The sequence below is a fragment of the Camarhynchus parvulus genome, chromosome 10, assembly GCF_901933205.1.
Source record: "Camarhynchus parvulus chromosome 10, STF_HiC, whole genome shotgun sequence".
NCBI classification, from domain to species: domain Eukaryota; kingdom Metazoa; phylum Chordata; class Aves; order Passeriformes; family Thraupidae; genus Camarhynchus; species Camarhynchus parvulus.
Genome location: NC_044580.1, coordinates 7,271,493 through 7,335,500, shown reverse-complemented (window position 1 = coordinate 7,335,500; position 64,008 = coordinate 7,271,493). Strand labels below are relative to the sequence as shown.

Below are 64,008 nucleotides of genomic sequence, written 5' to 3'. Positions count from 1 at the left end.
GCTTTTGGTGAAAGAACCTTTGAGCAGGGCCTCTTAGACACAGGCACTTCATCATCATTCTCATCTATACATATGTAGCAGGAAAGACGGTTTTAATTTTTCAAAGCAATTTGAAATAGAATCAAGGAGATCTTTTTTCCAGTCAGAATTAATCATTGCTTATACACAGCTTTTTAAACAACATGTTTCAAAATGCCTCTTCTTGTCTCAGAGCAAGGAGGATTTGGGCATGATCCCTCTGGGAAATGATTATCATAGCCCTTGGAACAAGTGTCCTTTTGAAGTACTGATACAGAGCAGGCAAATAGAACACTCAAGGGTATTCTTGATAGGGAAAGGAGATGACGAAGTCCTTATCAGTTAATTTATAATGTAGGATAAATTACAGTGCTGTGTTTTCCCACCCATACCAGAAACAAAAGAATATTTGCAAAAAGAGAGCCCAACAGCTCTCTAAGTAAGTATGTTGAGAAGTACTGATTTGAAGCCATAGGTGGGTTGGCTACCTGAGGAAGGCTGCAGGGACAGCTTCTCTTGATGCCCACTAGCTACCTCCTCCACACAGAGCTTCAAAAACCTGAGGCTACAGATGCACTCAGCTCCAGCAGCAGGCAGGTAATGCCCTGTTCTGTTTAGTCATCACAAAAAGCCACTACCAACAAGTTAATAAGTGAACATAAGGCTATCAACCCCTGAAGAAATAAAAATGTATTTCCAGTTTCCTATGTATCTTCTTCTTCCAACCTTCACCACATATGAAGGCTTTAAAAGCACATTTAGCTTATTTGGTATAATATATACACAACTTTAAAAACAGTTCCACCAAGAAGTGGCTCTTTTTATGCACAGATAGGTTAAAATGAAGCTCACAAGCTACTGAGGCTCATTTCAGTCCTTGGGCCAATTTTCAAGTACAATTTTAACATTTGACTCAAAACCCCCCTACACAAACAGCAGCCTGTGCTTTGGATCAGGAGATACTTCTAGCATTACTTGAACCAGCAGCCTGAGATCCACTGAAATTTTATTCTAATAGGCATCATCTAATTAGGTAGTGTGGATAGGCAAAGTTCCAATGATACATAACTTATCATAATCCATATAAAAGCAGTTTATTTAAAAGGAAGCTCACAGCAGAGAAAAGATGAGCCACAGGGACAAAAATGGAGCCTTTGAATGATATCAGAACTGAGGTATTACCAGATATAGAAAAAGGGTAGGCAGGCCCAGGAAGAACAGACTCAGGAAGAGGCACGACAAAGCCATTGGAGAATAGATATGCAAATGTTCCAACACATTTCAAGTATTTACATCACCAGTAGGATATTTCCGACATATCCAAAACACATGGCAGAAATGTTATGACCTATCACGAACTAAAATAATTCGGTTATGTATTCTGCATCATATCAAGACAGTCTTTTATTTGGGGTATTTAAACACTGTAATCTGCAACAGCTGTCTTTTTAGCACTAAATGCTTTCTAAATAATTTTTCCATGTCCTCAGTTCACTTCTGACTTAATTAATATGGCTTTCCTGAGTTTGTATGTCATGCCTTACTCTTTTTTTAACAAGTTGGGTAAGAAAAACAAAAGAAACAGAAAGATCTGCAATTTCATCAGGTAATGTTGACTATTCACTAGAAGGTGTTGGTTTGTTACAAAAGCAGTAACAAAGGCACTCAGATCCTGTGAAGTAATGCTTAAAATGCCATTTGCTGGAGTGAGCACTACAAAGAGAGGACAGTACAGACAGTCTCACATCCCTTCAGATCCCCCAACTGTGCAGCAAAACGGGCCACCAATCCACACACACGTCTTGCCCATGGAAGGCCACCTTATTTGAGTTTTTATAGAATTTTCCTACCAGAAAACAGCTCTGCTCACTACTTCAAAGGTCAAGCAGAAAGGATGTTCACATGAGAACTTCCAGCTGCACTTTCAGATAAAAGGCAAGGACATCCAAGTGGCATCACTGCCAGCACTGAGTGGGAGCTGCCTGCAGCTCCTCTGTTATGGTTACCTGGCCAAGGTTTCCTGCAGCCAGAGAACAAACACAGCACAGCACAAGGACAGCATAGCCCAGGCATGGGCACATTCAGGTTAATTGTTAACTATTTTGTGGATCCCAACTTAGAAACATCTTAAGCATACAGTCAGGTCCCTGCTCCTTCCTTAAGTTTGGAATAACTTCCCAGTGTTGCTCCAATTTGTAAGCCTCACTATATATTTTTCTTCAGTTTTGTCTCCTTATCCAAGCTTAACTTGTACCATTTTTAAGAGAGGGAGGAGAGCAGCAAGATCCAAGCATTGGTTAACTCTGACTGGCTTCAGATGGAGCTTCTGTCTCTTGAGTCTAGAACAGTTTCCAAAGAGCCATTTATTCTGTGACCACGTAATAATGCAGGTCTGCTCTAGAGAAGAGGTATCAGTTGCCAGTAACACTGTATGGACTACATGAACCACTGCCTCATTTGGCACAGCAATCCCTAACCCCAGAGGCTGAATTCTGTTTACCAGCTGCATTCACACATACAGATTTGTACTTCTGGAGATGTGAAAATATTTCAAAGCAATTGTTTGGACTTCCTCTGGATGTCTTTATCAAGCACATAAGCATCTAATAATTTGACATCTACAAAGCTCATTACTTCAGTTTGAAGATTTCTACCTTCTTAAATCTTTCTTCTTAGGACATTTCCATTCACAGATTTGTTTGTTCTTTGGATCCTTTTACTAACCATTATGACAAATTCTTTCAAATTTACAGCTGAGAGATTCCAATTAAAACCCATTATTACTTCAGGCGAATGAGCAATTTCTAAAGTATCCTTCTATTATCTCCTACCTTATATTCCATCTCATACCTTGGGAGTTTTTAATTTGCATTTTTTATGACTGTGGAACATAAAGGGTGTCTGTCAATTGTTCATTGAGAACTCATTGTAAAGCATGTTTAGAATGCAGTGAGATATATTAATAGTATCTCCTCGCATGATATGTTAGTATTTTTATCTTTCTGATTCTCTTTCATTTATGTTGTCTTATGCTTCTGTGATAATTCTTTTTCTTTGTTGATGAGCCTAAGGGATTTTGTGCAAACATCAAATCTTGTCACCTGCCAGCTCATCTCAGCACTTCAATAGTCTGGGATGTAGTCTAAGTCTGAACAAGTGCCATCTCTTTGGCATGAAAACCTGAATATTTATCCTCTCTCATTTTTCTGTAGCCAGTTCCTACTCTGTGGCAATGCCTTTCCATCCTGTTCACACAGACTGTGCTAGGCACACTGATGGGTTTACATGCCATTTTACAATCCAAATACAGGACTCCATAGATCAAAGCACACATCTCCCCTTTATGTCAGCAACTCAAGCCACACTAACACTGTCTTGTAAGAGTGCCTTATGAATATGGAAAGCAGAACCAGGCAAGCACCAATACAGTGGCAACACCAGCAATGGGATGTTGTATGTCACAACAGCAAGAGCTGGCACCAGGCATGAAACCAACACTTGGACTAAGTCTGACCAAGGCACCCCAGTGAGGAACATTCACCTTCACACTCAGCTTTACTGGGCTCAGCAATTGCAGCAAGGTTCAACTGGGCAGCTGTCACCTGTCATCGCACAAACAATAAAGTTCTGTATTTTCGGCCAGCCCTAAAGCACATTTTCCATATAAAGAAAAAACTCCAGAAATAATTTTAATACAAAATGTTTTTATTGTTTTTGAAAACATTTAAAAAACAATTTTTGAGCACTTTCAATAAAAAAAATAACTGAAATGCTACTGCAATATTCAACTACTGTAGTTTCAGCAGTACAACAGACAACAAAACACTGGGGAAGAAGGGAGAAACTGGATTTCCTGCACTAAATGAAAATGTGGAACAGGGATTTTTCTTTCCTTATGGTGCAGTAAATAAAGCACAGTATAGTACAAGACTATTAAATGATCCTCAGATGCACTGCACAAGAAACGCTTTCCTTCTTTTCAGTTCGGAAGTCAGTGCTTATTGCAATTATTTGCAAATTATTTACTTCATGAATTCTTATCATGATAAAATGATGCAAAAATGTTTTTCAACACCAGAACAATAAAAAATAATCCTAGAAAGGAACATATTCAACAATAACTAAGCTGAATTAGTTAACATAAAAAAGTAAATAACTTGTGAATAACTATGCTCACCTGGTTAACACTGAACCAGCTTCAATACAGCAAAAGAATAAAAAAAATAAAAGTGGTTACAGGAATATATCTAGTACTGTACAAGATTAAGTCATTAACACTCATGCACGTTTTGTGATCATGTATTAACATGGTGAAGCAAACTAAACTTAATTTTTCCTGCTGCAATATTCTCATGTAAGAGAATCAAAAATAGAAATATCTCATTGAGATCAATGCACATTGCTACATAAGACAATTTCACCTGTCACTTTTAATGACATTTTGCCTTTTAATAATGAAACACATTAAAAAGTTTGTTTTTTTTTTCATTTTGCCTTTTTTTTAAATCTGTGGGCCGTATTTGTTGCATTTATCCTAAGGAATGTGCCTGCCACAGGTTCAACAGAATTTTAGTGCAATATATGAACCCAGAAAGTTTGCTGGACTAACCAAGCAATCAAATTTAAAGTGTTTGCTGCAATACTGTACACAGGGTACAAATTCACTAGTTTATATACTTTAGCAAAAACTGCTATCAAAATAATTTATTTCTTATGTTAGTAGGAAGCCAATAATGTAAACAAGGGGTCAGAACTGTCTCAAATTCAAAGTTTTGGAGTATCTGACAAAGACAGGCTTCCATTTGTTAGGATCACAGAATTTTCCTTTGGGTATTGCATACTTTGGTGTGCAGTAGTGCTCTGTCTCAATGTATCATAAAGAACTAACTAGCACTAAGTACAGGGACCTAACATTAATTATAACACCAACACACAAACATCTCTAGAATGATACATACCAATGTACAAAGCTGTGCCTGTGCCTTGGATTTTACTTGAAATAATTCTTATCAAATTTAATGCTTTTAAAATTAAACATATATTTGCTTTAAACCCACTGATTATAGAATATTTCTGCTAATTAAGTCACGTTAGGCCCAATGTAATGCTTGCATTTAAAGAGAATTTTAAACGCACTTTCAAAAACCTTTGGTGATGGCTGCATAATTTAGAATGCATCAACTTTAAATCTACTTTTGCTTTCATGAGAAATCTTCTTAAAAAAACTAGCAGTTAGGCTAAACCTTCCTTCCCCCAGGCGCCCCTCTGTCAGTGTCTGAGACCCGAGGTGAGGCCAGCCCACCGTGGGACACGGGCTGCTGCAGCACCCAGGCAGCTCCTCCTGCAGCTGCCACTGAGTCACAGAATCACACAAGAGCTGAGCTGGAAGGACCCTCCCCCTTCATCGAAGCAGGTTTCACCTATTCACAGTAGTGCTGGCACTTCACACAGGGTCAGGAAACAGAAACAAAAAGGTGCTGAGCGTCTCTCAGACCCATCCTCCTACCAGGCTGAGAGCATCTTCAACACATCCTCTCAAAAGGCCATGGGCAAGTATAGGATTCAAGCCCTGCCTTCAGCAACTTCAGTCTACAAGAAAAATGGTTCAAGTCTAACTGACAGACACCTGGCAGGACAACAAGCAGAAGGTTACTATGCAGCTTTTAGTCTCCTCCCCATCACCTTGGAAGAGCCACTTGGTCTTAAAGCAAATCAACATCCTTGTGCTTCAAGGAGGGATCAGAACTCCCCAGGTTCACTCCTGATGAAGTGGCAAAACTTCTGATGCAAGCACAGTGAAATCAGGCCCCCACAAGGTGCTATTACTTGGCACACCTGTTTGTCCTTCCAGAAGAAGCCATAAACTGGTGATGAACTGGGGCAAGGGCAAGAGAAGCCATGATATACCAGCACCTCCAGTGCCAATGCAGCAGCACAAGTTGAATCAGCACTGCCAAAAAAACTGACCAGTACTGGGATCTCAAGTCATTTACAAAAACTGAAGAAACAGAAGACCACCAAGTCACTTAAAGAAAAACACTAATCACATGAAAAGTCCAAGCATCTTCCCCTTAGAGAAATCTAGGGGGGGGGGGGTTTACTGAACCTCCCCCTTTGTAAGTTTATGACCACTCATCAAAGAAATGCAAAAGAAGAAAATTTTTCCTGCTCTACTTTCTGCTTTGTGTCAGGTCACAGGAAAAGTAGTCCATTTTATACTAGGCTTAAGGGATAGTATTGTAGCATACTCAGTGCACCACTTTTGTAAAAATCTGCCTCTGCAAGTCCTCTTTCTAGCATCAAGGCCATAGCCGGGTAAATACCTCTCCCTTTTGACCATCAGAGATCCATGTATGCCATGCTGATAAAATAAAAGGTCTTCTTGGTTTGAGTGAACCAGTGAGACAGAAGTCCAATTCTCATTTTCCAGAGGGGCAGCATTTTTTTCCTTAAAAAAAAAAGGATTCATCAACCCTATCAAATCACTTTTGAAAACTGAATTCAGGCTTCTAAAACAGTAAGTACTTTTAAAATAAATTTTACCAAAAGAATGATCACATGTCTTACTGTTTATCTGTAAAGTGCCTGGCAGTATTATGGCTCTGTATGAAATATTTTTAGATTAACCACATTTTCTAATATTTTAATAATCTTTTGTTTGAGAGAAAGAGGGTGAGCAAGAAAGACAGAAAGACTCAACCTACTGAAATAGAAAAAAATAACATCTTCCTATGCCCTCCACTAGGTTGGGAAAGAGAAAACTTTAAAAAAAAGAAGCTTTTAGAAACAGTATTTTAATGAGCTCCAGCAGCTCTCTATTAAAAAAAAAAGTAAAAAAAGAGGGAAAATATAATGTTCCTTCTCTAGCATTGATACACAGTACCTATCACTTTAAAATATGGGGGTTATGCCTAGATTAAATTTCAGTGCTCAAAATCTTTTTGCATTAATTTTACCTAATATAAAAACATTGACATGAGAACTAAAATATCAAGTATGTCTTGAATATTAATGGATAAAATAACTACATAGATTTATTTCTCTTAAATAAAAAAATTTAGTGCATCTTTTTCCTTGATCATTCCTGTTAGCTTTTCCCATCTCTGTGTTTTACTGGAGATGCCAATGGCACCAGTGCTACAGAGATTTCCCAAAGTTCACCATCGAGCAGTGCTCCAGACAGCTACACAATGATCAGGCATCTGCATGTCACCTGGTCCACTTGTACCCACTCCCCACCACATTACCTACCTGCAGGCACCCTGCATTTCAAACCTGGATGACAAAGGTCAATAAAGATCACCTACTAAGAAGTAACAACCAATACAAAGTATGGAAAGCCTACTAACAAGCTTGAATTAAAACCCTCCCAAAGCATCAACCATAGCTGTCATCACTGGCTGCCATTAACCACTTCTTTATTTGCTAAAACAAGAAATGTTGAATGGGAAACACTCCAAAATTCAAATTTTAATACTGGCTCTTTGATAGCCCATCACCTTCAGAGATTTGTTTAAAATTGGTAAGACTGCCTTTTCCTTACTGAAGAATGAGCAACAGGTACAGCAAACTTTTTTTTAAAATGCCACAATACATAGCAAGTGTTTCTGCTGCGGGAGGCACTTCCATTAAGACAAATACAATACGTCTGTCTTTTAGATACAGTGTGCTACATACATATTATAAAACAAGATTAACCCAACATTTCAACAGCAGGATGATCCTTACTCTCCATCCACTCAAAACCTGATGTAGTCATTGAGTTAATGGATTCATTGCAGATTTGTTGAAACAAGGGGTCATTTTTTAATTCCTCCAGTGTAGCATCATCATCTTGTCCCTGCTGACGACCTGGATCAAACAGTAGATTTGTGTCTAAAGTGTTCAGATCGTTAATGCTGCCTGAGAGCTCGGAAGACAACCTGATGTCGCTGGGAAAGACAGATGCAACGTTATTGAGATCTGATGCCACCTGATTCACCAGCTGCTGGTTTGTTGGCAGACTGTCCTCCCCTAAAAGGTCTTTTACAGTGCTGCTAAAATCTAATTGCTGCTCTCCGATGTCTGATTGTGCTTGGTTATCTCCAGAAGAAAAACTGATCTGATCGGTGCTGCTATTTTTTGTGAGGTAATTTGGTGTTTGGAATTCATAAACTGAAGTGCTGGAATTGATCATATTTTGTGGGTTGGCACTAGGAAAAGCGCTGGATGTCTCCAAAATCTGAGTGAGATTCATCCTGGCTGTGTAATTTGAGGGCATGTTGTTCATTCCCAAACCTCTCACTGCATCATCACTATCAGAATCAAGTTTGTTTAACAACACACTGGTTATTTTTTTAGTGTTTGTTTGTTTCTGAAGAGACGGGAAGGCCGTCTGCATCATCACAGTCAACGGGACTGACTGGCTTCTCTGTGCTATGTTATTGGCACTGGTGTCTGCATGGATATTAGCAAATACATTGTGAACTTCGGGAGTCACCGGACTTCCAAAAGGTGTCACATTAGAACGTGGTATATTTGACACAGGGTAAACAGTGCTTCCACTGAGATTACGCTGGCGATGGACAGCAGGGCTCACGCTCCGGCATCTCAGACTGTTGTTGAGAGATGAACCAGTTCCTTTGTTGTCCAAAGGAGCAGGAACAGCAAAGCCCTCCTGCTTGGTAGTGCTACTGACAGGGGCTGCCTGGTGCTGCACAGGTGAAACAGGAGTCACGCGACCAAAGTGAGTGTCGTGGTGGCGCGGCTGAGACTGGTATGACTGGCCGGGAACTGCAAAAGCGTGAGGTTTCCTGAAGCGATCTTCCACCAGCTCCTGGTAGCTCGTGAGGATGCCATGGTTGGCAACCGAGGAATTACCAACCCCACTGTAGCCATTATTCATCCACTCCAGCTTGGTTTTGTCAGGATGGGTAGCCATAGGCCGCTGCATTGGCTTCACAGGGCTACTTGATATGATGCTGGCATCGTGGTACGCCATGCTAGAGCTGATGGGAGTAAATGCAAATGGGTTTCGGCATTCCACAGGACTTGGAGGGACACTGCTGCTGCAGTTGGAATGGGGTGTGCCAATGGGCGTGTGCCGGCTGCTTCCGAGGGCACTGTCTACGGGAGTCGTCTGAGCCAGCCTTGAACAAGGGCTCTCTCGAGACATGTTCTGAGATCCAGCAATCATTTCGGAGGTGGGTGTTGGAGTCGGGGTGGGAGTGGGAGTTGGGGTGGGAGTGGGGGTGGGAGTGTGAATTGGAGTGCTGTTGTTATGGATCGAATGGTAAAAGTGCGTGCTGCTTGGATGAGATGATACGGGAGCTCCTTGAGCTGCAGCCTGACTCTGAAGTGCCATTCCTAGACAACCACTATAAGCATGGGAATTATTCATGGACATTTGCTCCTCCATGAGCACCAGCTCCTCCACAATGCTGTCCTGGGTAAGGTCGTCATCAAATGAAAAGAAGTTTTCATTTGACTGAGGGACTGTATGCTCAAACTCTTTCAGCTCAGACTGCAGAGGTAACTGATTTGAAGACTGTGCTTGTATTTGATCCAAGGAGTCCTGGATCTGGCTCTGTAACTGCTGGCTGTACACATCCTGCTGCATACCTTCGCAGTGCACCGGCTCCCACGATGATTCTTGTAGCTCACCAGAGCCAGAGTGCCCAGCAATACTCATAACACTGATATCTTGCTGCTGATCACAATTCACAGATGCAAAATCAGAGGTTTTGGTGATATGGTGCCATGTATTTGGGTTAAAGCTGCCATCAGATTTTGAATCATTTTCTATGATAAACAAGTTTCCTTCCAATTTTACTTTTATATCTGGAGATGATGCTGATGCAAGCTGCTGTTCTAAAGCAGGATCACAGGTATTTAAATTGGTGCTCAGAGAAAGGTCTGTTGCTAAGTTTGCAGCAGCTGTAGGAGGTACAGGTACGGTCACAGGTACCTTGATGGGAACTTGAGCAAGCGTTGCTGTATTGTCACTGTTAGCTATTGATCCAACCTTCAGAGCCTTCTTAACATTGTTTGCTTTTTGACCCTCCACGGCATTACCAGTTGCAAACTGCTCCACTAGTGGTTTCTTTACAGGTGGTAACTGGGAATCCTGAAGTGTGGAAGGTTGTCGCTTTCTTGGACTTTTAGTGCATGTTTTGTCTTTAATAATAGACTCAACAGTAGGAGGTGAATTGATGCTGGTGCTGGACAAGTTTTGACTGGCAACTGTGAGCTTAAGAGTGCTTTGATTATTGCCTGCTGAAGAAACTGGTGTGATTTCATCAGACTGTGTCTTATATTTGGTCCCTGCTTCTTCAGCTTCCTGATCACAGCCCTTACCTGGTTTTAGCTCCATGACATCATCCGTTGAAACCTTCAAGGCTGCAACCTCAAAATTAATTAGCTGTGCAGGAGGCAGGTCAGGGGTTGCCTTTATGGATTTGGACACGTCAGAACTCTCTTGGCCCTGTGCAGAGTTCTCATCCAGCAATGCTTCTGGTTCTGTTTTGATCTTGAGTGCAGGTGTAGCTGCAGCAGTGCTAGGCTTGGATCCTGGAGACTGAAGTGAAACAACAGATCCATTTTTGATCTGTGGACCAGTCCTCCCTTCTTCCACTGCTCCTGCACTACTGCTAACTGAAGGTGTCTGTTTGACGGGCACACTACTGCTGCTTGGGGCGAGAGATATTGCTGTCATTTTTACCACGTTTAAGGAATTCACGTGTGGAGCTGGCACAACAGTCTTGATTGGGCTACTGGTAAATAGCACCGTGGTGGGAGAGCGGATGGTGAGAGCACTGGTGTTTGCTGGCTTGGGTAAGATCTGTGGGTAGCGATGCCGGGCAGAGCGGTCACCAACGGGGCTAGCAGGAACGTTCTGGGGAGTCTTTGGTGGCTGCTTGACTGATTGCATGTGCTGAGTGACCACCTGAACGTTGAGCGGCAGGACCTTGCTGTCAGACGATCCCATAGGACTTGGAGAAGTCACCAACTGCCTGGTTCTTGGCACCTGTAAAGAGAGAAAAAGGAAAGGTGTGGTGAAGTGAGAGGTCCCCAAGCCCACACATGACCTCAGCCCCAGGCATTTCAAAGGTGAAAGACAACATAGCTCAATACACCAAAGCTAGTGAATATCAGTTTGAAACAAAATAAGCTCTTCTACTTGTCGATAATTTATATTTCTCTGCCTAAGGATTGGTAGACAGACATATGCCTCCTATTTTTAAGGCATGAGGCACTGGTGTATACACTGCTCTTCTGCTAATGAAAGGGTCATTCTCATACAATCCTTCACCACCTGGGACAAAAAGACTGACATACAAAGGCTAAAGAGGAGAGGATGTGTTCAAAATACTGCTCATTGTTAAGGTTTCAGAAGTGAGTTAAATACAAACTCACTATCAGGCAGAAAAAATGGCTTACCCATCAAAATGAACAGCACAGCGAACATCTTAACACCAAATAACATTCCTGTACTCCCTAGCCCAATTTTATAAGGCTGAAAGACAAAAAATGTTCTGTACTACAGACATGCATTCAAAATAAAATTGTACCTGTCCCTAAATGCACTGCGCCAATGAAAAGCAATTTAGATTCCAAATTAGGGCCTCAGTGACCCACACAACTGGCATCAGCTCTCTCATCTGGTTAAACTTCATGTCAAGGCTTGCTTTAATGACTTCAAAGATGAACTTGCCCTATGTTACATGATCAGAATTCTGCTGCCTCTGTATCAACCCTGTAACTAACGTGCTATAACACAACAGAGACAGAAAAGCATCGAGGCACCCAAGTCTTTGAATGGAAACTGTTCTAATCCACTGACACTGCTGCTTGGTTACTGGCAATGTACAACCTTTTCACATGGTGGATTCTCTAGAGAATTGCTGGAGAGCATTACCGGTATGGGGCTGGGGACAGCAGCCACAACAATGCCAATAGGTGGAGGGGACAGGATGGCAGGACTTCCATTAGATATACTGGTCACACCGTTGGTTGCAGTGCCTTCTGTTTTCTTTACTGGAGACTCTCCTGGCAAAGGAGACTGCAGTTTCTGTTCTTGCTGCTTCTTCTGGATCTTACGCTGCAGCTGCTGCTTAGCATCAACAGGAGATGGCAGAGTTTTCACTTGTGGTTGAAAAGAATTACTTTCAGCAGTAGGTATAAAAGCTGAGGGCTGGGGGATCCCTTTTATTCCTGAAAACAAAAGAAGGAGAATGAATTACAACCAAACATATCCTGTCTGCTGTGGTGCCACTTCTACATCTAACAGAGATTATCTGGCACGCATCTCCAAAACCGTTCTGGGAACACCTCCTCCATGAACTGCTCCCATCCACTTAATGTTTAAATCTATTCAGCTTCAGTTTATTCCCACATTTGTGACAAAACCTCTGTCTTTTAGACAAGCTGGGCATTAGCTGCTAAAATACTCTTGTTTCTAATAATGTGAAATGGCACCTTGTGTGTCAGCACAATCTCAGCCCGGTGCACTTCACTGAACGGGCAGCAGAGGGCGGCGGGCACGCTTCAGATGAGCCTTTAAAATCCAGCACGTGCCGTGGTTTTGTTACCTGTTCTAAGGCAGCTTTACATGAAAAACGTTTCCAGAAAGCTACGGGTCTGTGTCACAGAGGAGCAGCTTTGAGTATATGACATTATCTAATGGCCAAGGCATTAAATACAACGCATCTAATATCAGAATGGATGCAAACCTCTGTGTGACCAGGGATAATGGGGGAAAATGGCAAAAGGACAAGTGTTCAGGAAAAAAAAAAGAAAAAAAGAAGAAAAAGTTCAAAAAACAATGGAAATTGGAATGGGTGAACATTTTTTTCTGGAGAAATTACTTTGCTGATTACAAAGTAGGCAAGTGCCGCTTTCATGGAGAAAACAGACTTAGTGTCCTCTGTGCAGCTAGCACTAATTTCCCTCACAAAATCACATCACATTTATAATCTTCTGTTTATTAACAATCAAGAGGATTAGCATGCTCTTTAGAGACCAAATAACCTTGCTGAACTACCCCTTTAGAAATGCTTATCATAATTTCATTCACACTTTGAGGTTAGAGAGTTTTAAAATTACTCCTAATTATAAATTAATCAACACCATTTTAACTACATTACTAGTTTTACTGATACTAATTTTACAATACTAAACCCAAGTATTTGGTTTTGATGGCCAGCACATCCTTAGGAACTTGTGATCTGGAAGCCCACTCTCTCAGCAGCGGTCTGGCATGTACCATGAGAGGTTTAATGTCACAACATGTTTCCACTTCCACAATTTCTTCTTCACAGAGCAGTGAAATGCCCAAATATATTACAATTACTGGCACACAGTTCTTCTATATGGGCAAGTAATATTGATAAGGAAAAAACCCTCAAACTTTTCTTTTGAGGGTAAAAGTTGGTTTTTTCACAGTTAGTGCACAGAGACACTGTAGTTCCCTACAAGAGGAATGGAATTGTTTTTGTCATGCTAGGAAGAACCTCATCTAAAATGACCATCCAAGCCATAGAGGCATGCACTGGAGGTAACTGCCCTTTTCCTTGAAGGAAACCATCTTCCTTGAAGGAAGTAAGGAGGGGAAGCTACATGAGTTGAAGAGCTGTCCATATACCAAGTGTCCCTTCTAGCAGCATGGCAAGCAGAACAAATGCAGCCAAGGTGTTAGGTCACAGTGGAGCACACAAGGAGCAAAACCCACCACTGGCACCTGTCAGGTCCAAGTTGGAATAAAGGAAAAAGAGCTGGAAGGAAAAAGAACATGATCCAGAAGGGGATCACCTGAACACCACTCTCCATTAAAAATTGTCTCAAGAGGTTGGCCTTGATCTGAAGACAAGCCTATTTATATTTAGCTTGATAGGCCTAGTCAGAACTTCTCAGAGGCAAGTCTGGGGGCATGTTGTGCACCTGCATTTCCCTTCTCATCCTTCATTTTTGTAATTTATTTTATCCACAGTCAGCAAAACACACTAAATGATTGACTGATTTTGAGCATGCAGAAGGAAACAAACCACACCAAAAAATGTGCTCTTGACAGAAAATTGTTTCCAAACTAGGGCAAGTTAGCAGACAGAAACACAGCTACACCAGCAGTCTACCTACAAACCAGCATTGTAACAGTACCAAACTCCTGTTCCAGCCAAGTATGTAAGTTCAGCACAATTACTCACACACCCTGAAGTGCTTTAAAAGACCAGGATCCTCACCAGAGGAATGGGAGGATCACCACCTAAACCTGAGACCAGTGCTGATTTTCAGATCTTTACCCAGACTACCAGCAAGAACAGTAATTTTCAGCAATGTGACTAAAATCACATAAATGAATGCTGAATGCTCAGAGTCAGTGTTAAGGTTTACCCTGAAGAGTAGAGAAGTGCTTTCTCAAACCAAGCTGTTACTACTCTCCACAGGAAGATCCCCCATTTCACCATTCAGCATTATCTCATTACCTGCTGGTGCCCCTGCCATTACTGTTAAAGCTGCCATTGACTTGGTACCAATATAGTGACTTTTGACAAGGAAACGAGCCAATTCCAAGACTGTATCAAAGGGCTGGCTCAGCACTTTCTGGGCCCATTCACAAACAAGGCGGCAGGCTGCAGACACGACTTCCTCATCGGCACTTTGCAGCTGCCCCGACGGCTCTGCTCCATCCAACTAAACCAAACAAACAAAGGAGGAAAGGTTACTTACATTAACAAGGGTCATTAAGGCACGAAAACAAAAACAGAACACAAATTATTATCCGAATCACACCAGAAGCTGGAGTAGTGTTCCAATTTTACATGAAATTATGAAAATGAGATCACAACATTGGTATCTTTCAAAATTAAATGTCTTAACAATAATCTGTGGGTTGTTCCCAAAGGCATTATATGGAATTGACATTTCCGGAAGAAAATCACAGACAGAATCCTAATATTTGGAGCACCAACAATTCATTTCCCCTGTATCCAGAATCTTGTCAACTCAGTAGTCACTATTACCCAGGAACTGTTTCTTTCACTGGGGTATCTCTTCCCTAGCACTGACTTAAAAAAAAATACAGTAAAAGCAAAACAGAATCAGAGTTTAAAATATGTATATGGTAGATAGGAACACTGTGGATATCTACCTCACCTCTCAAATTCGTTTAAGAATATTGCAATTCATCATGAACTTTACAGAAAAAAAAATTAAACAACTCAAAAATAATAAGAATCATAAAGAATATAAGAAACATAAAGAAAAATCTTAAAAGCTGCATATATCTTCACTTTGTTTTGAAAAGTTCTGACAGAAAAACAGCATAATAAATGCTAACTTGCAGAAATAGATATAAATAAGCAAATATATATCATACCCCATCTCCAGTTTTATGAAAGTCAAGGTTGGGCAGTGTTGGCATATGCACAAAAGCCTTCTTCCTCAGTCCACTGTAGCAATATGTGAGCAACAATTAAGGTCTACATTGTCTGCTTGTTAGCTGGGGGATAGGAAAGAAGAGCAGTAATTCCTCTGATAACCCTCATAAGCTTCAAAAGCCAACTCAACACAGAACTAAGAATTCCTGTCATTAGCATGATCTCACAGCCAGTGAGAATCAAAAGTCCATCAATGGCTGAATTCTTGGCTAGGTAATTGGGTTTCTCAATCCATGCAGAGATGCTGGGTACGATTAATTTCATTTGATGACTTAGAACAAGCACTGAACCATTCCAGGCAGCTTCAACTAGCTACTCAACATTCAAATCATTAACATGAATTTTGACTAAACTCTCTTTCTAAAACAAGATGGGAGAATTAAGAAAAAAAAAGAAAAATAGTTAATCACTATTAAAAAATGCATTCTCGAACTTAGGTTCTACTTTGTTTCCTTCTCCTGAAGGACTTCCTCAAACTGAAGTTTCCCAGGACAAAATAAAGTGCCCAATGAGTGCATTTCTTCCTAAGATTTCACACTATTTTTGATGCACTCTCTCCTCAGCCATAATAATTTTTCTGTGAAAATATAAAGACCCAGACTTTTTCTTACACCGATCTCATCAAATCGGTACACAAAAATATGCTCCCTTTATTATGTGTACTCACTTGTTTATAGGTCTAAAAATCAAATCAGCCTTTTATTTCCAATCCACAGCATCAGTCTGGGAGTTCAAACACAGTGTCTTTTCTCCATGATACAAAAATCCTTTCCAGGATCACTAATTTTTCACATTCTGTAAACATGTCTGGATTCTTTCCTAAGTCATGTAGTTTGCAATTGCTTGCATTAACCTGGATGGAGCATAATTACAGTAAAAGAAATCTAAGGAGCCTGGGAATTATGGTAGGTGTGAGACAAGGTCACATTTTCATCATTCTGAATTAGAAACATTGAAAATAGAACTTAAAGAGATCCCCTGGGTCAAGCTACAATTACATCGTATGAGTTCTTCCTTAAGACTTCTCTAGCTCTATCCAAACACGAGCACTAAGTTTCAGATTTCATTGCTAGATAATCCAACACTGTATTTTATGAAACAGTTTAACTGACACAAAAGTTCTCCATTTACTACAGCATGGAAGGTTTTTTTCCCCTCAATGGAAGACAAGCAATTCTGGGCTGCCTGCTAGCATTTAATTGCCTAAGTGCATGCTTCAAGTGAGACCTGGCAAAGGCCAGTATCACAGCACATCCATATCATTACTGTTACTTCTTTTGAGTGGGTTTTAATTAGGGCCTACGAGCACCTCAATGCCTTTTAGCCTTTTCATGCTCTCCCTCCCCCACTTACTGCAAGGGTTTTGCCCACCCAGCACATCAGGATGCAGTGAGAGCCAGCCCTGGGGAATGCAGCAGGTAGGGCATTATTTCACCATGGCTTCTATGGGCTCTCATGGGAAGGTACAATTCTCAGCTCAGAAAAGAAAAAATTCTGACTGATGAAAAAACTAGTTTAAAAATCACTAACAGTTTTTGTTCCTTTATTCCAATATCTCTCTTTGCACTAAATGATAAAACTTTTTTGATGCCTTGCTGCTGTGACAACTAAGCGTCAGAACCTAAATTTAAATACTTGTTTCCAAAGTTACATCTTGCAACCGAACACTACTGCAGCTAATAATTTTTAAAGAACGTTGGAAAAGTGTCGGCATTTTTTATTCAACATTACTTCTACATTTAGCCGGCAGTTAAGCCACAACGACAGATGTTCTCCAGGCAAGAGCTGAACAAGTTTCTGAGAAGCGTTCTAGCAAAGGATATTTTGATTTGCCTCTTGTGCCTAGACGACGGGCCTTCATATTTGGAAAGACATTTTTCATGATCTTTCCAAAGTCAGCAGCACTTAATGGGTGGTAGCCAAGATTGTCACAATAGCTCCTGCAACAAAAAGAAAGAAAGCGTGAATGGAATCGTAGTTAATGCAAGAGGCCAGCCTACACGCTAGACTCCAAAGGTTTTCAAAAGAAACACTTATCCCCGTCCATATTTAGAACCACATTTAACATTAATGAAGCTATCCACAACGAATTGAACACATTAAAAATGTATAAACAGAGCTATTAATATCATAGGTTTTGCCTTGTTCTCTACTGAGTTCAAAGACAAGTCATGTGGAGACATAACAAGCAGTGGCACTATCTAGAGCACAGCTGAGATTTACTCCACGTCTGGGTTTGAAGCATACGTTTCAATTCACATATTTCAGGACATAATAAAGCAGAGTCCCTGTTCTAGCCAGAAGCACAGCTTGAGTGTGGTAAGGCCTGCAGGAATATTTGAAAAGCAGTAGGTAAGAGATGTGTCAGTGTCCAGAGAAAGATTCTGCATATACAACTTCTATTTAATAGACCTCAACAGAACTAAACTTAAAAGATGCCTTCCCAGGGAACCAGCTTTATAGGTGTAACATAAGCACATATTGAGGACCCAGTCCTCCTACTAATGTGGCTCTATTGAACCATGAGCTGCTTGATTATAGATAACCCTATTTAACTGTCCTAAATTAACAGAGATTCCAACTGCTGCAAATGAAGATTGCCATGCAGCTCAGTATACAACATGAGAAGATGTAGGGCAATAAAGAAACAAAATGTAATTATTTTGCTATCTTTACTTGTTCTAGTAAAATTGGAAGGCAGGTAACAGTGCCCTTCTCAAAAACAGCAAAAGGAATTCTGTTTCAGCACATGAGACATTTAAAAAATACGTTCTTGAGGCAGAGAACAAGAACTGTTGATTTTGCTGCAAAAGGTGAATGTTCTGGAAAATCAGAAACAGAAGGCAAAGGAGAAAACCAGGACCTGCTCTGGAAGTGCTTAAGGCAGCACGAAGACAGCAACTCCCTGCACTGTTACACAGACATTAATGTGCTGTGGCCTAAAATGCACCAGTAAAAAACCTTCTCAGTGAGATTCCCAACAGCCACAGCATCAACAGGAGATAGCAACGACCTCGTTTCCTGTGAGAAGTCCTACCAGCAATACACAAAACCAACCTGCCTCTGAAAAGGTGACTGTACATGATCAGTGTGGTTACCACCAAGAGTGCAGAGAAACAATGACTTCACAGCCCACAGCTGCCTCTAATCAGGTGCACACACACAAACCAACCTCAGAAAGTCAGGCAGATGCAAAGCAAAAGCAGCAGTCTGAAACAGATGCTTCACCCCCAGCATCACCTAGGAACAATCTGCATCCCAGTGGGCCAGTCAAAATGTCTTCTCTTCAAGTTGTAGCTCTGTAGAAAGCTGCATGTATTTCTTGAGATACTTCCACTACCTTACCTTCTCAGTAAAAATATTGATTACTACAGAGCAAGTATCTGCTGCTTTCACCCTGGCTGTATGTTGGTATCCTCCACTTGGAGAGTACCACCACAAATTTAATGTTTTTGATGAAGACTAACAGCAACATTTACACTCTTAGGTGCTGACACTCCCCTGCAGAGCCTCCTCACCACATCCAAACCAGAAGACAATGCCTACAACTGGTACACAGTAAGGCATCAGTCTAGTTTCTATGGAACATCAAGAAGCTTTATATGCAATTTCTATACCAACACATTTCATTTCAACATATGTCACTCACAGAAGCTGGTTTCCAGATATGTCCCTTTGAAGTTATTACAAAGGAATTCCTCGCTGCCTCACTGTACCCTCACAGGAATCAGGCATTGCTCCATGTTTAATAAATAGATCTCTGTGTGCTTTTTGTCCCTAGCATCTTGCCAGGCCTCCATGGATTCAAACTTCAGTCTGAAAATTCCTGAATGGAGGGTCTTTGTTGCTTACTGATGCTGATTACAAGACTTTAAATCTTAAATATCATTCAAAGGAAGACTCTCTGAATTTCTCTGCCATAGACAGCAGTATCTTTGATTGAAACTCAACAATGTCAGCAAAATAAAGTAAAAAAAAACAACAAAAAAAACCCAAACTAGCAAAAGACCAGGATGAGGGACCTATTGTTAACTTCAAAGTTAACATTATTTCCCCCTTAAGAGAAAATAAATAAATTAAAAGGGAATAAAATTATCAATTCCTCAAGTCTAGCACATCTGCTGTAAGCCAATCACTTCCTAGCAGCAAGAACATACAGTCTAAATGGTCCCCTCATATCCACAGTGGAAGCTCCTGCAAGCCTGTAAATTCTGAGCTATCAGTATTATCATGGAATTTCAGCCTTCAGACAGATCATCCTCCATGGCCCTTCCCCCTCCTGGCTTGGCGGAGAACCCTCCACGTCCATCTGTGGTCTCTCATTGACTTGACAGGACATAGCAGGAGTCTCTCCCCTGAAGCTCTTCTCTCTGCTCCTTGCACTCTTGGCACATGGCTGAGCCCAGGAGCTGTTTTGCTCTTGGAAGTGTGGGTGGGAAACAGAGGGGGGGAGGGAAGGTCTGGGCAGAGACAGGAATGACAACGGACATGCGGTTGCTTTGTTCCTTTGTACAGAGCTCCCCATCATGATAAGCAGAAAAGGCTTTTTTTTGGGGGGGTAAAATCTTCGAATTGAATGTACTCCAGACATAAAATACACCGAATTAAAACACACAAAAAAATTAACCTAGAAGCTGATGAAGAGAGGCTATGCAGCCCAGCTTACACAGCTTCCTGGGCAGAAAAAATCAGCATGAATAGCAAATGATAAAGAACCTATTGAATGAAACAAAACAGAGTTCTTGGTTTATCCAACCCCCAAAACAACTCCAAAAATAGGTTAGAGTCAAGAACCTCAGAAAGATGTAGGCTCTCATTAGACTGACAAATAATGCTGGCACATAAATGAGTCCTTATAATCAGGTAAGATAGAAACCAGATGTCTGAAAACCACTAGAGAAATGAAATTGCAGGTCAGCCTCCCAGGAGCAGCAGCAGAAGTGAGAAACAACTGTTTTAAGAGGAGTTCGATTGGCTTCCAAAGGAATTCTACGGGTAGTTGCTTAAGACATGGGACTAGACTTCGCAACACAATAGGTCCCATCCTATTCCTATCAGGGAATTTTATATAAAAACCCTGGCTAAGCACAACCCAACAAGATTAGTATGTACCTTGTGTCCTTGATGTGTTCAACAGACATGGTATATCTATACCTACTGCCTCTTCTGTGTTAGCTTCTGAATATTCTTCTAACTTGGTGGTTAATATTCTTAACACTTAGTGCTTATAATCTATGCATCAGGTGGCACCCAGTGGCCTAGCAGCCAGTAAAGCAAGGATTAATGATTTACAGACTAAAGGAAAGAGATACAGGATGACTCAAAGACCTCCTAATCCATATTAAGTGTATCAAGTGAATCTTCAGGACACCAAACTTAAATATGAATGACTTTCATCCCTTGCGTCACGGCAGCGGAAGTAAGATAAGAGAACTCAAGTGTTTACTGAAAGCTCAACAAATCATTTTGTGGGCAAGTAAGGATTTTGTCTGCATAAATACTGCAGGACTGCATTTAGATTTGAAATCTTAGTTCTCTAAACTCAGCTAAATCTACACATGGCAGCATGCAGAAGGATGTTTTCTAATAGGGACAAGATACCCAAGTAAAATTGACTTACATGAAAACACTGAAAGGATCTAATGGGAAGCAGCATCCATTGACTGCAGGCTGGATAATGTGCTGGGCACTTCCCCTTGAGCTCCCACACTTTCCAGCCTGTATTCCCACATAACTCCCAGAGGAAGATGGCAGAAGAACTTGGAGCACCTGACAGAAACCCAGCCTCTTAGAGCTCAATGTATTCTGTCAGTACAAGGAGGATCACAGCACAACAAGAGGTGAACCAGCTCCCTTCTACCTCCTTTCTAAAATTCAGCTGCAAGCTCTCAGCCTTCCCAAGTGCTACTGCCTTATATTGTGATGAATTTTAAATTTATTTTACCCCTTTCAAAAGAAAGATGAATCCACTCATTTTTATCCAGATAGAAACATGAATTCACACTTAAATTGAAGAGTAACAAAACAGAAAGAAGAGTCACTGTAGTGAATAAGCCCAGTGAGAAGGGGCTACTGAAATGTGGAGGAGCTGAAAGCACTATGAGCACTTGCCAATGGTGAACACTTGTGCAGTGCAAGCTTCTGTCTTTCCCTCTTCATAGAAAAACAATATGGAAGGTGATGCAGAAGGCTGGTAGTTTTGCAAGATTTATTTTAGCCAAAATTTATGGCAGGAATGAAGATGCTGGTATGATGCAGAAGACTTCTGAAGCCTGGCACTTTTGATTTACACATGCAGAGTGCATGAGCTTGCTTATGTGAGGTCATGCAAGATCCATCTCTGCACACAGAAAAGAGATATGGTAACTGGTTAATATAAGAGAACTGAGTTTTGTGAGGTCTTAGCACCCTTAGGTAAAGAAAAAGGACATATCAAAACTAACTCACATATTTATATGCCTGCTCCCCACATCCCACTCCAAGACTACTTCTCCTTTTGTGTGTAAGAATAGCTCACGAAAATATTCAAAGCAACTGAATGTTTTAAAAACAGAACAGAAGCTTTCAAAGGAGAACAGATTCCAAACATTTGATATTTTCCTGAATATTTGCTTACCACCCTTATTTTGTTAGGGAAAAAAATACAATACACAAATACTTGATGCAGCTACATACAAAGCCATCCAAATTTCACACTCCACAATCTGTAGATGATGATATTTCCGGGCATCTGCAGCTTGGCACAGCATGGAAGCCAAGCAGATTTGTTGCTGAAGCAGGCCATAAATTATTAAATAAGAAATATATTTAAGAATAAGGCTCCCATCATCTCTGTGGTGCACAGCAGCTGCCGCTGTTGCTGTGTGGGCGCGGGCGCTGCTGCGCGGGGATTGGCCGCTGGGCTGTGTCTGTGCCATTGGCTGCGCTGCCCGGCTGCGGCACCGCCCCGGCCCTGCGGAGCTCACAAATAGGTGTGTGCTTGTTTATCAACCCCAGCGCCATCGTGCTTCAGCTCAATCACGGTAAAACACCTCAGCACTGAGAGTTCATTAAAAGGAGGTATTTGCAGAAGGCAGCCCTGCAATAACAATTACTGTGGGGTGAATTCTGTAGGCATTTAGGAGGTGAAGGGATTCAGCTCCCTGCAAATTACAGTAATCGTTCAGATTATGGAAATACTCATACTAGATCATAAATCTGTTATTCATCTTCAGGCAACTGGGCTGAGGATGATTATTTCTTTCCCCCTCCCCCATGGGGTATGTTCTGTAAATGAATTCAAATCCAACTTTCATCAGACAGCTCCCTCTCCCTTGCTTCTAATCGCTTTCTCATTACACGGTAGCTTTGAGACTTGACAACACAGACTCACAGTGGCCTTGGTTACTGGTTTCATACATATTCAGATATATTGTGCCTCTGTAGAAATCAGGTTTGCTGTAGGAAGGTCCAATATTTATGCATTATTCTGGAAAGAAAGGTGTGATGGGCAAGATCATATGTGCAAAACATCTGCATCTATGGGGAACAATTCAACCCCTCACCCTTGTTAAGGCAGTCACACTGGTATGTAAACAAGCAGACCAACACACATGGTAAGACAGTAACTGATGCTTTTTACCTGTGCCACTGCACAAAACAAACCCAATATTCATTCATTCACCTGATACTGATATTCACTCATTAAGAAATACTTGTACCTTTCCTTCAGCAACTGTACATGTAACGCACAATTTAAACATCACAGTCTTATCTCCAGAGGCAGTAGCAATGAATACAGTTTGCCACAGAGCAGCTACTGCACTCTCAGGTACAGCAGCATGGTCCATCACGTGTCCCACACAGCAGTGGGGGACCTGCAGAGCCAGTGTCACAGAGCTAGAGCTGTACACAGGGCACTCACTTGTACTCATCATACACCTCCTGCTTGGGCAGGGACGTCTCGGGGTGCTCCTCCAGGGTGTTGCGTATCCAGGAGAAGGCGTGCATCTGCTGGGCACGGCTGGACGACATGGACAGCTGATCACTGCAGAGACAACCAGCAGGGCTCATCAGCACATGCCTCTGTGGAGGACTTCATAACTGTCTGCCCATACAGGGGGAGAGACACCACAGACACAGGGCCTGCACCTCAGGGATTTACCTATTCCTTGAGCCTTGGGCAGTGGTTTCTCCCTCTTTCATCCACAATTTAACAGACTCCACACTTCAGTTCTTGACTGATACACAGCTGTGAGTACACAGTGACTCTTAAATTTATTATTCCTTACTGGCCACCTCTAAGCTTTTGCCCACTGAGTTTGCCAGCTGTCCTTTGGGAACATCAAGTTTTCCCAGGAGATAGTGTGCTTCCTATAGGCATCTGCCTGCTATAACCATCCTGCTGGAAGAGGTTTATTTTGTGACACTCTGATCTGCAGGCTGGTTTTCTAGAACTTCCTTTAGTCAAATGAGTGTTACCAGAAATACCATCAGTTTTTTCTTTCATCCACCATCACATTGGTGTTGCTATTTTATGACTTCATACATAAACAGTGTAGGAACAATTACACAGACTGTGAAACACTTTCTCTGATGACTCTTTCATTTCAGGATATTTATAATCACAAGCTTTTCATGCAATAAAATATTCTAAAGTTTTAAAAAAACCCAACATCTGATCTTCAGGGGAAAAAAGAGTACTTAATATTTAATAAAGGTTGCTTCTGCTACCAACATGATGTGAATGATTCCTCAGCAGTTAAGTGCCACAGGAAGTAAAGCAAGTTTTCAGTACTAGCTGTGCACTTTTACACTCACACACATACCTTTTGTCTCCATTGTTGGGACCCGAAGGCAGCTGAAGGTAGAGGTAGAGTTTCTCTAGGTCTGTAAACTTCTCAACTTCTTGCTAAATAAGGTGTTTTGGTTTGGAAAAAAAAATAAGGGAGAGAGGTAGGAGAGGAAAAAGCAAGTAAGAATAGTTGAGCTTGACAGCTAAAAACTGTTATCTGACAGTATATCCTAAATAATATAATTTCAAACAAGAATATATTTATTTATGTGAAAGAACATGACTGTGAGCACTATGTGACTGGAAATGTGATTTCCTATTTTATTTGCACACCCTCACCCACCAGAAAGCACTTGTTACAATTACAAAATTCACACGCGATAAAGGCAGAATCTGGAAAAATGTTAACAATGGATTGCTTCTGTAACCAGACATGTAACATGAAAACTTGGTCTTGTCAGAGCACACAAGAAGCACTTCTGAGAAAGCAGAATCACAACCAGCTATGCTGTAACAGCACAGAATGCCAGATGTGACCCTGCAATCCACTCTATTCAGTAATAGTTAAGAGCCATAGACTTTCATTAAGCCATTTAAAACTCTACCTATGTACATATGTACTTTTTTGTTTCCTTTGGAAATCACTTATTGAAACTGTTACTGCACACAAGCCCTTCAGTGAACATCCATCTCAGTTATGCCAGACCCCTCCTCCAGAAATACCAGCTGAGGATCAGACATGAGGGGGAGTTTTACCTGGTGACTGCAGCCAGTGATTGCTACACAGAGACTTTTGGTCATCTGAAACCAGTACATGGACTTCAAAATAGAAGGAAAATCAGAAAAATCAAAATCAGGAAAATCAGTGATAAGCTGCTCAGGGTCTGCCCAGCAGCAGGAAGCAGGGCGTTTCATTTGGGACGATGCTACAGAAGCACTGCCTGAGCTGGTGCACCAGCAGAGTTGGAGACTCACATGATCCTTTTTAAAGTCAGAATACAGCTTCTGGATTACTGCTAATTCTCTTTGTCTTTACTGGTATCTTACTGCCAACGTAACATCATCCAGAAGGAAGAGAAAAGAGGAGGGACCAACATGCAGTGACACCTGGCTCACTTCAGCAATGAGCAGAATGGGGAGTGGGGAAACTAAAAACCTAAACTTCACTTCAAACTGGGGCTCCCTACCAGAGCTAGCCATATCCAGACCAACCTTGCTGGCACAAAACTGAGAGCAGCACATGAAAGAGGAGGTTCCACTTCTTCCTGCCTGACCCAGCCCCTGCACAAGGATTGGTGGGACAGGGTGTGCAGGGAAGGGTGCTGGCAGAGCACAGGGTCCCAATAATCCCAGCCAGCAAACCCCACCCCAGAAGGGCTGCACAGAACGGGGCCACCAGCGATGCCACAGACCTGCCCAGAGCTAAGAGAGACCCTTCCAGCAGCTCACAGGCAACAGACACTGCATGTGCTGCTTTTATAAGCTGCAGCAAACCACAACATTTTGTTGGGTTTTTTTTCCTCTGACAAACTCCTGAAATTTGCTGACACCAATTTCTGTGTGGCTCTACAGCAGCTTACACAGCAGTGGTTGGTGCTCAGACCACCAAGTATCCAGAGAGGTATTTCTTAATAATAAGTGCATTTTGTCAAATTCTCTGTTCTGCCTTTCCTGTATGACTCACAGCATTTAAATTGGTGGGTTTTCCTTTAGCAAGCTCGTTATTGCAAAGTCAACGTTCTCCAAAGAAAGAATTTGCAGAAAATTAATCATTTTTCAGAAGACAGAAATTTAACAGGAAAAAGTGCATTTCATTATTAGACATCCTCTTGTCCAAGGAACTTAGCTCTTTTTGTTTTAAATGGCAAAAGCCCAAGCAGCACACCAAAGGGCACTGTCTGGGTGGGATTACCTTGCACGGTAAGCACTAGTCCATGAGACAAAAGCATCACAGGCAAAATAAATCCCCCCCTCCTCTCCCCATGAGTCTGACACTGAAGTGAAAGACAAGTTCTCCCTTCCAAATCTATGCCTCTATGCAACACAGGAGGCAAGGTTTTAGAAGAAATATTAAACGTTTCATCAAAATACACTGCAGCAGAGGCCATTTCTGTGCCATGCTAGGAGGAAGGGGCTGTGTGGAAGGGCCCTGTCTGAGGCACTCTGCTACATGGGTCCCACCTGCCAACCCCCCTAAATAAATAAAAACAAAACAAAAAAACCCAACAACAGAGGAAAAAATGGACTGTGTTAGCAGAACCTTTTCCAAAGGATGTGAGTGAGCTGGTCACTCTCCCAGGAACAAAACTGCATCCCTACATCTGAGGCTCCTGAGGATTACAGCTGCCTTCCATCCTTGGCAGAGGCAGCTGGAGTGATGTTATCTCACTGTCTGCACTCAAACCCCACTCCTCTCCATGCCTGGCCCTAGGCAGCACTTTCTGCACAACTCCTTCAGCTTCCAGCAACAGTAGCAGGGAAGCCCTGGAAGGCAGGACCTCCTCAGAATGGGAGAGTTAAAAGAAGTCACAGGCAGTTCACAGAGGTAATCCTACCTGGCTGATAATTAGATAAACCTAAGCTTATTAGATGAGACTGAATCTATTTAGAGAAAATCATCTTAAAACTGAAGAAGTGGCAGCAAGGAGATGGAGTGTGACAGTCAGTGCAAGTAGATTTGGAAAAAACTGCATTTTGTTCAGTTAAAATTTGTTAAACAGTGTTTTGTTTAGGCTGTTTTCTCAACTTATTTCTGAAACCCTCAAAACTTGGTTACAGTCTTGATAACTACAGTCTCTTCTTCAATCTCAGCTGACATGCACCAGTTCTCAATGCTAAAGGTCTGGTGAATCCAGTAATAACTGCAGATGTGTTACTGCAATTGTTCAAAGCATCAAGAATTTACAATTTTTTCATGCAGTCAGAATCACAGAATTTGAGAAATTGGAGGAGCACTTCAGCTGCTCTACTAGCTGACCAAGAAGAAAAAGGTTCATTCATTCTTTGTTATCCTTTGTGCTAGGTTGGATGCATATGGAAATAAATAAAAAGAAACAAGAACACAAAATAGTCTACAAATTCCCACCCCAATCCCCAAACAGGTCAACAGTGTGGAAAAAATAGGTCATTAGAGTGGAAGAGAAAAGGAATGATGCCATTTGAGTGGCATCAAAAGGAAGAATGTGATGCTGGCACCACCTTGGACAAACTCCCCTTTGTGCAGCCTGTTAAAGCTCATGCTACTGTTGTTCTAAAAACCACAGAGCCTGAGCAACGTCTGGGGAATCCTTTTCTGCTACTTAAAAAGATCTAAATAAAAATCCTGCTTGAAGTATCCTGACCTTGATTGACTGGTTCTATCACATCAGATGAAGATGGTCTAATTCTCCAAAGGCTATTTATAAACCATATTTCTTGAAGTTGCATTAGCAAAATGCACAAGCATGCTAAAGTTCTTGCAGGACTGAGGTGTAAAGGCAGCACAAAGCATTGCCTCTGGTACTCTGCTCTTCACGCATTACCTTTATTCCCTGCAACTGGAACCTTATAAAACAAAGGAAGATTCAAAGATGGGGAGCAGACAGTGTTCATACTAAGTTTTGCAACTTGGCTTCAATTTAGCCAAAAATCATCAAGCACTCAAAATACCTCCATGATCATATATTCTGAGACAGAAAAACTAAGGACAAAGAATTAAAAACCTCAAGTCACAGCTAAGCAAAGACTTTCAGTAACAGATAAAAGAACAGACATCTCTGCTATTTCTGTTTTGACAGTTACCAAATACAGATAGGTAACTACAGAAATGCACAAAATAAGTAGCAAACAAATTAAACCAACAGATCTGCTCCAAATGAATCTGTCTTTTTGCTGCCTAAGATAGACCTAGAACAAGATTTTCACTGAAACAGATGCAACTTTATCATTTTAATAGGCATTTTGATTGAGCAAAATAAAACATCTGTGAAATAAACCAGGATGACCAAAATTATGTGGGGGAGGGTTTTTTGAAATTAAAATAGCAGGTTTTGATATCTGTTTCCATTCTGGGAGACACTAACTTGCCACTGCAAGTTTCTGCAGCATAAAGAGACAAAGATTTATTTGGCACAAAATGAGGTTAAGGACCTAATCTGTGCTATAGGAAACAGAGTTTATTCATGTTTCTGCTTGAAGCAGAGAACCTAGAGATCTGAACATGAATCTGAACAAAATCAAAGAATATCTTGCAGGGTTCCTGACCTTGGTGGGTTGGTTCTCTCTTCCTGGTTTTCTCTGACTGCTGATCTACTGACAGGTCACAAACATTAGTCAAGCTTGATTTCAAAGTTGTCAAAGGGGATTACCATAGGAAAACTCCAAGCAAAAAAACTGTGCTTTTTCTGGATTGTTTACCTAGTCAGGCCAAACTTTAAATAACATAGAAGAAGAATATAAGAAGAACAATCAGAAGAGCTGCTACTTCTGTAGTGTACACAGTGCAAATGTCATTCAAATTTGAACTATTTCAAATTCCATAATGAAAGTAGAATTACAGGTTATTTCTGTCCTCGAGTTTGGATAAGGGGAGCTGAAGGCCAGGGGCACTCTGCAAGCTTTATGCAAGACACTGTTTTAGAGAGCATAGACTGCTCTTAATATTTCCTTCCACATTTTGATTATTTATAGACAACCATACTCTAATCAAAGTGAAAAAGGCTGTGCCAATGGCAATGTAACCAGCACCTACTGGCAGAAAGGCCCTAAAATTTGTCATACTTCAGCAGAACAAATATCTATTATTTAACAACCAGAACTAAAAATAGCAAAGTAGTCAAGCAATCATCTCCCCATTCTAAGAATAGAGAAACAAAAAGCAAAGGTGAATTACTCTAGGTCAGATGGTTTGTTGGAAATATCACCAAGACAGAAAATAACTAATACTAAAACCACCTTTTTAATTCTAGAAAGCAGCTAATAAATACATTTGATATGCTTTATCTGAGCAGAATCCGGAACATATTTCATGTGCTAAACACTCCAAACAAGCCCTAAAAACACATGGCAGCTTTGTTCTGACAGTGGCCAAGCACAGCTGCCAAGGCTTCCTGGAGCTTCTGTCTGTCTGCTGTAGGGCCCAAGAGACAAGAGGCACCTTTGGTGCCACAGGACTGACGGACACTGCCTCAGCACACCCCACAGCAGCTCTGGTTCCCATCAATCCAGCACTGACCTCTTTTCAGAGCACTAAGGAAAGAAACCTTCTTGCTGAGTGATTATATGGAGCAAACCGTTTTAAAAATTGGGTTCAAAAGTTCACTTCGTATGTGGCTACAAATATAACAAGTGAAATCATAAGAGAATCTACTGCTAGACATGTTTACTACAGTTAAAAAGCTGTTATAATGAATTTTTAATGACTGTTTACACCACAATTCTTGCTAATTATCTTTTTTGGATTGCACAGCACACAATGATTTTCTTATGATCTCCCAGAAAGTGACAGTGTGTCGGGATGTGAGGGGTGCAGTGTAACAAGTTGAAGGCAGGTAACTCCGGACTCTTGTTTGAGCAGCTGCAGTCTCAGGGCTCTTACAGTGCCTGCTTTGCAAAGCCCTCCACACCAGGCTACTGCCATCACCTCTGCTCCTTCCTAGGGCTCTCCCTGCTGAGCTGCGTGAACCTGCCAGCCCAGGAACATTCATGTGCAGCTCTGCACATGGGAGCTGTGACTGGTGCTACCAAAGGGGGGATTCAGAGCTCCACAGCCACAGCCTTTCAGTCCAACATGCAATTTTAGATTCTCTCTTGCAGCTCACAGCTTTCCAAAGCACTTAAAACCACTGAAACAATTTTGCCAGAATTCCGCTAAATTTTGATTTCCTCAAGCTATTCTGATCTTGGATTTCTCTTTTTAAAACCTGAACAGCATTAGATCTACCTTTGCTAACCTAGAGTGACTTTTCCACTGTTGACACAATTCCTCTGAACTCATCAGCAGGACAGACAAGGAGGCATCTGGAACAGAAAATTAGACCATCAGGACACTGCTGCTCCATTCCAGGTCAAAGCATGGAGACTGCTTTGTGTCCAAGACTTCTCTGCCAATCCAGTGGATGAGACCTACCCAATACCCTCAATACAAACTGATAATCCCTACCTCAGTACACAAGGTCCATAAATCTGCAGAATTTAATGCAAAAATAGTCCTAGTGTAATTTCATTTTCTTAAAACAGACTGCCAAAAGTAGATGGCTGGTAAGCCTCCTACTCATTTACTCCCTCTCCCATGCTACTTAGAAACACCTACCCCAACTCCAATTTTTTTTCTACAGAAATACCTGGTGTTAAAAGAGTTTTACAAATGCAGTTCTGCAATCTGTCCTTTTACCACTGAAGATTCACATACAAAATTAAGATCTTAAGGCATCTGTTTGGTGTTCACAAAGGTCAACAAGGAATAAAAGGGACAAAAATTACATTCTGCATCCCTATTCCCACTGGGTGCATCCAAGAACTTTTAAACAGAGGTTAAATGGGGTCCAAAGTTTGTTTGAAACACAGTAAAGCTTTAAATCTTACACAACAATAAATTAAAACATTTTATGGCAAGACAATTCAGTACCACTTGAATTAGCCTTTGATAGTGTGACTTGGAAGAGTATTCTCTGTTAGCTCAGCCATACTATTTGATAGGATCCAGATGGCTGTCTATGACACTTTTTTGTCTTATCCACTGGTACCTTTGGATGAAGTGCTGAAGGTAGCAAGTCAGGATAAGCAATCCCTTCCAGTCCTAAGATTTATTAACTCAAGACTCTGATTTAAAAAAAACTTGCAACCTGCTCACTACTAAAAACAAATAAAACCTCTTTCTGAACTAGTGCTTCCCAAAAATAATATCTTATCACTGACTAGATCCTGTTATTTTCATGCACAGATGAAGACTTTGCAATTCAAGGGCCCTCCTGCTCCAAAAAATGATCTCTCAGCCTTATGCAGCACAGCAGAGCTAACAGGACCTGCAGTGTTGCACATTTCTGGGAAGGGACCTGAGATGGTAACTCATTTTGATCACATTTAGTGGTAGTACCTTCAAATACTGCTAAGGAAAGGCTTCATAATAGCTGTCAGTCTCCAGAGCCATCTATTTTGGTCTTGCAGCTCATTAAATATTGAAAAGCATTCTGGAGTTGTACTTACCAAAATGCAGTCCACTTTAGATTGTACAGTTTTGCTAGATGTGAGGGAAGAGAGAGAGAAGAGAAACACTGAATTAGTCTAAAATCAATGACAAAAACATTACATATTAGAATTTCTATCACTGCACTACAGGCTTTATATCTTGAAATATCCTGCTAGTCTATGGAATTTTTCTGTAGAAAGCCACCCAAACTTAACTGCTTGTTAGAATTCTTGCTTCTTGTTCTTTTACATAAGAACTGCATTTTTAAAATGAAATACCATTGCAACTATTATCCCAAGCTGCAGTGCAGCCAGGACGGATGTCACTACTTTTATTGTAGCTCTTACACAATTCAAATGCATTTGACTTGTTTATCTGTAAACACAATTAACATCCCCTTCTCCCCATGCTTCAGTAAATCCCACCACTTCAAGGCATGGATTTCTAGCTTTCCAAAGAGCTGCTACAAGGCACATAGCTGTTATTCCACTGGCAACTCTGGACTTTTCCAAGTTAGTCTCTCTACCTCCCAGCTGGCTTATTAAGACTGCACTGGGTGGGGATTCAATAGAAATATGCCAGGAATGACCTCAGTGCATGTGCCAAGGTGGGCAAACAGTATGGAACTTATTATACTTCCTATAAACACACCCATGAGCAGCTCTTGTGTTTCTTAAGGGTGCTGCACTTCACATGCTTCCTCTGACAGCATTAGTTAAAGGCATTTTATCACTGCCCTGAAGAGGAGCAGGAGGTTTCCCATACAGAAAACCCTAGCCTGAGCACATACTGAACAAGCATCAAACAATTTTTTTTTGAGTTCAGAAAGCAATTATTTTCCTGGGTAAAATAAAACATAATTCAATCTCCTTAAACAACAAAACACCTCATAGAAGCTGTTTTACTTCTGTACAGATGCTAAAAAAGCTAGACTAAGTCAGGCACCTGATGGATCTCCTAAAACTATAAGTTAGAAACAAGCAAAACAAATGGCTCTGGTGTCTGGTGGTGATAGGAACCAGCATCTGCTGTTCCATCAGATGCCCAGAGGCAGGAACTTGGTTGCCCTGCTTGTTACACCACTTCCACTCTGAAACAAGACAGTCCAAAAATCTCTTTTGTAGAGGCTGCTAACACTGATGTCCCTTCCCATACAAGAACCACTCAGGTTAAAGTCACAGAATACAATAAAAGCTTTCAACAGGTAAGAACATTTGACAAGTTCACTGAGACAGATCCATCAGCAGACATCCACTTCAGCTGACTTGGTGTAGGAGAAGCCATCAGGTGGGTAGACAGGAACCGCAAGGAGACAGGAGCAGAGCTGCTGGGGATTCTGAAGAACAGGGAGTGCTACGGATGGTAAAATGGAAGCTTTGCCTCGCCTTGGGAAAGATGCTCACATATACTGCAGCAACTGAAGAAGGGAACCTAAATATCATCTCACTCATCAAAAATCACCATCTTACCAGAAAGTCAAAGGGCACTAAGCATGGAAACCTGCTGCTGCTGCATGTTGCCAGTGCATCTGACCCAAAGCTGAGCAAACTGATGGGGACACAGCTGCTCCAGCAGAACTTCTCCACCCTGGACTCCACCACTGCTCCAGCCCTGAGCAAGGTCCCACAGTCCCTGTGCTGCTACAGACAAACAGCCTCTCCTACAACAGTCTCTCCTACAAACAGGAATCAGGCATCTGTACCCATTCCTGTACCCAAACCTCCTGTATGGCTCCACATGACAGCTTATGCAGAAAGGGTGCATAGAGGGCAAGGGAGACAGGGTACAGACACAGGAAACAGTCCAAACAGCCTCTACAGACAACACCATGCACTGGGCTCTTCAGGAGAGCACACTCCAGCCAGCACAGCTTCCCTCCTGCCAACCTGAGCATCAGCATGCCCATCTGCATTAACATCTTCTTCTTGCAAAGAGAAAGAGGCAAGTTGCCAGGAGGCAGCTGGGTAGGAGATCCCTAGAGCTGTCCTTTTATCTCCAACTATCAGTCTGAGTCAGGAAATGTAAACTCTCAAATTTAGTTCAGGCTCTTCCCGTTGTGACCTCTGCTCCTACAGCACCGATCAACAGCGCTGAGAAGCTGCAGCAGAGGAGCAATAACAGGGCCAGGAAATAGAGTTCACTATGTTTCCTTTTTGTAAACTGGTGGCACAAAAAGGAAAGTTCATGTCCCCCTCAAATTCATGTCCTCCAATCTGCAAACAGATGTTGTGACATTGTAAAAGGCAAAGGTCCCACTGCTTGAGCAGGGGTAAGTGTGATCCCTATTTAATAAACAATTTTTCCATCTCCTGCTCCACGCTCTTGAGTATACTGGGAGGACATCTTTAAAATTTGTTAGTGGTAAACTGAGGTTTCTTTCTTCTTAACCATAGCACAGGTAAATGTTGCTTCACTTTATAAAGCTTGTACCTAATGACAAAAATGCTTATTTCCCTTCCAGCAGAGGCAATCCAAGTCAAGCAATGGCAGCCCTGAGGAATGAGCCCTTTGACTGGGACAGTACTGGGAGTGACCTTCTCATGGACCTGAGCACTGCACAGAAACACTCCATTTGGTGACACTGCAGGATACATCCCCAGCTCATCAGAAGATAGAAGGACAAGTGACAAAGGTGGCAAAGGGACAGACATCCCAGTTACGCCTGCCACCTTCGTTTATTTTGCCCCACTTCTTCTCTAGCAGGACATACATGCTTTGAAAGCTGAAGTTTCATTTACAAGTAAGTCAGTCTGCTTCTGTCCCTGTCAAATGCGTCCCTTATCTAATTACTATTGCAATTACAGTGCCTGCAACCAAAAATCTCAACAACCAGGCTGAATCAGGCCCTACACAGAGCCATTTCTAACATCTGGAGGCCATTACCCACATATTTTTGCTACCCATGAGCAGCTGCAGGAGAGCAGCAGGAACTATGTTCTTTCTAATGAAAATAACCATTTGAATCTGTTTGGAACCTAAGCCCATTGGAAACTCAAAAACTGCACCTAAAGCCCACAGCCAGCACTGCCCCTCCTGGAGGCTCATTGCAATTCACCCCACCTAGCAGCACAGCTGCTGTTACTCTCTCTTTCACAGCTCTTCATGATGACAGTATCCCTCAAGTGAAATTAATTCACTTACTTGATGCAGTTTTATTCAGGACAAGATTTGTGATTCTGGGGGTAGCTGTCTCTTGTGAGCAACAACAAATGTGGCTGCTTTTACAGCTGCCTTGGATTTGCCAACTTGTGCCCAATGACCCAACACAATAACCATGGAGCATAAATTTTTATATCAAAACCTTGTATGTGCTCCTCTCCAATCAAAAAATACAGACAGTATCCCAACCACCAAGAGGCATTTATTCAGTGGGTGCCATCCTACTGACTGTTTCAAAGTTAAGGCACACAAGTGACTCAAGAGGGACCCTGTTGTACTGTCTACAGCAATGCTGAAAAATGTCAGCTCTGCTCTGAAAAATGTCAGCGACCAGTGCAGATCAACCTGGCCACTTCTGGTCACCTACTCACCAGCCACTCAAAAACATGCACCCAGCTTCTACTAATCAATAAAACAGCAGAGAAAAGGAGGTTTCTTAGGCTGTGGTTGGAGAAGCAGCACAGGGCAGCTCCCTGCAAAAGCTGCTGTGGATTCTGTCATGGAGAACCCCAGACCCTAAAACTTCCCAGAGAACCATGTGTTGGCTCTTTTGGGTCTGCAGCAAAAAGCCTTACAGGAAGGGCCAAGACCTCTGAAGGATTCTTGAAGGTAAGTTTCAAAGGCTGTAGTGACCGAAGCTTCTAAAGGCTGAAGACAAACTCCTGAAATTTTCTTTGGGAGAATGAGATGAGGAGAAATCAGATGAAAGTATTTCCTCAAACTGCTCTTCTATCTTCTGCTAAAGTATGCATTTCTGTTTTCCCTGACCGATTTCTGTATTTCTGCTCAGAACAGCCCTGACTTGGCATGGGCAGAATGAGGAGTGTGTTCTCTTCCCAGGTGAGCAGCTGAGTTTACTTTGCACTGAGGGAGAGAGAGGGGAAAAAAGCAGAAGAATAAGGCAAAGAGATGCAATTTTTTTTCCTAAGTGGCATAAAACCCGATGCTGCCAACCTTCCTCTAATTAAGCAATCCTTTACTTTCAGGAAGAGGCACCTGACTTGTACTGAGCAATATGGGACTATTGTATTAGCAGAAGTGGCAGAGTTCAGTTGCTCTGAGCACGAGTACCTCCTTAATGTTGCAAATAAGAGAAGCCATATAACCACAAGGAATAAGAGAATCCTCATGTCTGTGAGACCAGAAAAAGGGAGGTGGTTGAGAGAAATAAAAGAAAGCCCTTGAATTTATCAGCCACTGCCTGGTTAACCCTGAGCCTTCCCAAAGCCTGCACAGCACTGAACTAACCCTTAGCAGCTTTGCAGCTGAGAGCATCCAGCCCCCATGAAAGGTAGCAGCAGGACCAGCACTGTGGGAGCACAGTGAACATCCCCCCCTGCAGCACAGCTCCTCTCCTGGGACACATGTCCAGAGCCTGACACTGCCACAGGGGCTCCTGGGCTGGGTCCCTGGCAGAGGGGGGACAGCAGCACCTCCAGGACATCGCTGTTCTGCTCAGCCAGGGGAGACCTCCCAGCCCCAAAAGTCACACAGGACATGGCTGTCACCATTCAGGCACTGGCAGAGGACTCATCCCTCAAATGGAGGAGGATGTCAACAACAGAGCCAGTTCAACCAAACTCAGCAGACAAGTGGAGCTACAATTTGTTGTGCAGAATTTAATAATGGTTTGAGTAGGTGGTCACATGTGGGAAGCCCAGAGTGATTTTTTCATCAAAAGTTTGGAGCATTCTGTGAAATTGCCACAGATATTCTGTATCCCATTCAGCCCAAGACTGCAAATATTTGCATGAACTGAAACATCCTCCCAAAACCAGCCTCTGTATAGCTGTGCTTCATGTGCTTGGCACTTATTGGACAGCCTAGAGAAAACATTAATTTCTGCCAAACCATAATGCAATTGATGAAAAGAAACCACTTTCCATCACTGCTCATAACTGAGCCTTACATCAGGAAGGCAGAGCTGAACTCCTGATCAGACAGCAAGGGCTCCCCTCTGTAGGGTCCCAGTTTCCAGTACTAGAGTATTAAGTTACATTATTACCCAACATGCAGGACTTACAGCAAAAAGTTGCAACTAAAATGGAAAACCCCACTGTGCAGTTACTTACCATGGGCACAGTTACCTAGTTATTCACCTCGGAGTGCAAACCACCCTCTCAGCCAACTGAGAGAGAAAATGTTTACAAAGTTATAAAGCAAACGTCCTTTGGAAAAACGGGAAAACCAAAAACCCACCAGGGACTGTTCAGGCCACAGGACAGTTCTGAGTGGCTCACGTGCAGTGCACACAACCCTGACAGTGCACGGTGACACTGCTGCCCTGGTATTTTACTCACACCTGAAAACAAGCCTTCCACAAGAGAAGAATACCCAAGACAACACTTAGAGCTGTCTGCCAAAGGAGAGTCTTGGCTGCATCTCCTTTCAAAAATTACTGTGATCTGAAAAGCCTCCATTTCCCACTGCATCAGCTGTTGCCCCACACCATTCCCCACAGGTTGTTTGTCAAACTGCTTAGCAAAGGGCACAGGGGCTCTCTGCAAGGGCTGCTCCTGACAGCAGCAGGAGCACACGAGCAGCACTGCCAGGCACCGGAGGCATTTGGGTGTTGACAGCATCCAGAACTCCTCCACCTGTGCCATGTCCCGCTGCCCCTTTCCCTCTTGCAAAAACCCACTTCAGCTCCCAAGGAAAACAATACAGAGTCCACTACAAAGTACCAACTGTGACAGTTTTGGCAAAGTCGTCTTTCTGAAAACCTTGGTAAAATAGGGAGGGTCATTATTAAACTGACCACATACCCTTTTGGAAAGATTCAGTCTGAATTCCACTACTCTGATGACATCAGGTGACATTTAGAAAACAAAAATCTCTATTTACTCTGTGTGCTGTGAGGAACCACTCAATAAAAGGATTACCAAGCCCATTACAGTAAGTGGTACTATCAGAAAGGTACTATTATCACATCCTTACCACGACAAGCACTGTGTCCCAGCAGTGCCTGCAGCAATCAGCCCTTAATTCTTAATCTTACTGAATTAATGCTTCTCTTTCTTAGACTAACAGCTCTAAATATATCTTTATATAACCTTCCACTCAGAAGCACAAAGAAATGTTAAACTGGAGCCAAGGATCATCTAAGGAGAAAATTATGAAACAGCCGCCTATGTGCGCTGCTACTCAATTAACATCTTAACATATGCCATGTTACATTGTCTGGCTTGGCTCACTGTGATAAAGAAGTAAAATGGCTGTAAAAGCATTTCAATTAAATATTTAGAAAGCAGAGCTGCACAAGGTTGAAACTTGTTTGAATTAGCAAAATGACGACTACCCATACTGCTCAGCTAATGTCGTAGGAGCTCCAGCACAGGGCACCGGGAAAGAGAAGCACCCCCAGGCATGGCCCAGCACCCCAGGGCCAGGACCCCCTCCCAGCCTCACCTCTCACCCCCGGGCGTGCAGCAGCCAAAAATCAGGTGGCTTCTGATGCCACCTAGGGGCTCTGTCCCTGCCTGCACTGCTCCCTCCCCGGGCGATTCCAGTGTCTGCCCCAGACACCAGGCACTCGAGCCTCCCACAAACACAGGCAAACAGCGGCAAAACATTTAATACAAGACAAATTCGGTCTTTCAGGATTCAAATGCAGATATATATTTATTCCATATAAAAGCCACAGGGACCACAATTGCATCCTAAAAGCACATGAAGTATCGCTATTTCCCTGAAGTATAAAAATAGAGGAAATGCAGAAAAGTGTCCAACTCTCAGGCCTCAAAAAGTAAACAAAGCAAGAATTCACCAACTGGTAAATATTGTCTCTTTCAGTCTGAAAGCAGATTCCTCCTCAGTCCCAGGCAAACCACCCTTCTCAGCAAAATCAGGAGGCAAACTCTCAGCAAGCCAATAAAACAGCACAACAAGAAGGGTGAGCTGTAACTACTTCATCCTCCCTGTAACCTAACCCACCTCCTTCCACTCACCAGAGAATAAGCTAAACCAGTTTCCCATCAGACATAAGAAGGAGAAATGCTATATCACAGTGCTGAAAAACATAGTGGTTCAGCATGCCTTGAAGTTAATGCAGGTTAAAGTGTGTCAAACAGGTGACTTCAACACTTGTTACTAAAATAAATGCAATTAAAATAGTTCATAGAGAATAAAAATTTAATCCCTTCACCATTTCTAACACTATGATCATTTTATGAGTATAAATAAAGCCAACTATAGAAACAGCTGAACAAAGAAGGAAGATGAGGCTGCTAATGAAATGCCCAAGTCTCAAATGTAGCCCATTGTAATGAACTGCCAAGAAATAATCAGCCAGCAGACATCAGAATACCTATGTCTGAAACACAGGTCTATAAACATCTCTTTCAGCTCTCTGAAGAAATCTGGTTGTATTCAATGCTTATGGCTTGTTCCACTATTCTTAAAATAACTGAGAAGAACTTGCAACAACCACACACTGCCAGGTGCTCTATTCCAACAAGACAGTCATTTAAGTTCCTGGGGTTGGGGTTTTTTTAACATTTATTTAAATTCGGTATATTGCCATAAGTTACTGTAATGAACTCTGAGAAGAGACAAAGAAAATGCTTTTACACAGCTCTCACCCTGGTTCTTTCAGCACTGCTCTGAATTAAAATCAGGGCATATTGTTACATTCAGGCAGGAGATTCTGTTCCAAGGATGCAGTGCCCTCTGTACAGGATGTGGGAAGATAATATGACTTCAGAGGAGATGCTTTCTGTATTTATTACTAACAATCTACAATCTCAAAAAAACATAACAAAAATATTATTTCAGTAGAAATTTCATCTCAGAAATGTCCCACTGAAAGCATAAAGATAGAAACAGTCACCAGACCTGCAGGTTGTGGCTACAGAGCAAATCATCCATTGCAACAACTCATGTATTCCACAATGAAAACTGCTGGGTTTTGAAACTATGAAAAAACAAATCAACCTTCAGTTGCTTCACAATCCAATCTATAGATAGCTAAGAGATCTGCTGTGCTATTTTCAGCCGAGGTCATCAGAAGCCCCATCACAACATTATTACTTAAGGGTCTGAACTGGAGGCACTGGAAAGCCAACTATGAAACACTGGGATTTTCCTCCAGCCTTTGTCCCACATGGCTCCAAGAAAGGATGCCTAGTGAAACTAAGGGGGTGACACTCCTCAGCAGAACTTAAAAACCAAACAGGAAGTTCAGTACATCTATAACACACGTGCACAAAATTGTTTCTCTTCCGTGCCTGCAGAGCCAACTAGCTGAGGAGGAGGAGGAAGGCAGCACCTTGCTGTGCATCACAGCCTGCCACAGGTCACAGACCTGGTCCTCTGCTGCCTTTCCTTTAGGAAATGGTGGCTACAGACAGCTGATAGCAAAGCAAAACAATATCCATGTGAGAAAATAGGAAGAGTTCTACACTCTGCTTCCACGCAACACACACCCAGAAATGTACAGATCTGTACAGTGCTGTGTTTACTGCACATAGTTCAGAGCTCAGCTGAATCCAGCAGAACAGCTCCAGTGTCAGCAGCTCTGCAGCAAGGCTTTCCCACCACACGCGTTTCCCAGTGCTGGCACAGGTGCCTGGATGGCAGATTTAAGCCTGCTCATAAAAACTGTGTTTCTTCTTCTTTATTTCACATTATTTCCTTCAACATTTTCAAGACCCACAGCTATCCTAGTTACATTCTCTTAACAGAAGAGATTTGCTGCTACTGGTTGTACCTCTTTATTTCCCTATTCATTTGATACCCAGGGGCTGTCATCTGGTTTGCAGTGCCACAACCCAGTCCCATCCAAGCTTTTCTGTGGCTTTATCCTGAGGGAGCAGATGAGACCCCCCTGCCCTGCAGAGCCCCACACGAAAGACTGTGCACACAGCAGCCACCCCCTCCCCAAACGCTGCAGGGCCAACAGCTGCAGGTGTCCCACTTGCCAGCCTGGAAATGCCCTCCCAGGATGCTGCCATCTCGCTGCCCCCTGGGCCTGGCTCACACTGGGAAGCAGAGGCGCAATCCAGGGGCTGCCCGCGGCCTCGCACAGACACTGCACTGAGGAGGCCCAGCTTAACCTGCAGGGTTCCCTGGCACACTCTTTGTTCCTCCTCCATGCCACAGATCCTTCTCTCCCCCCAACATTGAACAGCTTCCCCCAAAGGTATCAGCCTGTCTTTTTGCAAACAAATTCAGCTTTTATCCAGCCCTCTCCTCTCAAGGCTGCTTGCAACATCCTATTACCCCTGCTTCTGCCCTGATTTCTGCACACATGCATTCCTCCTTCTCCTTGCTCTCTTTTCCCTCATGGCTGCCCACCACACAGCTCCTCTGCACCCTTTTTTCCACTTGAGGAACCTGTACCCAATTGCTGACTCCCATGGAATGCAATTCTTGCAACCTCTTAGGTTTCCCTGTGCTGAGTAATGCCCTGAGTATCTACATGCACTGTCCAAGCATCTGCCTACTAAAAGGGTCACTCACTTCTTTCCTGCTAGATGGGCATGGCTTCACTGCAACTCCTCTCCAACTTGTGCCATGCTGCTCACTGGCACATCCCAGAACCCTCTCCTGTCCTTGACTTTACCATCAGGTGAAAATTTAGAGCTGAACACATGCAGGATGAACATAGCACTGCTGCCTGATGGTGACCATACAACCTCCCACCTCAGAGGACTCCCCCTTGTTCAGCTTCCCCAGGTTCTTTCAGGCATTCATCCTTCAGACTTGCACCTGCACCGAGGTACTTCTCACTCACCTCTGCTCATCAGCTTCAACCCACTCTAGACACAGAAGCTCTCTGCAAACAAAGAGCTGCAAGTAGCCAGAAGACTCTTGCCTATCTCAAAGGTCAGTTCACTGAATGCTAAAGCAGTGTAACTCATCAGCTTTCCATACTCTCCTTCTGAGGGTAAGAAGAAATAATCTATGTGGCACTTTTTAAAATGGTTTTAGACCCTAAACTAGGATCTTTAGTAGGAAAGGTTACAAACATGTGCTATTCCAATTCTTAAGGATTTTAAGAAAAGGAGGTTAAACACAACTGCACTCACTCCTAGGTGGAAAATTAACTCTGTCCAACAGGTACCTTACATGGCCCTGCAGGGCAGGACTGGCTGCTCCCACCTGGATGATGTTTGCAGCTCTGGGGCTGCCCCCATCAGGCCAGCCCAGTGCCAGAGCAGAGCACAGAGCTCCCCGGCAGCACTGCAGAACCTGCAGTGTGGGGCAGGCCAACACCACGCACTCCACCCCACACACTGCCTCCTTCCCTGCCATCTGACCAGCACTTAATACCCCACAACTTTAGGGTTCAGTTCTCCGTCCTCAGAACAGGGAACAATGTGTGCAGCCAGTTTGCTGCCTCACCATCCTACTTCTACAGGCAATGAGGGGGACAGGACCCAAAAACCTAACTTAGTCATCTTCTTCTTCTTCTCAAGTAAACACTTGCTTTGCAGGCACAGCATCATCCATACGCATTTGATACCTATTTCAGAAGTTTTCATATTGTCAGGGTTTTCTTTTGAAAATGCAGCAGAGGTCATGTGATCTGTGCTAGTACAAAGTACTGAAGCCACAGCCACACAGGCCACTGAGTTTAGCACCCTATTCAGACAATTCACAGAACACCTGCACAGATCCATTATTCATAGCATGCATATTCTAAACATCCCAGGGAGTTGCACAGTTACATCACAACTTAGTAAAAGAGCCAAAATCAGAAAAGGCTGTGCTTAATTAAATCTAGATCAGATTTCAGAAAAGCTGCACTAAACTTCTGACTTTCCAGAAATCATAACAGCACAGAATTATATTTCAGATGTATGGAGACAGTTCTACACAAGTACTCAGCAGGGTAACAGTGCTGTTGACATTCACCTGTAGGCTACCACACGTTTTCAGCATCTAACAATCCACTGAATTATGCTTCTGCAAAAGCCTCATGCTAATGGTACCCACAATTACTTGTCTGAGGGGTCCTTCCAGAAGCAGACATTGTTTAAGAGCACTGCAGAATTGATCAGTCTGGATTTTCATTCCTGTGAATCACACCATGCGTAAACATTGCAGCGGGAGAGCAGATGTTCACATTACGAGAATGAAAATGTCCTTTCCTGATTAGTAACACAGTTTGATTTCAATTTTCACAGTGAGCTATATGCTGCTTTGCCACTCCTTTGCTCAGGAGCTGAACTAATCAAGCCAAAACTGCAACTCACCTTCCTGAGTTTAACAAATTCCAGGAGAAAACAACACACTTGAGCTATCTCCAGATCCTACACTTACCACAGAGCTACTGCTATTTAAGGTGCTCAGCAGTAACGAAGAACTTTAGTAAAGTGACAAGAATCACTGTGAAGTGACAAATAACAATTACTAGTCCTGCACTGCACACACTCAACCATTGCAATTATTTTCACCCTGAAGAGCTGGAGCTACTCACCAACAGCATCCCAGGGCATACATGGGTGACTGAGTGCTCACAGAGGGGTTTCCACACACAGAACCATGGTACACAGGAGCTGAACTGGGTTTTTCAATTAAGTTACAAGTGTCACCAACTTGACTGTACAAAGCATAGTGATATATGAACCCACACTCCTACTCCCTCCAAGAGAAGGAAGCTGCTAGCAAGATGCAGTCCATGCAGATTTGTCCCATGAAAGCCAAGTGGGGAGTGCCTAAACTCGCTGGTACTAAACAAAACAAAGTATTTTGTTTCATGGTTATTCTTAGCCTTACAGCTCAAGACTATTATGATTTTTTTAGCTGCTATTAACCAAAAACTGACTACTCAGAATATATTCAGGCACGGATCTACAGGGTAATCAGACACCTGGCTTCTACGCAGAACTAACCAATAAGGGAGAGGTGTCTGGATATCTTCATGGATCACAGACTTAACTCTACAGGTTACCAAATCTTAAGGGTCAGCATTTTAGGTTTTTTTTGCACGATAATATGATGCTCAAGATTAATTTTTAACTGAAGATTCACTATAAACTGCATTTAGACAAACCTTTGTCCAGTGTAATTAAACACACACAAACCACCAGTATTTCAAAATATTTTATTTGATTCAGCAAGCTATCTTCCAACAGCTAACAGATTATGCTCAAAATACTTTTCCAGGGATATTTCTTGCATTTTAAAACTGTATCTACCATTCCTATTTCACTCATTTGTTGAATGGAAGAGGCAAATATTTTCCCCTCAGCTGCCATTTAATTTCACAACTTTTTAGGAGTCAGTGATTGAATTATACCACTGGAATCAAGCATAATGAAGGTAATGCTGCAGAGCAGGCTCCTGGAGCCAAAAGCAGGCTTAGCTCTTCAGCAAAATGTGGTTCCAGGTGTGCAGCTTCCAATTACTGCCAGTGAGTAACTTGACTGTCTTTTAAATATCAACTAATTAATTTAGTTTATATGGCCACTAATAGCAACTGTAGGCCCTCATCATTTATCATGCCAAAAGGCTTAATACAGAAAGAAAATCAAATCAAAAGAAAATTGACCACATTTTTATACACCCTTAATGAAAGGAATTTTGTCACACTTTGTCAGAGCTTGGATAAAAAGTTTCTGTGGCACAGTCTGACTCCTGCAAAAATAGTTCAAAATTATTTTTAGCCTTTTCTTCAGACAGTCCCATCAGAGCAGAAGGAGCTGCAGCTTTCACCAAGGGCTGGCTGGCCTCACAGATGCCTCAGCCACAGCTCCCAGGTTCCACAGAAGCAGCACAAGGAGCAGAGAGCAATCAGGACCTTGCACAAAGCATCTGAACCCAGCTGGGAGTGATGATGCCAAGCACCCACGAGCACAGGGTGCTCTCCTGGGCAGGGCCCCTGGGTGCTCTTCCCAGGAAACTGCTGCCCACACACCCTCAGCACACACAACAAACTGCTGCTGCCAGAGGATGTCCAGCCCTGCAGCAGACACCTCGAGTCTCAGTTTCAGACTGCCTCCAGACACTGCATTCACACAGGATCCAGAATCCCCTGCAGAATTCTCCTCCTGATTTAAGAAGCACCCAAGCCTCTTGAGCACTTTCCTCCGCTGAACTAGCAATAGAACTAACATGTGGTTCTGAAAGAAGGAACGGTCATATTTTTTCAGAGCAGATTAAAAAACAAGACTAAAATTCCATCCACAAAAAATATTAAATAAATGTTAAAGCTTTTCGATTTAGAGGCCTTCAAAGAGTTACCACTTGTGGTACTAAGTAACTGCCTTTCCAGTCTGTATTTTAATGTAGCAGTGGTTCTGAAGAGGAAGGGAGAAGGCACCCAGGAATATTTCCACTGAAGTCACAAAGACTACTCCAGGTATTTTCAAGCAATTTCTGAACAAGGGCAAGAAGGAGCCAAGGCAAACACAGAATAACAAACTGCCCATCCTTATTATCCAGCACACTTCTCTTACACACTAATTTTTGTTTGTCTAAAGGATGCTTGTGTTGATACTTACAAGGCAACCTCATTCATTCTGGGGAAAAGTTCCAACAGTCTGCATTGCTGACCACTTTAAAAACAGTATAATCCACTGCTTTATATGCAAAGCCACAAACTGTCATTTCTACCGTCCAGTGCAATCTTTTTCACCCACAGGTGTCCCAACAACTTTATAATGGCACTCAGGAATTTCTGACTGAGAAATACAGCTTGCCTGCATGCCTGCGAGGCCATCCATCAGAAAGGACAGCCATCCATCATGGACCTTGACATTTAACCACAAACTTCCTCTCCAGGGAGATACAAATATGCCTCACTTAATAAACATGTTCTCCCCAGGAACAAGATTTTCTTCCCCAACTTGAAGTACCTGACAATGGGCAAGAGACAGCACTTCCAGCCAGCTCCAGGGAAAAGCTGAGTGGGACTCATGGCAGCAGAGGAACACAGGTACACCCCCAGACACACAGACACACATCCTGGCCTGGAGCAGCCAGGTGCTGCCCTCGCAGGGTGGCTGTGCCTTACAGAGGGTCACACAGCCATGAGGACAATGCCACTCACCTGGTGCAGGTGCCACAGCCAGAGCCACCCCCAACCTCAGCCCTGCAGCAACACCCAACCTCCCCACCCTCTGACAGGCACAGTGTCACCACAGCAACCACAGGCAATTAAAAACTAGCCACAAGGAAAATATTTCAGAAGTTTTGAATGTTTTTTCCCCCACTGTCTTAATGACTAAACATTCAACAACACAAAACACTGGGCAGCTTACTGAAAGCCTGCTGATGGCACAGCAGCTGATAACAAGCATCCTACTTGGTGAGAGATAATCCTTTTTCCATTAAATCAAGAAAGCATTAAAATTGAGATACTGGCTAACTCCATTCAGAACAAAACAAAACAAACCCTCGAAATTCCCAAAGACCTAATGAAACACCACGAAACATCCCACCACTTCCAGAATTTTTAGATTTAGGGGCTTCTTCTCACTGGCTTGAAAGCACCAATTTGTGCTGGCCTTTTGCTCAGGCTCTTTCTGGGTGACAGTGCACGCGTTGCTTTTTCACCTATTCAATTTACCTTTTGAATCACCTGCTGACAGCTTTGTAACACACAGTCCAGCATTCTACCTGGACTGCTCCAGAGGGAGAGGAAGCTACCTCCCTGTCCTTGTTGCCACAGTTTAAAAATAAAGAGCTCCTTATTTATATATAAGGTTTTGTAATATTAGATATTAGAAAGGCTTGAACCAAAAATCCAAATTTGGATCCTGATCTGAATTTTGCAGCTCTGGCCCTTCTCCAAATACTTCTGTTTGGCAAGCAGCTGAGTAGAGTAACAAGAGAAGGCAACATACATAACTTATGGGATCTGTATAAAAACATTAAGCTCAACCCCTGCTCTCAAAACTACACAAACACACAGAAAAAGACTAACAAATCCACCCCAAGCTCCAATTAATTAAAAGATTTATCAGTGCTTCCATATAAGCCTGATCACCCCAACCTGAGCAGTACTGTCATCTCCCCCAATTAAATGACTTTTTCTGATTAATTTATACAGTATCCAGAAACTTTTAGGGGGAGGTTCCAAGTGTTCTTTTCAGGTAGAAATTTGGATTCCTACTTGCCAGTGGCATAAAGACACATGTAAATAATGCAGAACTCCCCTAAATGGCAAGCAACCCAGCTACAGAGGCCTGGGATGACAACCCCGCAATTCTGTGCTTATTAAGGACTCATTAGAACTGCTGCACTGAACCACAATGTCACACCATCTGACTTGCTTCAGTGAAGAAACTCCTGCAGTGGAAAGTAAAATGTTTATGAAACAAGGAATTGCGTATGTTTGATGCTGTGAAGTCAACAACTGCATGCACTCCAATGAATTCCAAACGAACAACAGTAAACCTTATCCAAATCTTTTATTACTTGAATAGTGCTTTCCCCCCTATATAGTTTTTTAGATTCTATTGTTTCAAGAAACAAAGACAAACAAAACCCACAAACAAGAGTGAAAAATCCACTCTTCCTAAAAGCAGGTTTATAAAGACCTTTTTTCTGCAAAGCTATTCCCTCCAACTCAGAGCCAGGATATTCAATAAAACCTCAGCTTCGCTCTCCAAAGGTTACATAAAGGTCACCATTCATTTTACTCAGGTTTATTTTCTAACCTTGTAAAAACGCCTGCAGACCAAATTGGCCTCCACACCTGCTGACCTAGAATCTCACCACAGCGGTGGCTGTGCCCCGTTTTGGGAAGCTGCTCCTCCTCCCACGCCGCTGGCAGCGCTGACTGCCCGCTCCCGGCACCGAGGCTTCCCCAGCAGCCCAGGGATGCACCGCAGCGGGGACAGCCAGAGCTTCTGAACCCTGCCTTGGGGAGGAGGAATCCTTCTGGGGGGCTTCCCCACACACAGCAATGTGTAGTGACAGACAAAGGGTGTCCCTGGCCCTTGTGCAGAGGAGTGGAAGCTCTCTGAACCACCCACGGAGGCCATCTCCAGGAGAAGCCAAGGGACAAATGGTGTAGGATTTATTTTCCCTAATTCATGAGTTCTGCACCACACCCTGGTTTGAAATTTGTTTGCAGTCAGAGAATTTGGGACATGAAGGGATGGGATGGATTGTTTTATGAAAACATCTTTCGTAGGAGTTGGCCCTCACCTCAGAGATGCCTTTTTTCCCTCCACAATAACTACATGGGAACTTGTACAGAACCAGGTGGAGTGAAATGAAACAAATTCCACTCTCTGTTCCTATCCATTTGGGGAAGCAGAGTGTGAAGGAGAATGACAAGCTGCTAAATGCTTTGCCCAAGGAGGGGCGACCTTCCCTGAAATCACCAGGAACTACTCTAAAATATGGTCCACAGTTCAATTTTTTCCTATGTATTTGACTGCTTATACACCATATCAGGAAACACATTCAGAACAGGCAAATCTTACCAACACCTGGAATCACTGGAACCAAGAAGCCACGGAAAACTGAGTCAGTGAAAGAAACCTTTGCAGTTTTACACTCTCATCATCTCTCAGCTTAAGGGGCTCAAGGTACTTTTTCAAAGCAGGTAAACACACTTCTGATGTTGCATAGATTAAGTGAAATAAGTGCAGCCTGTACGCCTGTCAATGATAATTATTTAATTTTCGTCACAGAAATCAGTAAACTGCAATTGAAGAATTATAACCTGTGTTTCCCACCTCCAACAATGAATTAACCAGGATAAAGTGAATTAACCAAGATGAAGGAGGGAATGATGGCTGCTGCATTTTGGGCTGGGGGCAGAGAATAACCACAAGTACTCTGTAATCAGAGGAAATTTGGAGTTCTCCCAGTTTTGACAGGCTACTTAACAACATACTGAAGGTTATGGTAGGGTTTTTTTCTCTTACTTCCTGTCTCCCTCTCCCAAGCTACAAGAAAGAGGAAAATGCAGATGGATTGGTTTACACATTAATCCAACCTGACTAAAAAAATACTTGTTTTAAAAAAATACACACAGAAATTTCAACTGCAAAAGAAACCTACCAAAAAGGTATATCCATCTGCATTTGCTAAAAGCCTGAAACACATACCCTTCAAGATTCCCTCTTCATTGCTAGGCATTTTATTAAAAATATCAAGTCAATCAATATTAATTTTTATAAAAAATATCAAGTCAATAATTTTTTCTGCTGACCTAACTATACAAATAAGTAGCAATTCCTATTATGAAAAACCTCAATGGCATTTCCCAAGTTGCAGAACATTTGCTCTGCCAACAGCTAAGTGACGAGCCACGCTTGCTGACAATGCCTAATGAGGAGTGATGGATGCAACTGCAGGAGGGAGCAGGAATGTTTTAAGTCATAAAAAAGAAAGGAGCCTTCCAAAGATTAGAACCCATTGGTGTTACAATCAGCTAATCTGGTTCCCTAGCGCAGTAACGAGAATCCAAAAGTAACAAGGGCACAATTCACCTTCTACTCCTTCTTCAACATGAGAAAAAGTGGGCATTAGGACACAATTTCAGCACTGCTCAGACTCACTCATGTGGTTTTCCAATGCAACTTGTAGTTAGAAGAGTGATTGGAGGACAAAAATTATGGGTCTGAAACCCACAGCCACGTCCAGGCTGAAATGGCTGCAAATGCAGTGCTTTGTGTTTGCCACTCCACACTGCCTGGTCCTCAGCTTGGTTTACACACGAGACACTGGGGCGGAGAGGAGAGAAATTAATCTCTCAAGCAGAATTGCTATATTCAAATCCAACTGATGCCTTTAGGACAAAAAGAGCTGAGATGCAGGCAAGGTGAAAGAACCTGGGGCCAACCCATGCACAGATGCAAGCACCAGATTACTATTTACAACGGTAAACAAGTGCTCATTGCAGAACCATCACCAGTTATTTGCAACACTGAACAAGAAAACAAACCTGTCTGCTCCTTCAGTGTTCACAGCTACCGGATTTTGGATTATTACAGCGAGCAGAGGGACTTAATTGCCTAAAACTGTTGGTCTTTTATGCCAGCAATGACAGACCCTCAGCTGACACCATCCTCCCTTGGCCATCTCTGCATCTCAATCCTTGCGCCACGCTGCTTTTACATCCCTACTTCACTGGCTGTCTTCAGCTGTAAGATATTCCTTGGCAAGCCAACGTGATACTGAGTAGACTCTGTCTTCACCACCATATGTTTGGGTACAGAAACATCATATACAAATAACACATATTTGGTAATACAGTACCCTCACCCAAAGAAATAAGTGAAACCCCATTAGTCTATATGCTCAGACAGCTGACTAGGGAGGTTTTCCCGCCTCGGGCTCCAACGTCTGGACAAAAAGCTATTAATAAATATGAAAGCTTTAACCAATCTAAAGAGAAATAAAAACAGGCAGATTAAGGCCCAGTGTCCAGTGAAGACCAGGGCAATTTACAAACCCACCCATGCTGACACTAATCAGCCAGGCTGGGCTCCCAAAGACGAGTTCTCTCTGTCTAGACTTCTAATCCGTCAATGGGAAAAGACATCCAGTGTTATTTCTGCCCACTTCACCCACACCGTAAGAACACATCCAACCGCCTCAGCACCTCACACACACAGCAGGGAACAAAACCAGACACCACTTTGCTGCCTGTGCTCCAGTGGGGCAGCCAGGACACAAATACAGACAGACAGTGATGAGCTTCAATCACTGTAACCAAACAGCAGTTAAATACCTGTCTATGATGTTGTAATGCAAATAAATACTTCCTGATTTGTTTTTAAGCACAGCTAAGTCACTCATAATATCTTCCCCTCCTCAGCTCAAACTAGTGGTCATGTTTTATGCCAAAAAACACCCTAACAAAAAAAACCCAAACACCAACAGACTGGACATCTAAAAAAGCATATTTTAAAGTCTTCAGTACCTATACTGACCATGCCTGCAAATATAACCAGCAGGGCTTAAACTATTGTTTCAATTTAAGGGACTCCACATGTACACAATTACTTAACATGTTTTTGTCAAACTACATTTTAATTTAATAAACAGAATAAAATAAGCGCGAGTTGACATAATTAATAGCTCATTGTCCCACTCGTGGCCTGCATCAGTCCCTATATTTATATTTGTCTGTGAAGTGGAGGGACAAGCACAGACTTGTTTGTGATCCTCAAGTCCAGTATTTACGTAGCTGCTATATTTTGCTATACTATTTTCACTGACAATACAATCTGAAGACTGAAACCTTTTAAAAAACCAACCAACCAAACAAAACCTGTAACAAACACAACCAAAAGCCTCCATCCACTATGTACAAACACGTGTAGGAAAAAAGGAGGTGGGGGGAAGACCACAGAGAAGAGTACTGAGCTGGATGTGCTAAACCTGCTGGGAAGCAAAGGGGGAACTGAATGCACCAACCTGCCAGCACATGCAACTGCACGGCGAGGGGAGAGGGGAGGAAGAGGAGGGAAGGAGAAAAGAGGAAGAAGCTCTGCTCTGCACATTACACCTCATCTGTTAACAGCAGGGCACTGCCATTTTCACCCAGGCCTTCCACAACCTCTGCTGCTGTTTATCCATCACCAGCGCCCCCTGAACAGAGAGCAAACCCCAGTTTGCTGCCAGTTCAGAAGGAGATTTTCCACTGTTCATTGGGGTGCAGTGTGCACAACACTCCTGGCAGTGCTCCTCATCCCTGCTGCGCCCAAACAACCAACACATGTCCAGGAAGATGCAAATTCACAATGAACTCCAACCTCAAAGGAAGACTACTTGATCACAATAGAGAAATGTAAGAGTTGAAAACACCAAAAGAAAAGGTTTTCTTATAATAAATAACCTTATCTTCAAATACTGCATTTCAACAGCACAACCTGCAGGGAATGGATGCTGCCTGAGAGCAGCAGGGAAGTTGAAGCCCGTGCAGAAGCAGGTAGCCAGGAGGAACACTGTGAGGGTGAGGAACGCCCGGGAAGTACCAGGAGACAGGGCTGCAAGGTGCTGGGAAACCTCTGCCGGCCACAGGCACCTGGCACCAGGCAAGCCACTGACCCCGGGCAAAACGCTTCATTCCTTTGTACCAAACATGGGCTTGGGCTATTCACCAAGTTCACCTGAATCAAATAAGCAGTTTCCATTTCAGAAGCTAACATATGTGCTCTTTTTCCTTGAAAAAGAAAAGCCACAATAAAAGCAGAGGTTTTACTTAGTAGCCATTTTGTCTTCAACTTGGACATGATACCTCCTAATCTGAATGCAATGTAAACATGCTCTCCGAGGCTCATTTCCAACAGCACATTCATGCAAAGGGAAGGAAACATGAAAAGACCATCACTAAAGACCATAATAAATTAGGAGGGTGTGAAGATTTTATGATCCAAAAAGACAGAAAATTCTGCAGATCATATTCCTTCTCTAGGTCACATTGCAAAGAAGACCAAAACAAAAGGTAGCATGTGTGGAGAAAGGAGAATGAACTATTATTTACTGTTTAAATAAATAAAAACAAAATAACCACCATCCTAATAATAAAAGCTATTTCAGTATGCCATACAATAAAAAAATCTGAAGGCAAAATTATATTTAGATGCTCTTTATTTTCTAGCGACACCCATTCAAACCACACAATCTAACTGTAATATGACGTAATATGCAAGCTTGATCAGTATGTGTTTATTGGGATGAGTTTATGTATAAAATACACATGGTGTGTGTGTATATAAAGGAAAACATTACACGAGTAACCTGTATTTACAACTCCCAACTTTCAGTACACTTTACCAGTGCCCTCAGCCAAAAGCAGCTTTTAAAAACGTACATAAAATAGAAATGCTGCAGGTGACAGCCTCTTGCAGATACTAAAAAAAAAACCAACCAAAAATAAGGACAACAAAGTGCTCTATTTGCACCAACCTAAGCTCGGTTCACCTCGTTCCCCCAATAGACATAAAATAAAATTCTCAAATAAAATGCTGGTTTACTAAGAAACTGAATTTTTAGGGGAAAAAAAATCAACAAAAAATAACCTGGATTCCTATGCAGAAACTTGAAAACCATCGTGAGCCCCAGCCAAAACTGCATTTGAACTGCCTGAGTGGGACCTCAGAAGAGCAGAGGTTTACGGGAGGCTGGACAATCGCACCCTTCGTGCCCAGCTCCGCATCCCTCGCTGCACCAGCGCCGTGCTGGGCGCTCATGTGCGCGCTACGAGCACGGCCGGGAGCGCCGCGGGCCGCGCAAGATGCGCGGGGCTGCAGCAGCGCCTGCGGCAGGTGACCCGAGCCCACCGCCCACCGCAGCCGGGCAGCGCCGCCGCCCGCCCGCCCGCACACGGGGCTGGTCCTGCCCGTGCGGCACCGGCCGCGGGCACGGCCCGCCCGCGACCCCCGCCCGCCAACACGCGTGTGCTCCGCGCTGCCCGCACAAAGGGGCCGCGCCCCCCCGCGCCCGCGCAGCCCCCGGCCCTTCCCCCGCTCCCCCGGCCCGGGGCCCGGCCCTTACCAGATGGAGCTGCGGATCTTGTGCTGCAGCGCGCTGGCCTCGCCGCCCTGCAGCCCCGGCACCAGGGCCGGCAGGGCCCCGCCGGGCGCGGGGGTCCGGCGAGCCGCCGCGGCGGCTGCCCCCCTCCGGCTGCTGCTCCTCGGCCATGGGACGCGAGCGGCGCTGGCCGCACTAGGCCTCTGCCGCAGCGCTCGAGTGAGTCGCCTTCCCCCGCTGCCCGGGGGACATCACGGGCGGAACCCGTCCCGCCGCTACGCCGCAGGATGGCGAGCCCGGCCCGCGGCTCGGCGCATGGCGCCCGGCCCCCGCCGCCCCCCGCGCAGGGTCGCTCCGCGCTCCCCCCGCCCCGCAGCAGCACCTGGCCCGGCCCGGCCCGCCCCGCGCCGCTCCTCGCCCCGCGGCCGCCGTGCCCGCCCGGCCGCCGAGTGCGCAGGCTCGGCGTGCCCGACACACGGGCCGCCCCGCGCCGCCGCCGCCGCCGCCGCCGCCGCCGCCGGGGGAGGGGGCCGGGGCCGGGGCCGCGACTGGGGCCGGGGGCGGCGAGCTCAGCCCGAGCGGGGGGACGGCCCCTCCGTCAGCCCCGGGACCCCCGGCGCGGTGGGGAGGGGGCGGGGTGCGCCCGGAGCGGCCCGGCGGCGCCAATAACACGTGTGTGAGTGCGTGTGTGTCCCCGTATGTCACGGCGCACACACCGTGCGGCACACGCTGCTGCCCCGCTGGCCGGGCGCGCCGCAGACACGTGAAGGCGCTGCGGCGGCAGCAGCATTACATCAGCTGCGGCACCGCGGCCGGGTGCGCCCCGCAGCCCCCGCGCCCGGCCCGCCCTCCGCCGCGGCTCGTAACAAAATAACAAGTGCCGCCGCGCTCACATGGCGCTGAGGAAGCCAGACACCGGCACGGGCGGCGCTAGGCCGGGCCACTGCTCGCCCTCAGGCTTCCTGTGTGGGTCCCCCAGACATAAGAGGGGCCGGGCTGCCATTAGTCCCAGCGGCCTTTACCCACACCTTTCTGCGAAAACATTTTCCCAAAATTTACACTGAGCAGCTACCACAACTGCTTTCTCTGAGCTACAGGCACAAGCCATATTTCTGGTCCTTGGGGTCATGGCTTTAAATGAAAAAAGCCAGAGGAACTGCATAGCCTGGGATAGTGGATAGGTAAATACCTAAATTCAAGGACAATGATACAAAGTGACCATTATTAAAGTCATTATTAGGAGTTGGACTCGATGACCCATGTGGGTCCCTTCCAACTCTGGATATTCCATGGTTATTGTTTCTCTTCTCTCTAGGGTTATGGTAACAAAGCCTGCTCAAGCTGCCCCCCTGTTGCCCCTTTTCCCAGCCACTCCAGCTCTGGTCTGTTCCCACTGGAATTCACTACTGGCACCCTCAGCCCACTTGGCAGGGGCATGGACATGCAGGTACCTCTCTGACACAAGGATGCAGTGACTCCCTAACTTGTGCTGATCACAGAAAATGTGGGCTTAAAGGTGACTAATAATATAAATATATACATGGAGACACAGCATTGCTAAATTTAGGAGATGAGCATTTTGTCATCAACCAAAGCAAAGGCCTTTCAAAAATAAGTATTTGCTTACGTCTCCACTGCTCCAAAATCAGAACATTAATGGCTATGACAATGATGGTGATCTTCCCCTTACAAAACCTCTCATCAGAATCAAAAAACCTGAGCTTTCTTGTTCCTGCCTCCTATTAAAAATGTTTTTTAATGATAATTGAAAATTTCTGAAGGTCATTTAAAAATAAGGGGAAAAAAAAGTAAATTTTTAATCGGAAGTGAACAATTTTAAATGCTAACTGCTATGCTTTTTGCAAGAAAACTACATTAGTATGCAGGTAAACTGGCACAGAAAGACAAGGGTGAATGTTGTTGGTGATATTTTTTAGTTTTGTGGCAATTTCCACTTAATAGCAACTGTATCAATGCAGCCAGGGTTGCTTCTGTAGAGATGTTTTGTTGGACTCAGTCACATCTGCCTGATCAGAATTTAACCCACAGGGATCCAAGCCATAAAATCATTCTGGCCAACACCTATATACTGTCCCAGATTGAAATTGATGGCCCTGCAGCTCAGAATAAGGTTCAATAGATGTGCATCATGTTTGCAGGAGCACAGACCATTACAAAAAATTCTAAAAAATACACATCATTTCAATGTTGCCTTCAGTCTAAACCAGCAGCTGGGAGACAAGTTTATTGTTTAGTTCCTCATTCATTTAGGTCCCAGACATGTCCTTTTAATCATGTTTATTTACAGTTGTATGGGCATCATGTGACCCAAAAAAAAAAGTCACTTCTCTTCTGCAAAATCCACAATACCGTGCCAGGCTGGCACCCAAAGGCCACCAGTGCCAACCTGAAATCACACCAGGTGTTTTAGGGCAGAATGGGATTAAACTGGCACAGAGATTAAACAAGTGAGCCAGACTCCCAGGTTGCATTTTGGGGGTCAAAATGGTCCATGGGCTTCCAAAGCTATGTTTATGCTCCCATATCTCACTATCAGTCAATTGTTCTATAAAAAATACTTTTTTTTTTTTTCTGTGCCTTTGGTGTGAAACTTTCCAAGTATAAGCCTGTTATTGCTGGGTTTGAGCATCAGGCCCAAAACAAGATTCTACAAAAGCCCAAACTGAGATCAGGGTCCTGTTTTGTGTAAAGAAGAGATTTCCTTCTCAGGCCTAGCAGTAAATTAAAAATTAACTTTTTTTCACAGTGTGCTACTTAAAAGAAATGGGGCTGTGCTGTGTATAAATACAGAAGAGAAGCTCACTCCCTGCTCTCCACAAGTCTTTTCCCGTCAGGAGTAATTCCCCTTGGTGCTCTCCTGGTGTTGGCACAGGTCTGTCACGGGCCTGTTTCCACACTGAGCAGGGGAGTCCTGCCCTTTACACACTCACAGGTTGATAAATGGGGGCCATTTCAGCTGCCTCCCACACAACCAGCTGAATTTGCCTCGTGTTGCCTACAGGCTCATGCACCTGTGCAAAATGGGCAAAGATGGTGGCAGCTCACACACAGTTTATGTGGCCACATGGAACTACAGCAAAGAGCAAACAGATCCAGAATTACTGGGTCGACAAAGAGCTCATGCTGACAGAATTAACTTGAAGACACTGAAGGAATTATTTAACTGCTAGGAGATGAACAGCTATGAGATGGACTGACTGGACATCTCCAGGGATTATCCACCAAGGACCACTACAACCATCTGCTGGAGTTCTTGTACCTAATGGTTCTGAGAACCATAATTTGATGCAGACATTTAGCTCCTGGTCAGCACTGTGTAAGAAACACACCAAAAGTAATACATATGAGTTAATTTTAAGTCCCCTTACTGTAAAGGAAGACGTGTGAAAGTTTAAGCATGTCAGAAACCAGACTAGTGTTGGCAGGACCAGGATCTTTCCTGTTCTTCCCTATTTTCCAAATATCTGCCCTTGTAGAAGAGCACAGCAGCTGAACTGTGAGTGGGTGGGGGCTTCCTCTCTTCTTCTGCAGGCAGATTTTACTTGTCTAGAAAACTGATGTTGCTGTACTAGTGCTAAAATTCATGTCTTTTCTAACTCAAGAGCACTGCAAGTCTCCTGTGCTGGACAGACATATTCATCCAAGGATGATCTTGAAAAGAGAATGAAAGAAGTGTTCTGGAGAAAGAGCTGGCTGTCTGCAGGAGGACAACCTCTACGATGCTGTCCTGACACAGGTGAGAGCCAACTCCATTTTGCCAGGTTAATTCCAAAAGCTCTGTTTATTTTCCCTCCATTTCTGGAGCTTCACATTCCCTCTCTGTGGGGAAAAGTTGTGCTTAAGTAGTGTCCAACCTATTTTCCAGGATTTTCTCTCCTGTAGTTCAGCGTGGTTTTGTTTTGGTTTGGTTTTTTTTCCATAATGGATTGTGTCTGACAGTTGGGGAATACAGTGTCTCTCACTTTCAGGGAGGAATGCCTCGCTGCCCTTTCCCCAGCTCACAGCCAGCAGCGAGGGGAAGGCGCTTTTCCCACTCTCCTGTCTGTAGAGAGGGATCTGCCACCTCTTGTCTAGCACAGGGCCAGGGACCTGCACGCTCAGAGGGATCAGCCAGATAAATTATGAAATCTCACTATCTTTATCCTCAAGACAAACATGAAGCACATTCTCTCAGGATAATTGACTTTAAAGGTTTGCTAAAAAAAGACACTTCCCAAAAGCTTTAAACGCCAGTTCAGTGAACTCCATTTTGATGCCTTTTTGCAACTCTCCTTCCCCAGGGATGCCTGTGTATCCTGAGCTATGCCCAAGACATTTCGCTCTGGTTCTGTTTATTTTCTTATCTCCATTCATGTGTAGTATCTGTAAAATCAGAGTGCAATAACTAGTAATTCACCTAACAAATTTTATTGAAAACTTCAGCTTTTATGGTTTCAATTATTAAAGGAAAAAAGAAAGAAAAAAAAAATAAAAGACAATTAAAAAAAAAAAATAAAAATAAAAAATAAAGCCAGTTAGCCCAGCTTAAGATTCACATCATCCCAGCTGACAAAGGAAAATAGTCTCTGTTCAAATCAGGCAGTGAAAAGGGGGCTACTTTAATTACAATGAAAGCCTGCTTGACCAGAATTTTCTAAGCTTTGCTGGGTCTTGCAGCATCTGTTTGGAGTGGGAGTGAGCATTGTGTGGTGCACAGTATGGCCACTTGGCAAATAACAGGAAATGTTAAAATGTGCTGGGGAAGTCTGAGGTAGGCCCCATGATCATGAGTTCTTCTCTAGCAAAGGAAGAGCATTAACCACCCCTCTGCCTAGTGATGGAAACGAGCTTCAGACCTCTGCATGGCACCTTTGGGTGCTAATGAACAGGATATGAGCCCTTCCTCTGTGTGAATGTGGACAATCATGAGGTGCAAGACAGCAAGGCCCAGGCTCCCAGCCTGGCTATGGCTCACCAGGGCTGCTCAGAGGAGGATGTGGCATTCTGCATCTTGGGTAAGACAAAGATCACTTGCATTCCATACGTGATGATAACCAGATGAAATTCCCAAGGTCTATCCATGTTCTTTTATGATACAGATACTTTGAAACTTCATTTCTGTAGATTGTCTTCTCTGTACAGACAATCTTTGTGTAATGTCAAATGGGCTCAGCTGCTGAGCTGTTAAAAATGGAGTGTGGTGTTCCTAGATCCTGCATTCTTGACTTCAAGTTGGAAGAAGTCAATAAGGTAGAAAAAGGCAGCAAGTCCTATAGCCTAAGAAAACTACGTAGAAGAGGACAGTGGATGATGAAAGTGGTGATTCAGACTGTCCTGTACAAGATTGATAATTAGGAAGGAAGGGCTCTCACTGAAAGAAATACCAAAGTTTGGTACTTGGCTGAATGAGGTTTTAAAGCATTTTTTGCCCATTTTTGGGGTTGTTGAATGTTGAGGCTCTGCAGGTAGAAGCTCAGGGAAAAATTTTTTTAGTTAGACCCCTATGCAGATGCCTGATCTTGTCAGTTGTCTCTTATACTGAGACTCAGTTTTGGGGTGATTCTGAGAGAATAATGGCCAAGGAGGGAGAAATATATGCAAGTGACATGTAACAAAGCAATCAACACTTCAGCCTTCCTGGGATTTCCTTCCTTTTGAGATCCAGTAGTAAACTGGATGGGCACAAGCATTCAAAATCCAACATTGCCTACCTGCAGATTGGCTGGAGTGCATGGAAGGAATCAGCTGCAGTTCACAGGGGCCTTGCCACCTGCACAGAATCATCACCCAAATTAGCCTGACACACGAATGCAGTGGTTCCAGGTATCTGATAGCAGGGAATGGGAGAGCACCAAATCCCCCAACACAGAGCCATATGGCGTGGGAACTGTGAATTTTAGCTACATTGGTTCAAGATCCGAATCCCCGGATAAACTATGGATGTCCTTAATCTTACTGATGCCTGAAGGATTTCTGGAAGATTTCCAATCATACAGCCTCCTGAGAAATTTGTTTGCATTTTCTCCTGTACGCAAATTGCCAAGGCAGCAGTCCAGCGATACTCAAGTGCTTGCTATTATGGCACTGCCCTTTGAATCCCCATCTTGAAAGCAGGCAGCATCTTGAAAGATCAAACCCAGCCTGAGGACATATTAAGGATATTTGTTCTGAGAGAAGTTGCCCCCACCAGAAATGGGGGAAAGGAATATGCTCCCTGCACACTGTGACTGTAGAGCAGACAGGTAAACCCACACCACAGTGAAGCCTCCATTGGGACCTTCTTCTTTCTCTTCTTGACAAGGCAGAGGAGTGTCCTGTCAAAGATCAAAGCAATCACATCTCCTCAGTATTGGTTTATGCCCATCTGGTCTTAACACTTCAGTTCCTCTTGGTCAAAACTCCAGCTCTTCCCCTGCTCATCTTCTGTGTGACAGCTCCACCACTTCTGAGCACCATTTCAGGACCCTCTTTTCCACAAAGTCTTTTGCCCCAGGGGCAACTTCATGGACTCTTCCCAAGGTTTGTGTCAGCAGTGCCTGCTCTCCAGCCTGGGTGGCTGCTGAAGGCAGCAGTGCCTCGCCTGGGAGCGCTGCTATCAGTGCCTCGTCAGGACGCAGCAGGAAGCGTCTGGCCTCCGCTCCACGACCATCTGCTAAAACCAGGCCTCCTCTGGCGGCAGTCCAACACAAAGTAAACAGAGTTTCACAGCCAGATTTCAAACAGCAAAATAACTGAGAAATATGGCTCACTGCTTCTGGTTTTCGAATTCAAAACACTGAAGTTCCTAGAAGTAAAAATCCTTTATGGATCTTAAGATTTCTTGGTTGCCAAATGGATCCATTGCAACTAACACTATGGAGAAAGTGCAGTGATGTAGCAATTCTAGTTAGTTACACCTAATTATTTCAATGTATGCATTTGGTAATTTTTAAGATGGTTTCTTTTTCAAGATCAGTGCTGCAGAAAAATAAATTTGTTAAACTGCAGATTTCAGCTTGCAATATTTGTTTGTATGGGCAACAGTAGAGAAGAATTCTGAATCTTGCTACTGTACAATATTTTTCATGGTATAGGAGACAGAGAAGGACTCAATGAAGTGTGAAAGATTTTTTAAAAGAACAGATTGCCATGTCTTTTAAAATAGGTCAGGTTTTTGGCCTACTTTCCTTTAAAGTATCCCTTAAAGCAATGGGGTTGGAATATCCATGATAGTGCCATTGCTTTTTTGTTTTTAGCCATGTCTATGTGTGGCTCTAGTTGTAAGGCAGAAATGTTCCAGTGTAAAACTACAAGGGCAGACAAAGACCACGTGTCTCCAAGAGCATTTGTGAATAAGTTACACTGAACAATAAAATTTAGCAGTGGCTGCATTTCATCCTTATGTGTAATGTTATTCTGAAACATGTGACTGAGAAAAAGCAGACTATTAAATAAGGTCATGGCCAATGAAGACAAAACCCGCAGACACAAACCTGTCAAACCTAATTTATTAATTCTCCAAATTTCAGGAGGGTTTGCACCATTGTTTGTTTTCCATCTTTAAATTAATTAAATCAGCTGATTAACTTGATTTAAGTAGAAAGGAGAACTAGAATAATGACAGGTAGACTGAAGATACACAAGATAGCACTTGTAAGAACAAACCAAGGCCACCTATGTTGAATGGAGAAAAAAATACAACAGTCAGCTGTCAAAACAAAAAGAATCTGTATGTGTACATTTAAATTTTGAAAACGGATGTTCAAGATATTTAAAGAGGGAGGAAATTCTGCATGCAATATTAATTAATATGGAATAAATACCATCTGTCTTCTTCATACAGAGCAGTCTGGTGCATATTTTTATGGCTGCATCTTTGCTCTAAGGACATAACAGGTATAATACACATGTATTTATTATGTTACATAGATGTAATTAGTCTGCATAATACACATACCAGGAATTGCAGTTGGCCTTAGTGCAGCTGTATGGAGTGAGGCAGGACATGAGGAGGATTTCCTCCACCACAGAGGCCTGGAAAAAGGCCAGGTACAAATCAAGAGTTGTTCTGTTGGGAGACTACAAGGACAGGACTTGCCACTTGAACTGCTCTGCCCTGAGGCTGAGGTGGGTGCTCAGCACATCCCTACTGAGATGCAGGTTCTTCTCCCCATTAAGCTGATCCAGAAGGGATAGTGCTCTTCATGCACAGCCTGTACCAGAATGTACCTTGTTGTGGTGAAACTCTGCATTGACCTATTGCACAGCCAATAACACACATCAGTTGCCTTACAGTGTTGTACAGTAATAAACACACTGAAGAGCTTGTCAGTGCACACTTTGGGCAAGAAGTACAGTCTGGAACAACAGGGCCTGTGCACACACTTGGAATACAAATTTTTTGCAGGCTGTATACTTCATTATGGAAACTGTTTGTGATTCCAGTTAAGCTGTGAGTGAAGGCAATGCAAAGCCCTGTCTGGTATTCATCTCATTGCAGTGTGGAAAGATAAATCAGCCTTTAACAACAGAGACACTTTTAAGAATATCTTTCTTTTAATAATTATCATTATTTTGCACTGGGATTTATAGCTGCAACCACCATCATGAGTGGAACCATTGTTTTGTACCTGATCCTACTCTACATCCTTTGCTGAGCAACCAGTGTGAGCTGTTACACACATGCCTTTGTGTGCACAGTTTGTGACATAAAAAGGCTCAAGAAGGGGAAGGAGGAACTATCTTTTAGCAGAATATCACAAAATGCAGGAAGAGTCATCTAGAGAGCTCCTAAGGATTCTGACTTGTGAAGAACTCTTTTTCACATATTACTCCCACTACTTCCTGCAAGACAAGAATATTACACACACAGGTCTGGTGTGAGTTTTCAAACTGGCAGTTCCTCCCAATGCTGTTCATATATTGAAATCACTTTCACTTCATAAGAGACCATAAATTCTTCCAATAATAATTCTAAGAATATTATTTTTGTCTGCTACACTCTAAATGATTGACAAAGATGCTGGGCAGATTTGTGATGCCTTTGATAGAGGAGCAGGAAAATGTTAGTGGCTCTGCTATGATCACACTTCCAATAGCTGGCAAAGACTTGTCTTGAAAAAAATCTCACTGAAAAGTTTTCCTCAGCATGAATATGTGACTGCAGAATTACTCAAAGGAGTGGTGGACTAAATTTCAATGATTTATAATCTGAATCAAGGTGGGAAAAAGTCATATTATCTATTTGCATGAATTTATAAGCTTCACACTGAGTTTTACTCACCAGCATAGAGCTCAGTGAAGCACAGACATTATATTCTCTTATCAGGGTGAAATATAAAAAATGAAAGATGGTTTATTTAGGATACTGTACAAAGGCCCAGATTCTTAATGCCTTCATCTGCCTTTATAAGGCACTGTGGGGTCCTGATGTCAGCAGTGCATTCATATTCCAGGTGCAAAACAGAAGCTGAGAGTGGAATGTGGAACATGAACAACAACTACACTGCATGCTAAAGCAAGGCAACTGGCTCAGCTGTCTGAAGGACAGGACTTTGTTCTGTTGGGCTGAAGCAACCTTCTGTGGGGTTGGAGCCAAGAACGTTGAAAAGAAAATGTTGTTCATCATCCATCTGGCTGAAATCTTATCCTATCTAAGCACCAGATGTAGCTCAGAGCCAAGATTAGGCTGTTGAGAGAGGTACCGGTGAGATGGGGATGAAGGCAGAGAGCTGGTGAGAGAACCTGGGTCCTGGGCTGACACCAGCCTGTGAACGGGGTGGGAGGAAAGGGCTGGGGAGCAGCTCCTGTGTCAGTGAGCACAGCACTCAATGAGGCAGCAGTGCTGCTGATGCTCTCAGGACCCCTGGTCCTAACTGTGCTCAGCAAGAAACCCAGTATCAAATCAGTTCAGATAAGAGAAGAATGGCATCCTTTATCAAGATACTTTATCAATGTCTTAATTAGCTGAACAGTTCTGGATCACTACTCTTACAAATCAATACCACATAGAGCCAAGAAACAGCTGTTACTACACTATCAGGTTTCTAACATTGCTCTAACAATTCAAAAGAAAAAAGAAAAAAGGTATAAATTTTAATACAAGAGAGCACTTCGTGTCCTCTGCTGTTTTTAAGTGAACCTAAGAGATGATTCATGTATTTAAATATCTTTTAAATACATATTATGTGTGAATTTATGGAAATCTACCTAAAAGCTGCCACTTTATGACTTATATGATTTGGGAATGGGAGGAAAGCATGGGGCTTATAATTAATAAAATGCTGGACTTTACTATTTGGGATGGTGCTCAGGATTTTTCAGCATTTTTCATCTGAACAATTTCTAGTGGAGTGGTTCAGTTTACAAACCAGTACACTTTGCAGCTGGATCTTTTCTATCACCATGCAAAAAGTTAAATAAATAAATTGGCAGGCCACTTTCCTGATTTGATTTTCCTGACTCAAATAATTTTCTTTCCTTCATGAAGCAAGGAACAGATCTCTTTCAGCATTAAGAACAAAGGAAGCAAGGGCAGCTTCTCTCTGCTCATTTGCTTTAACTTTGAGAATGAATTGATCACATTTTGTTCATAAAAATTTCTCATGTTGGTGCATTTCTCTATTTGCTTCTTTTCTTAGTTTTTCCCCTTTCAGTTTTTCAAAAGTCCTCTCCAAATTCTAGCAGAACTCAAACTCAAAAATTCTAACCGTAGTTTTAGAATGTTGCTTTTTACACAATGTTGTAAGGGCCAATTAGCCCAGGAGTAAGGCTTGTCTCAGATACAGGCTGTGTTCTGTCCACACACAGGAGGTAGGAGAAATGATGTTTAGTCCTTTTATTAACTTAGCAGGCACCCAACTTAGAGCTGTGCCTGTTCAGGCATCTAAAAACAGTCAGCACTGACCGTGCCCTCTGGCTTCCTGGCAGGGCTACTCCCATACCAGTAACTTGATATATTCACTCATGGTAACCATAACACCAGCCAAGCACATGGAAAGAAGAGCATCTTTAGAAAATACTTCAATGGGTTAAAAAAACCAGCAGGTCTCAGCTACCAGAGCCATGTCTGGGATTCTTCCCTCTGCAGCACAGAGAGGGGGCTCAGTACCTTC

The 64,008-nt window shown here is 43.1% G+C and overlaps 1 protein-coding gene across 2 annotated transcripts; it reads right to left on the bottom strand.

Moving 5' to 3' along the window:
- Nucleotides 1-3,704: 3,704 nt before the first annotated feature.
- Nucleotides 3,705-53,162, bottom strand: RFX7 (regulatory factor X7). 2 transcript variants are annotated; one of them, XM_030955036.1, is made up of 9 exons: nucleotides 52,940-53,162; nucleotides 31,387-31,420; nucleotides 24,239-24,321; nucleotides 23,335-23,457; nucleotides 17,255-17,371; nucleotides 15,371-15,455; nucleotides 14,478-14,685; nucleotides 11,915-12,210; nucleotides 3,705-11,023 (listed from the first exon to the last, which is right to left on the bottom strand). In XM_030955036.1, exons 4-9 carry the CDS (start codon nucleotides 23,442-23,444, stop codon nucleotides 7,712-7,714), a joined length of 4,128 nt encoding a protein of 1,375 aa, XP_030810896.1. In that variant the 5' UTR covers nucleotides 23,445-23,457; nucleotides 24,239-24,321; nucleotides 31,387-31,420; nucleotides 52,940-53,162; the 3' UTR covers nucleotides 3,705-7,711. The 2 variants fall into 2 exon arrangements, with proteins under 2 accessions (XP_030810896.1, XP_030810897.1); XM_030955037.1 differs by lacking the exons at nucleotides 17,255-17,371; nucleotides 23,335-23,457; nucleotides 24,239-24,321; nucleotides 31,387-31,420; nucleotides 52,940-53,162 and adding an exon at nucleotides 16,099-16,770 and having other exon boundaries at nucleotides 15,371-15,493.
- Between the last annotated feature and the right edge of the window lie 10,846 nt (nucleotides 53,163-64,008).

Excerpts from the sequence above, each read along its gene's own strand:
- RFX7 (XM_030955036.1), bottom strand. The coding sequence starts at position 23,444 with ATGTCGTCCAGCCGTGCCCAGCAGATGCACGCCTTCTCCTGGATACGC. Across the intron at positions 14,686-15,370 it reads TTCATAAAACTGGAGATGGG|TTGGATGGAGCAGAGCCGTC; the intron begins GTATGATATATA and ends TGTTTGGTTTAG. Across the intron at positions 12,211-14,477 it reads AATGGCAGGGGCACCAGCAG|GAATAAAAGGGATCCCCCAG; the intron begins GTAATGAGATAA and ends TTTTGTTTTCAG.